General features: G+C 45.7%; 1 protein-coding gene and 1 long non-coding RNA gene across 2 annotated transcripts in view; one reads left to right on the top strand and one right to left on the bottom strand.

Annotated features, from left to right (window-relative positions):
* LOC129203587 (uncharacterized) overlaps positions 1–7,823 on the top strand; it is a 17,514-nt gene extending 9,691 nt beyond the window's left edge. Inside the window, exons 4-6 of the long non-coding RNA XR_008576082.1 lie at positions 388–574; positions 6,810–6,942; positions 7,067–7,823. This is a non-coding gene — a long non-coding RNA (uncharacterized LOC129203587). The remainder of the gene's footprint in view (positions 1–387; positions 575–6,809; positions 6,943–7,066) is intronic.
* Positions 7,824–43,234: 35,411 nt separating this feature from the next.
* Positions 43,235–69,437, bottom strand: LY86 (lymphocyte antigen 86). Its single transcript, XM_054814602.1, has 5 exons — positions 69,122–69,437; positions 55,263–55,349; positions 53,684–53,812; positions 46,908–46,960; positions 43,235–43,982 (listed from the first exon to the last, which is right to left on the bottom strand). Exons 1-5 carry the CDS (start codon positions 69,240–69,242, stop codon positions 43,887–43,889), a joined length of 486 nt encoding a protein of 161 aa, XP_054670577.1. The 5' UTR covers positions 69,243–69,437; the 3' UTR covers positions 43,235–43,886.
* Between the last annotated feature and the right edge of the window lie 1,631 nt (positions 69,438–71,068).

The raw sequence follows: 71,068 nt of genomic DNA, 5'->3' as shown, positions 1-71,068 counted from the left end.
GATACCAGAGCAGCAGAGTTGAATACCGGATCATTTCAAAGTTAAAAAGAAACTCAAGGATGGATGCTGAGGCTGAGAAGGTGCTTTGGCCAGTGAATTTCCTTAAATAATAGTGGCCTCCGTGGGCTTAAGACCAGGTGTAGAAATGCACCATTGTTTTGACATCAAAATAGGCTTTTCAAAAGACAAAATTGGGTGTTCATTGAATAATGACCCCTTTGGAGAATGTGGTCATAAGCATTTCAGGTGATCATGGTTGAGAGCTGTGGACGAGCTATAATTTTTCCAGCCATTTACCCTCCTCACGCTCTGTATTTTCCCCTCCAGGGTATTGTACTGATCTGTTGATTCCCGCTTTTCTCCTCCTACTTGACACTTTCTGGACAGATGACGCCAATGTCTGGGATCTGGGTACCCTCCCTGGAGAACAAGAGGGATGGGTGAGGTACATCCACCAGCGCCTGCAGTGGAAGCCGAAGTCACTGCTGTTCCTGTCCTTTGGCATCACCCATAACGCTGTCGTCTGGTCTCTGTGCAAGGGAAGGACAGACACTGGTGGCCTACCTCCTTGCGGGTAATGCATTATCAGCAGTTTCATAACAAAAGAGCTTTAGGCTTAACTCCAGCTCTACTTTTGTGTTGATATCACTGACGGGTAATAGTGTGACCTGTTTAACAGTGCGACTGTTCAATATGTGGTTATTACCATGTAAAAGACATGACATACATTTGTAGATACTGGGAGATCTTTTTGAAAATTGCATGTGTGAGATATAAATGAATGCATTGAACCACATTTTGTACACACACACAGATAAATAACCATGGATCTAGTTGTAAGCTCTGCTCCATAAAAGTGGTGTTGATTTTAAAGATTTAGCTTCTGCCTTCTGCAGCCTCTCTCCTGTCACAGAGGCAAGGAGCACCAGAAGGTTTGCCACGAAGGGTACCAGCACCTTGGCACTTTGCACTGCATGGCTGGAGGGTCACTGAGCCTGGTGTCACCTGGCCAGGAGCAGAGTTGCTCCTCTCCTGCTAACGACCTTGTGGTAGTGACCACCACGTGAGCACCACCACCATACAAGCAGTAGTTATTTGGGATCAAACTGAGCCCTGGCTGAATTGGCTGGCAGAGATGCTGGGGTGGGCATGGGGTCTCAGCGTGGGGATGGAGCCCCTCCGAGGCATCAAAACATGCAAATCCTTCCTGCCGGCCTCCTCCCTGCCTGGTTTTCCTTTCTGTCTTGGACATCATCTCATCTCCGAGTTCATCTGGAAGCATTTCTTTCCAATGTTTCTAGAATCCCAGAAGGGAGCTTAATCGCTTCAGCATCCTCCTCATGCAAAGCATACCTGGGGTGCTGGATGGCTGAATAACCTCTCATGCACTGAGAGCCATTAGCATTTGAATTAGTGACATGAGGATAACAGGCGATTATCCCATTTAACAGCTGTTGAGTGCTGTTAAAGGGACACCACCGAGAAGAAGGAACAAAAATGTAGTGGATTTTTCCGTTTTAGTAAAGGCTTCCCGGCCTCGTATGAATACTGACCTCCTCTCGTTTTTGAAAAGTGGTGCAGTTTCCACAGGGACATCTTATAATCTTTAAACCTCTTCTCCGTAGAGAGCTGGAAACCTAAGTGTGGCCAGCACATGTGAGAAAGTGGAACTGTCCCCAAACAGAAAGGGAAGTGGTCCTGGGTATTTGGGAGCCAGGCTAAGCCAAGCATGAAGGGAAGCAGTCATAAGAAAGCTGCAAAAAGAAGCAAAAGTTAAAGCATCCCTTCTGCTCTGGAATGCTTCGGCCATAAGGGATGCGCGTGGGATGTGCCTGACTGCCATCCGCCTCGGTGGAAATGCAGCCGTTTCAAGGGGCAGGATGAACCAAGCACCAGTTAGAGCCCCTAGAGCAATATAAAGGATGAAGAAAATCCTCCCCCTGAAGATTTGGCTAGATGCAGAGAAGTGTATTTTGAAAGTGTGCAGTCTATCATACTCTATCGCATAAGAAAACCTTGTGTACGCAGGGCATTTTTTCAAAAGAAGACTTAAATGAGCAGTAATTATTACAGTTATTAGCATAGGTGATGCTGCAATACAGATAAATCTCTGTCATGGTCCATGACTCCATTTCTCTTGACAGTGTGTTAAGCAGAAGACAAAATACTGGCCCTCGCTATCACAAGGAAGCGTTGTCTGGACTCCTGCATCAAAGGTGTTAAAACATAACCCTCCCTGTCTCCCAGTTGGAGTCTCAAACATGAATCATTTTGAGGCCCTGCCTTTTACTCTAAGCCGAACAAACTGAGGATGTTGCACTTTCACAAGGACTCATCCTACGCCAGCTCCCACCAGGGTGCTGATGGCCAGCCTCCCAGCCTTTCCGAAGGCCTGATCGCTCATTCAGGTGTGGTCCCGATGCCCAACCCCCTTTCCGAAAGCTGGCTCATACTGGGTGCCAGTCTGAGATGTTTGTGGAAAGCTGGCTTCCACTTCCCCCCAGACAGCAGCATCTCACAGAAAACAGAAATAAATCCCCCAGGCTTTTGTCTTCAGTGGAGAGTGAAGGGGCACAGAAACATGGCCAAAGTGAACTGGCTTTTTCACACCCACGTGACGCCTTTAGGAGGGCAGAAGTGCTGTGCAGGATCGAGGCAGTAGCAAGCAGCCTGTTTTGGGCAGCACTGAGTACCCATGGCTTTGGGGCCAAGGAAAAACGCTTCACGTTAGACAATTAAGGGTTAAGTTGCCTGGAGGGGGACCTTCTTCCTAACCATCATTCAGTGACTAGTGTCCTGTTGTGAAACCTGCGGGCTCAATATCCTTCCCAAAGTTAACTGGCAAAGCTACCCCGCAGCTGCGTGCCAGGCTCTGCGCTGAGCCCTAAGCCCATGGCACGTGGCACGAGGTGTGCCTTGGGTCAGGTTAACCCTGCAGAATATTAACAGAAATATTTCTCTAGCCTTTTCTGTGCTGTTCTGGCCTTCTCTAGGCTTGAGGGTGTTAAGCCTTCTCTAATGAGCCAGAGGAGCCTATGGAGTAAAGAATTTTTCCACAAGTCTTTTCCATCTCTTTCAATACCATTTTTGTCATCTCCCTCTATAATCTCTTCTTTCTCTATCAATAAACATCCTCGGAGGTGGGTGCAGTGGCAACACCCAGGCACAGGTGAGGGCACCCGGCTTGTGTCGAGGGCTGATTCTCAACAGATCGCAGCGAGGGAGCTGCTCTGCTGCCAGCGAAACCCTGACCCAGAATCAGGTCGTCTATGAATGATTTAGCGCCGGGTGCCCCACGATGATGCGGTATGTGACGGGGGAGAAGTGGCGCTGCATCTGTCCACCCCTCTGGTCCCGACCATGAGCAGCACTCCATACCGGGCCCGCCCCATGCATTTACAATGTTAAATAACATCCTTCCTATTATTTCCTCCCTAATTATTTTTACCCTCTGTAATGACCACTTATGGTCTAACTAATGTAAGCGTTATTTCCATACAAAGTAGCGGTAGCAAAAAAGATGAAGATACTTGTTTTTAACGTTACTTGTTTCTAAGCAGACATTTTTCATACCAGTCTTACCACTTATCTGACCATTAAATCTGCAAATACACACAAACGGTATTTTCTGTGTTGTTACATGTACCTAGAAGCAGATGGTGAGCCAGTACCAAAGCTCACATTTTTACACCTTTATGCAACATCTTGGGAGCCAGATTAAATTTCTGCCTGGGCTGGGGTTTCACATGGACCTCTGCCCTACAGACAGGACTGAGCACACATCGGACGCAGCCGCTGCTGAGATGTTGTCGCCCCTCGCCTCCAGCTGCTGAGGGTGCGGAGGACCAGGGGGAGGAGTTGGCAAGCGCCTCACAACTGCTGCCAAACCCAACCGCGTTATTTCAGGGCATTTTTCTTCACACAGTATTAATAAAGGAATGTTGACAACACTGCCTCCACCTCTCTGTCTCCCCCGGCCCCAAGTAATATTTCCAAAGAGCCATGCCAAGGGTTTGAGCCATCGCCGTGCGTGTTGCTGGTGTCTCAGTCACCTGGGTGTCCTCCTGCTTTTTCCATACTAGGTGGCCCGGTTCAGCCGATATTGCAGCATCTCCACGCACTGCGTGTGGGCTGTACAGGGAGGCAGACGCAGGGAGCTGGGGGTGCTGCAGGATGGAGACCAGGTCAGAGGGCTTCCTTTGCTCACCAATGTGGGAAAAGGAGTGGGAAGCACATCTCGCTGCTCTGGGGCGTGAGCCGAGCCTGTAGAAAGACTCCTCATGACGTTAAACCATCTGAAGGGCCGTTGTTAATCACTGTAAGGAGATCAGGCATGTCTGTCCTGTAACCAGTGCTAGCAGCAGGCTGTGTGGGACTCAGGTGATGCTGAGGACAGCAGGAGCTGCTTTGACTCATCCACATGCAGCTCAGGAAGGAGACGGCAATGGCAGGAGGGCTTCCCAAGCCTGGGCATGAACCACAGCCTGTTTGATAGATGCTGAAGCCTGCTTGCCACCGCCACACAGGAGCAGTGCCTAATCCTGTGGGCATCCCTGCTGTGCTGTAGGCACTGGCAGGGCGAGAGCCCAGGCCAGCCTGCAGGCTGTGTTGCTGACCCTTGTGGTTTGTCCCTGCAGGCTTGCCCGCCACTCCTGGACACAGCATTTTCTTGCTGGCTCTACGTGCATCCCCTGCTCAAAGCCTGTGGAGTTAAATATCAAAGATGGGTGTTGCCAGCAAAAGTGAAACCCACCTGTGGAGTTTCCTTGGGAGATTCCTCCCTGCTGACGAATTCAGGAGTGAAGCAGCACTGAAACATACTCATGTTTCCTTGGGCAACACCCAGGCCCAGGGAAAATCTCCCAGGAGATCGCCCTCAAACACACACACATGCAGCTCCCATCCCAAAGCTTTGTATTATAGACTCATAGAATGGTGAATAAGTGAAGGTCTCATAGCGAAGAATTTCTTCCTAACATCTAATCTAAATCTCACCTCCTTCAGCTTAAGGCCATTACCCCTTGTCCTATCACTCCATGCCCTTGTAAACAGTCCCTCTCCAGCTTTCCTGTAGGCCCCTTTTAGGTACTGGAAGGCTGATATAAGGTTGCTCTGGAGCCTTCTCCTCTCCAGGCTGAACAATCCCAACTCTCTCAGCCTGTCCTCATAGGAGAGGTGCTCCAGCCCTCTGATCAGCTTCATGGCCCTCCTCTGGACTTGCTCCAACAGGTAGCTCTGCCCTTACGCTTGACATCCAAGAGCAGAGGATTATTAGGCATAAAGGATTCATTCACTGAAATTTGACCTGCACAGTGTGGATGTCTTCTTCTGGCATCATTACCATAGGTGCCCTTTTCAGAGAGTAGATGTACAATGTATCTGACATCTGCTTTGGGATGAGATCAATTGCGCCTTCAATACATCTGTTTCTTGAGTGGATCTGACATCTTTGTAAGGCCAGATGAATTCCTTCACCTCACAAAGCCACCTTTCTCATCTCCACAGCCTTCATTGCCATTCGTCCCCTGCAACACCCATGCTCATTTTCATCATCTTTCCTTTCCTCACTTTGTTTTCGGCGGCCTCAGCTATGGCTCACTCCTTCCCATTCATGTGGTCCTTCTTTCTCCTGCACAGTGCCTCACAGTGTCATTCTCTCCTCTCCACTCCTTGAAGCCTGTGCTCTTCCATGATGCTGTGTCTTTCTGCTTGTTTTTCTCTGGCATAATGTATCGCAATTCCCAATCTTCCTACGCACAGATCCTCACAGTCTCTCCTCCCCACATCCTCTCTTAATCCCTGTGTGTTACCCTGGACAATGGCTTGATGCCTCTGTGCTGAACTTGGTCCTTTGGGAAACACCTGTGCTAGTTTCCCTAAGCTCTGCCAGCAGCCAAGTGCTGGTAGACAGATCTTCATGGGCAGAAGAAGGAGCTTTATTGGAAAGATCCTTAGCTGACGTAACTTGCCATTTTAGAGGGGAAAACGGGCCTTGGGATGCACAGTTCTAGCACTCTGCAGTTAACACTCCTCCCCGGAATTCACGTTCCCCACCGTGGCCAAGGCCAGGCACAGGAGTACCCATTGCACGTCCCCTGTGTCTTCGACCAAGCACAGGACTCCTCAGGGCCCTTTCTCCAGCAGCTGCTGAGTGCAGGGATCCCTTTATAACCTTATATCCATCACAGAGAGGTGGCACAGAGGGTAGGTAAAGTGCAACTCTGCTCTGAAACCCTGGAGCATGATGCACAGCAGTGAGCTTAGGTGGGAAGCTCAGCAAGTTTGGGGCCTGTTCTCCCATTACTTGTTGAACTTGTTCAGCTGGGGGTGGACTTTCTTTTAAAATAGCCCCCGGTCCCCAGTGCCCCAATGAGCCCTTTCTCTTCTGTTGCTTCAGACCCAGTGATGGGAACTGCTGGGGAGAGAATGACTTCAGGCCACAGGCTGTTTTCCCTTGTGGCTGAGTAGATGCTGTGTTTATTACCTCTTTCCCTGAGAAAACACAATTCTCCAGGGTGACCGCACTCTGACGCTGTCCCACTGTTATAACAACGGCTGACAGATACTCTTTCAGCTCTTGGGCAGTATTCAGGCCATTTTAGTAGTGAGATACAACAGAGAAAGGAGCTATACAGGTCAAGGAGAGCTTCCTGGGGAAGACGGCAGTGTTTGGAAAGAGGGTGTTTCCCTAGGCACCACCTCAGAGACATCTGTCATTTATTTCGGATTTAATCAGGGTACCACTGACAGCACTGATGCAGACAAAGTCTCAGCATGGTAAGTTCAAAAAAACACGTATCTTCACATAGGGCACTCAAGTTTGAGCGCATGGACATCTGTTGGTTTACCTCCAGACCAGAAGGAGCAGTGCCTATTATTTCTTCCCGCCATGGGAGACATCACGAAGGTCTGCAAACAGCCTTTGCATAGCCAGAACATGCAGTGAGTACGCTCTGGGCGTTGGTCCTGTGGCTCTCAGCTTGGGGATGCCAGCACGGTGGTGTTTCTGGAAGCGTGGCTTCATGTTGCACTGATCTACATCTGCCCTGGTCTCAAACACCCACAGGCATCTGCAGCAGAGGGGATCTACCCCTCCGGCGCAGGCATCAGCCGGACAGCAGCGTGCCTTTGACCGAGGGGAAAGGAACGCAGCATCTCCTGGTGAGTGAGAAAGCTTGGGTGGTTTGCACATAGGAAGCTCCTTTAAATGTGTTTCCTCCCACTGCCTGGCCTTTTGTTTTTCCGCCATGCTTGATGCTGGCGTTGGAAAGCTGAACTCCCCAAAAGTGAACTTCCTCTCCTACTATAAACTGACCCTCGGGGGTTGCTATAGTGACTGCAGAGCGGCTGGCGAGCTGTGTAAACACTCTCTCCCGCTTCCCATCACACTGCGCCCGAGAGAGAGAGGCCGAGCCACGGGATGTGCACGGCAACCTGGATTATGCAGGCAGTTGTGAAATGCAAACCCAACAATTTCTCTGCTTCCTTCCCGCTTTCCCCGCGGGCAGACAAACGCAGCAGGCTGGTAGCAGGCATGAACACGCCCGTCTCTGACGAATTCGGGCACACGGCACCGCACCGCAGAAACCAAACCCAGACACTCACCTGGGGAGCTTGAGCAAGATGTGGAAATGTATGGTGCAACTGGATCCTCTGCAACATCTGATTCCTGTGGCCTCACCTCAAGAGTTAATTGAGCGTCCAGCTGTGCGGGGGGGAGCAGTTTGGTACACATACACTCACAGGTCCTTCCATCTAATTAATTCAAACAATCAACCGAGTGTGAAATCCATCGATTTCTGGGTCTTCTGTTGCTCACTTTGATGTCAGCTCTTCCTCTTTTGTTTTCTTCTTCTATTTTTTTTAAATGCATTTCATTAAAGTCTATAGCTGACTCTCTGAGTCACTTTCCAAATGCTGATGCTTGTGCTTGACTGTATCCATGCCCGTAAAACCAAGTCAGGTATTTCACCAGGGGTAGCCTGGGCAACAACACAGTGAAGCACCCAGGGAGGTGTTTCCCAATCCATTGGGGTATGCGTCCCCTAGGGCCACTGCAGATGTTCTTCCAAAATGGCAGGTACTGCTTAGCCAGGGATTTTGTGAGAGGCGAGCGAAACCACCCTGCCAGGAGGAGGTAATCGGCTCTGCTCCTGCCATCTCTGATTTCCAGCACCACCAGACCTTAAGACTAATGGAGTCATCAACCCCATCTCATTAATGAGGCCTCCCCTTCCCCACTCCCCCCTGCAGTGTGTGCTGCCCTACCCTTGCCCACGGCACTGCCTGGCGGTGGCTCGCCTGGAGCCCGCTCCCTCTCCCCACGCCTGCAGCCAGGTCTGGTGTAGGCAGGCAGAAGGGCCCTGGCCCCAAACCACTGCGCTGAGATGCATCTTGCTGGGTTCATTCGGCGGCGTGAGCAAAATCTTCAAGAAATAAGGTTGCTGGTCACCACAACAGAAATGTGACTGCTCCAAAAAGCACGAAGCACATATTGTTTCAAAGTTTTGTAAAATGATGCCCCCGCTCCGTGCCATCAGGAGGGCCCATTCGGAAGTGTCAGGCATCCTGCAAAACACCCGCCTATGCCAACTGCCAATACACGCTTTCGCTTTACTATTAAGGGCCTTCCTGGCATGAGGGTGGATGGACTTACTTCATCCCATCTTTATCTGCCTGGGCGTCACTGACCAAGCTGATCGATAGGTACCTTTGATGTGACACCTGGCTACACAGTCACAAGCTGTCTGTGGGTTCCTTGAATTTCCTTCCTTTCTGCCACGTCTGAGAACATACGCAACCTCTTTTGGCAAAGATGCTGGCAGAGGTGGGAGAGAAGGAAGTTTCTGGGAGAGCGCTTGTCTGTAATCCTAAACGTGTTCCTGTAATCCCAGCCTGTGACTCAGAGCTGGGGGGATGCAGAGGATTGATCTGGCCTGCTCATCCACCGCAGCCAGTCATTACATCCCAAAGAGAAAAGGAGCCTTAAAGCCTCACTCTGATCGCTGTGAATGATGGCAACGGGACGTGTTGTTCAAAGTACACTAAATTAAAAGTAACTGTGTTATGCAATACATTACAATACCCGGTCCCTATAGTGTCTCACTTAACAGATGGCAGGAGCTGAGTCTGATTAAACAGGGTTTTCTGAATCACTCGCAGACACAACTTGAGAGGCAGGCAGAGGCAGAAAGTGACACACAGCTCGAAGCGCCTTCTAGATCTTGGGGAGTTTGCACTTCTCCGTTCATGCTGTGCCTGCCTCGATACGACATTAGAAAATAAATTAGCTGAATTAGTCAGTGGGAGTGCATGGTCTTTCCTGCTCCTGTCAAAGGAGCTGCTGGACTCTCCGTTGCTGGCTCTGAGAACATCCCAGCGTTGAGCAGCACTGTGAGCCCGCCTGCGCTTGATGTGGACAACATGGTGAAACCAGTAACGTGATAACGACACCAATGCTCCCGTTTTCCCTGGAATTAACATCACAGGAATGAACGGCCTGCAAATCCCATATTCACGTAGGAGCTTGGAAAGTGTGAAGTGGGCCACATGCGTTTGTCAGTAGCTGGAGGGGAGACAGCAGCGTGGAGGGTTGGGGTAAGGGAGGCAGGAGGAAGGAGAACAGGCAAAGCAGATCTGCTTTGGCAACTCTGGGAGCTCAAAGATCACTGGTCAGGCAAGTTTATCGGTTGTCTCCATATGAATCTAAAGCCAGCTTGGCCCTGACAAGGGATGGGACAGCCTCAAATGATGTGGCATCTGAATTATGTCCACAGAAGCAGTTAACAACCTGGATGCTTTACAAGTTATTGAAACCTCTGCAAACCTCAAGAGACTGGGGCTCTTTTGTGCAATTTTTGGTAATTCTGCTTGGGAGGCCAAATTTGGGGGCCTTACAGAGAATGGCAGCACTTAGTTGTCCAAGCCCAGCTCCCCAGCACCGGGGCTGCATCTCAGCTGAACGCCTGACGTGGCAGGGGGGCACAGCAGGCGCCAGCTGAAGTCACCCGCGGTCTCGGTGCAAGCACGGCATGCGTTAAAGAAGCCTGAAGGAAGACAGTGCAAGGCAGCTTTCGAGCCTTTCCTGCATCTGGCTCAGATCCAGCCACAAATAGTCTAGGGATGCCCTTTCCAGATGTGGGCTGACATCGTGGCTGTCCAGGGAAGCTGGAAATTGCTGGGAGAGGGAAAGGGAGAGGAGGTGTTATTAGGACGGTTCGGCTTAAAAATGGGGAGGTTTGGGAGGCTTTTGCAAGGTCCCCCTGCTGCAGGGAGCATGTTTTCAGAGGTGCCTCTGGCTGCGGATTGCAAGTGGCCAGTCTGCGCTGCAGTCGGCTGCTGCTGCCTTCCAAAGCTGCGGCAGCGTTGTCAAGCTGCAGACGTGCAGAACAGCTCACGCCAAGGCTGCGCACTCACAGGTGATCTTTCGGTCTGTACATTTTCCAGTGGAGCTGGCAGCTGCTCCTGCGGTGTGCATGCTTCGTTGGCTATCCAAAGAAGGAACTGGGCGGGCGTTGATCCAGTTGAGGCAGTTTCGAGGAGCGAAGGCAGGAAGGAAAATTACCAACTTTGACACATGTTGCTCCCTGCAGGTCTCTCTTATTATAGCCTGGCGGGATGTCAAGGTGCGCAGACACGACCCAGAGCTGTATCACCCGATGGCTGCTTCGCCTCCTGTCCCACCCCTTTCACATGGGCAGGAGTGGCAAACCCATTTCTGACATACCAGGAAATCCTGGTTCTCGTTATTATTAAGGAGTGAGCGCGCAGTTATACAACCTCGAGCTGCCATCAGCGGGACCTGCGGGAGGGAGGAGGGGAATAGTTCACTTGGAAAGGAATGCTGCAGTATAGGGCAGTGGTTTTGACATGCTGGAGTGAAACTTGGCATGGGGGAACAGAGGCAATTCGTTTGCCCGGTAGACGTGGCACTTGAACAAGAGATTAAATGAAATGGCAGTGGAAATCTTGAGAGATCTTAAGAGGCGGCTAGTTAGCACAGGGGATGTGTCAGCAGCCCTTAAAGCAGGTTTCACCATGCTGGGTGTCTGTAGCTTTCTAACAACTATTATCTATCTGACTCTCTAGCTTTTTTGTCCTGCCAGCACACATGAGAAGCCAGCTGTGTGCATAGTCCTACCCAGGGTAGGGCCTCCAACTTGACAAGAAGAAATGAAGACCCAGAGTTCAGCAGCCTGAAGTGTTTGTCAGCCGTTTGCGATGATGGCAAAAATCTACTTACTTTTCTGAGAATATTTATCCACTCTAGTGTGCCAGGAATAATGTAGTGTGGCATAGCAGCCATCCAGAACGATGGTAAATATTTGTTCCTGGTAAAAATCTTCTTGCCACATGTCTTAATTTGCAGCATATCTCCTGTCTTGGAGCAGATGTGGGGGTCTGGGGTGTCCTTCTGTAATGTCACTTATTAAGGGCTGAGTCTTAAAGAGAGCGCTTATGTGGAAAGGTTGGAAGAAATACACATGTGCATCAAGAAGCATTAGGTGTGTGTGTTGGACTAACACCTTTCATCCTCCCTCCTGACAAGTCCTTGCCAAGGGCTTGACATCTAAACAAAACACTTTAAACCTTCCTCTTTGTGAATTCTTTCTTCTGGGGCAAGTTCCCCATCTCTCGCTTTCATGCTGTGCTTTCAGCCGTTGTTTTCATAGCCTGTCAGCGCAACCTTGAGAGAAAGGACTTTGGCTGAGAGCTGAACACACAGTACCAGCTGTACTGATTTCCATCTCCTGGTATGTAGCAGTGGACTTTCGCACCGTGCCTTCTTCGCCTCCCCCAGCTAGGCTGAAACCTCTCACCAAAGTTTCTGCTTTTCTGCGTGGCTGAACTGACTCGGCCACGAGAAGCAGCAGGTTTAGGCTCCTGCAGCCCCACTGTCAGGACAGGAGCCCCTTGGCAGGGTGCAGGCAGCCACGTGGGATGAGGGGCTGAAGGCATCGGAGGAATGTTGATGTTCCAACAAACTTTGAGATGAGCGAGGGAAGCTGGAATGCATGAGCGGATCAGAGAAGAGGAGGAAGTGAGCAGGAAAGGGAGATACCGGGTGATAGATGGGAAGGAGAGCAGAAGGGCAGTGTAAAATCACCCAGGATTTGAAAAAATAAGGGCAATAAAAGATGAGGGAGTGTTATAAGTGCCTAACTCTCTGGGGAGCTGGTAAGAAACTGGACTTCCCTCTCTCCCATCTTAGATGGACACCATATTTTGAAAAGGAAAAAAAAAAAAACAAAACCAAAAGATATTTCAGTGACTATCTTTTTTTCATTGTGAAATAGTCAGGTTCTTTTTTCCTTTGCATTCCTCTGATTATAGCAGTGAAGTAGACTGAAAACAAAAGCACCATATTTTGCACTTTTTCACATGCTTTGCTGCCCTGTCCTTTTCTCCTTTCTGTGACTCTGGCAAGGAAATGCGCAAAGCACAGACTTTTCCTCCTCCTTAGCAGGGGTTTTACACTGACCTCATCACCCATGTAATGCAATGTTGTTACCTGGCAGTTATGATGTTCTTTAGCCTTAAACAAAGGTGCATATGAAACACAGGCCCTTTGTGTGAATAGAGGGAAATAGTGTGAAGAAATGGGGTAATGCCAGAATAGCAGCATGCCTTGAACAAAGGCTTGGAAGGGTGATGTGGGAAGGGGGATGCTCCAGCCTCCTCCACAAATATTCTCAGGGCACTGGGACATGATCCGAAAAGTCCTCATCGTCCTGGTGTCACTCAGCTGTAAGGTCTCTTCATCCCATCTCGTGACCTGCAGATACTGGTGACCACTGACTCCTTTCACCTGCTTTCCCTTTGCATGCCTTGGAAAAGGGTATAAAACTAAATTTCTACCCTGCCTCCTCTCTTGCTGCTGTTTGTCCTTCCAAAGCGTACCTAGCACACCTATTTTCTCTGACAGTGTGCTGATGAAGTTTTATTTGTATCTCGGGGAACTTGTAAGAATTAGGGTCAGCTTGACTCGAGTGGAGTACTGTACAGAGATATTTACAGCTGTTTGCAATGCTTGTGTTGAGTGCAAGACCAGCAGCAATTAGGATCCAGGCCAGTGCCTTCAGTGAATAATGGTCTTGGTTACTTGGAAATATCAGATGGCTTCAGCTTTATGCAGTTGCTATGAGGAAAAAAAGTTAAGTAAACAAAGAAAAAGAATAAGAGGAGGGAGTGGTGGTTTTTTATTGGCATAGTCAAGAAGGGCAATCAAAAAGAGAGCAAGAAACTGGAAAACAATACCCTGGGCCTTCTCTTGCAGGCCACACCACAGAACAGACATTTTCTTCGTGCGCCTTGATGTCCAAAATCCTTCTCCATGAGCACTTTTGGTTCCTGTCCCTCAGAGACCTTACCTGGACACCAGTTTCATTATTTGGGTGCCCCACTGTTAAGATTTGTTTCTAATGTCTATCATACAATCTTCATTGCAATGCAGTGCTGGGACCTCAGCCCCATGAAGCACCCTCATATCTCACGGCCTCCACGGCAGCTGGTGGTACTCAAAAGCACGTCCCAGGGGCCAGCACTTGGTGGTTCTTTTAGGTTGTCCCTCTTCTGTGAGGTGTGTCTTTATGGTCAACCTGGCTTCCTCTGGGGGTATGAAGATAGGAGCTCCTGAGACAGGAGACTGAGGGAGAGGTTATTTCTGGAGGCTTTCCAGAGCTGCTTCACTGCCTGTTATATAGATGCCTTCCTCTCCTATAGATAAGGGAGAAATGCTTTCAGATGCCTTGAAATATTTTAGTTTTGTCTTTCCTCAGATAAATAAGATAACCTGAGGGAACTGATTATGCCGTGTTTCTTGGTGTCTAAGTGTGGAAACAGGCACTCGGCCACTTTTGCCAGGCCGCCCTCAGAGGTTGTAGTCTTTTATGCTGCTGCTTCTGCCTGGCAGGGTGTGTTCTGCCTGGAACCAGGAGCGGTGCAGGTAGCTCCTATGAGTTGGGGTCGTCCACCTTGATTTTTTGGCTCATCTCTCTTTTCTGGTGCCCTGAGCAAAGAGGTGGGCACAAGCGTTCCTCAGCATGCCACTGTTCAGAAATAAAGAGAGCCCATTTTGCCGCCCCACAGAAGCCCTCTAAGGACTCGGAGTCAGGACTTCTCCTTGCGGCTTGCTTTCCCCACGCGCAGCAGGGGTTGTCTGCTCTCACAGCATTCCCCACAGTGGCCTGCGTTTCCCTCTGGAGATGCAGCCTGTAATGAGATCAAGATGGAGGGACAGCCTTTTAGCAACCCTTCGGCCTGCTCTAGCAATGGAGAAGGGCTGCCAGTGCACCCATCAGTGGGACGAGGTGCCTTCTAGCGACAATGGAGCTGGTCCTTCCAGGGCAGTGTACTCTCGCTTGCAATGACACCAAAAAAAGCCTTGGCTCCTTGCAGGCTGCTGGCACACATGGCTCACTAGAGCACTGGCAAGTTTTTAAGGTTTTGTCAGATGGGAACAGTGGTGGAGAAAAGAAAAGTGAAACCAGATGTTTTTCCTTACGGTTGCTTCATATTTGTATGGGAGGGGGAGAAGAGAGGCCATAAAAGTGTCATAACCCTTGATCCCTGAGGCTCAGCGTTATACTCTGCAAAAGCCAGTGCTGTAAATCCGCACCTCCACCTCAGCAGCCACGGGTCCTGATGGAGTGAGACCGTTTCGATAGCTGGGATGGGGGGGGGGGGGGGGAGGGGCGAGCCTTTGCATTTGTCAGCATAAACTGGAGGAAGAAGCCTTTTGGAAGTCAACACCGATAGGCTACTTTTATGCAATAAGTTATTTTTTCAGATTTCTCTGGGGATGCATCAGTGCGGAGTCCTGAGGCTGACCGGCAGGCTTAGAAATTTGGGATGCGTCTGCACTGCAATCAATCTACCCCGCAGGCTGTGCCGATGGAGCAGAGTTAACTTTATCCTCCCCAGCCCGGGCATGCCTGCCAGCACAGCCAGGGCAGTGCAGCTCTGGGGCGAGGACTCAACGCTGAAGCATTCACCTAACTTGCTCAGTGGGGTTTTGGAACCCTTGCTGCACCTCAGGCACCCAACCTGGGTACCGCCACCTCTGCAAGTGCAGTGCTGGCAGTTGTATAGAAGCAGCCCTGGTCAGAGGGTCCAGCTGGCATGGGAGAAGAGCCACCAGGAAAAGTCTGACTCCAGTCAACTCTTTTTTTGATGTCGAAGAGGCTGTTTGTTGTAGTCAGAAAACAACCATGAGGAGTGCCAGGAAGCCCCCTTCCAGGGAAATCTGTGCTGGTGGGAGCGCAGGGATGGAGGAGAGGAAATTAAAGTTGTGTACACACATGCCTCGAGCCAAACAAGATGTAAACAGAAAGCAGCTAGGCCTTTACTGCCCTGTACAACAAGGACTGTGATAACCGGATATTTTTCTTGGTATTTCTTGATATTTCCATGCTTGGTTTCTGCCTACACATCAGCAGCGAGGAAAGGCTTTTCCTAATCTGACGCAGACTGGGTGCGCATCTGCCTTGCAGGGGCTGGGGTGAGAGATGACTTCAGCCGCCAGCTCAGATTCTGAATCCCAATTTTCTTACAAGGTCAAAGGTGACTACGTTTAGCCCTATTTTGGGGGGGTAAGCTGTGTAACTTCCAGTAGGATGCAGGCAGGTTGCTGTGCTGTGCAATGTACAGTTACAGCAGTACTCGTCCTTACAGGTGGAAAGGAACAAGAACAGCGCAAAAGGTGGGGAGCGTGTGTAGGCTCTGATGGAGAGGGCAGTGGGCTTGAACTCAGAAGATTTTGTTTTGGATCTTGATTCAGCCAAAGACTCCTGTGGTTTCTGTGGTCAAATCATGTAAACCAGATTTTGGAGCCTTCTGCCCTTTTGCAAAAGAAGTGAGCTGCCCTCCGTCTCCATTGGGCCCTGTGATTGCATGCTACTCAGGTATTACAACAACATGGCCCAATTGGCTAGAATAATTTTTAAAAGTATTTTAATATGTGCATTAGTCACCCCATAAAGTAATTTCATGGAATGACTGCAGTTTTCTTTGACTTTGCAACACGTTTTACTCACAAAGTGACTAAAGGTTTAAACACTTTATGACAGGAATTGCAGACATTTTACCTCACTGCTTGATTTCTCTTCTCCATTGCTACACCAAGTGATGGAAAGTTGGAGACATTTGCAAGCTGCCTGGCATTGTCATCGCACTATGTGTGTGAAGGCACTCTGGGCATCCTGGTGCACTGTGGCCAACAAAAATGGGCTTTTCTGTGGGTGATTGAGCTTTCAGCAACTTCGAATTGACTGGGATGTTCTTGGACAGACACAGTTCTTCTCGTCCTTCATCACTGATCATGTTTTCTAGACTTCTGGTCTATCTCACTGCTCTCTTCTGGACTCTTTCCAGTTGGTTGGCGTTGAAGTGTTGTGTCCAAAACTGGACAGCAGTCCAGCTCTGGCCTGGCTAGTCCTGGCTGGAAGGATTACTTCACTCGTCCCGAGGGCTTTTCTCATGTTTATACATCCAGCATGTTGTTTGCCTTTTTCCTAATGGTGTTGCACTGTTGACTGACATTTGGTGTATGACCCTGATCCTCCCCTGCAGAGTGTGTACCGAGACGGTGGCGTCTCCATCCTGGATCTGGGAACTGATGTATTTCTGCCAGCCTGTAGCTCCTTGTGCTTGGGCCACTTGAAATGCACTCTCTTTCTCTGTGACCATTTCTTCAGTTTTCTTGTGGTTAATAGAAAGAAACTTTTAGGATTGATTTAGACAGATGATCAGTGTTCATTTGGGGGAGGCCAGCTTGGGTGATGGAGTTGTGTCGGGCCAGAGCACCGTGAGACAGAGGCAGACGTTACGGGCGAGACTGAAATGTAATGGCTGATGTTACAATGCTCAGTTGTGAAAATACTAGTTAGCTCTGTCTAGGGATAAGTGTTGCTGACCGGCTTTAGAAGTAATTACAAAAGATTGCCTGGTTGTAGAAATGAATATAAGAATAGTTGTACATCTCTGAGTTAGGGAGTTAGTGATATCCAGAGGGTGAGGATTTCATGTGCATACCTATTACCTCCTGGCATTTTGCAAAGTGACTGAAAACTTTAGCCAGTTTACGAAATGACTGGTTTCACAATACAAGAACATAATGTATGTGCCTTAAAAGGCTACTGTAAATGAAATGGAGCAGTAACTCAACAGCACCTTTGAGCGTTCAGTGAGAGAAAATTTGTCTGAGGAGAGAGGAGTCCGCTCCCTTTGTCAGATATTCTCCCTGTTGCAGCTGAGTATTTTGAAGCCATTAGAAAGGACAGAATGGCCTTTAGACGTCTGTTAGCCTGGAAACTCCCCTAGTACTGCATTTTATTTTTTTTTGCTGCTGCCAAAAAACTCTTCCTCTTGCACCCAGCTGCTTCTCCCTGCTCCTTTTAGTTCAGTGCAGCAGAACTTCTCTGGGGTTAAAAACTGCTCCTCCTGCCATGCAAGTGTTGGGAGAGGAGAGGAGAGTGATTGCTGGGCAACTGATGAGCTGGGGTGAAACAGTGTTGGGAAAGAGAGCACAATGTTCTTTTCTTTTTATGGAAAGTGATATATTACTGTAGACCACAGTAATCCAAGGTCTGCTCTTAGCTACTTCACGATTAGCGAACAGGCCCCACTTGTGCTGTACCAACCATTTGTGCAGCTGTGGTAGGCACGAGGATGTCAATTAATCTTGATTTGTGCTATAGGATTACTTCATATGAGAGGAAATTTATCATCGGGTTTGGTTTCAGTGTATGTAGATGGACATCACACTATCTTTGAGGGGAAAGCACAGGCCTCCGCTGTGCCAGGCGAGTCACTGGTCCTCGCTGGAACTTCCCTGGTAAATTCCCTCTCTTCTCGGCAGCCCTAACTCAGTCTAAAAGATGGAGCAATCAACACACAGTACAAAATGTTTTCGCAAACTTTGCCCAGTCTGTCCCTGTGTCACACTCATTTTAGGGAAAAGAAAAATAAGGCTTTTGCTCAGCCATATAAATGGTTGTAATTATTATTTGCACGGCAGCTCGAACTTTGTGAGATGCAGGGTAAACACAGAAACAGGCCCTGGTTCCGCATCAGAGAGCACAAAGTCTGTGTAGATAAAAAAACCCAAAAAGATAAAAAAGATGTAGGCAAGCACGCCCTCCAAGAACACACGTATGTTGTCTTTTAATATTCCTTCTACCAACATCCTGAATTGGAGAAAAATTAATTTACCTTCAAAATTGCAAGGCTCAGAGAAATAAACAAACAGCAAACCACAAACATGGTATTCTTCTTACTAGCTTTATTTGCAAGGTGACGTTTGTGCAGAAGAATGAAGTTCTTGTTTCTGAGGTGTGATGAAAAAATACAGAATAATGTGACTTGCAACAAAATCATGAGACCTGCCAAATTGTTTCTCAGCCCAGTGCCCAAGTGTACCTGTTCTCTATCCAACGTACCAGCCCCTGCTGCACGAAGCCAGGCTCCCCAGGGACCAGACTGCTCTGAAATGGGTGCAAGGCAGCACGTGCTGCCTGATCTAGTCAGTACAGGTCAAAGCAGGGAAGAAGGAGCAGCATGGCCTTCAGCAAAAAACAGTTCAGGGACCTGGAGAACTGGCTGCCTTCATGAGCCAGGGCTGAAGTCCTCGCTGCTGTGACTCTGCTGCAATTGCTCCCTGCCTGACCCCGCTTGGCTGCAGCTAGCTCAAGTATGCCAGCCATGCTGATTGTAATGTGGAGATCACTGCGCGCGAGCCAGAGGAGAAAATAGCTGGGCAGATGGTGCTATATTAAGGAGAGCGTCTCAGAATTGTCTGCTGGGATTCTCCGGGGGCAAGGGCTCGTCTTGGCCTCACTTGCTCTCTGCCTTCCCCAGTGCCTCCTCCTCTTCTGCCCCTTTTCTCCCTTATAGATCCTCCCTCGCTGAGGAAGCCATGGGGTGATGCCCAGCCCAAGGGGTGCTACCTCCAGCTGGAATTTGGGGGAAGATGAAACCTGGGTGTATGAAGACTGCGCCCCATCTGTGTTCAAGCAAGCCGGAGGCCCCTCCATTCCCACGCCCCGGTCCAGCTCCCAGCTCTGCCGCATGTCCCAGGGCAGGACCCAAGCGGCAGTTTTCTGCAGGGATGGGCTGGCACGGGCGAGGGAGGGCCTCCTAATCTTCCTTGTCAGCAATCAGCTTTCTTCTCTTCAGAGTCCATAGGGGAAGGACTTGCAGCAGCATGTTTTTCTTCTTCCTCTCCCAGCCTCAGCTCCTCTCCTTTCCCCCCTCCCACCGCTCCCAGCCAGTACCAGCCCTGCTCCTCATCCCTGCCAGTTGTCTCTGCCTCCCTCCCAGCTCTCCCCTCCGGTTCCCAGCTAAGCTCCAGCGAGCAGGGCAGCAGGCATGGGCGGGAGGGGAGGACAGTGACAAGACACAGCTGCTGGCTGCTCTTAGCAGCTCTGAGAGTGGCCCCTAGTGACCAGCAGCAGAGCGGGCTGGGCACGGGTGGCCGCACGGCAGGACGGAGGGCACTGGCATCCCCTTGGGAGGTCAGCGCGGACTCCCCTGGGGTCACCTTTTGTAAACAAACAAGTACAGAAAACAAACGGGAGAAGAAAAACGCTTGGGCTGATGATGCAATCGAAGGTCCTGAAAATTCGTGGCTTTGCACTATTACGCTTAAAGTATTCGGTGGCACTAAGACCATTTCCTAGGGCAAGGAGGTCTCAAGGAAACTGCGCAGAAGTTCCCTTGCCCCATCTCCTCCCCAGCTCCGCTGGAAAACAGAGTCCACGTGTTGCATGACTTTCCCAGCCCTTTGAAACATCCTAATGGATTGTATAAAGAGAGTAGCTGAAAGCGCATGGAACAGTCATCCTCCTTTATCAGCACAGGCATCTGGTGTTTGGAGGGCTCAGAAAGGAACGGAGCTGTCTGCTGAGAGGTGATACGAGCTCCAGTGCAGTATGTCTGGGCTGTGGCTGGGATCCCCAGCTGGTCACCGCAGAAAACTGGAGTGCAGAGAAACCCTGGAGTTGCTCTAAGTAACGGATGTTCAGGATCCTACACATACAGGGAGAAAACTGGCTCCTTTCACCAGTCAGAGTGTGGAAGGATCAAAGATGGAAATACTGGGATTGATTGTGGTGGGTGTCAAAAGGGATGCCGGAAAATAAAGCAGCACAGCAGCCACATGGGAACAGTAATGCAGTCACTCAGAGATGCTGCAAAAGGCATGTAGGACAGTGGCCATCGTTTGCTCTTTATAGCACACATCTTACTTGGTTAGCTCTTCTGTTGTAAGAATAATTTTACTGTCCGTGAATGGTTTCCATGACACTCTTTTTCCACAAAGCCCCTTCACAATGTTTTTCCCATATTAAACTTGACAGGTTTTTAAGTGTAAGATTGTCACAGAAAAAGAATATCGATTTTTTTGCTGGCTCTTGAACATTTAAAAAATCCTGTCCACAGCATTGCTCCCAAGTAATTTTTTCTAGTTGTTAAAATACGATGCTCCTGGGTTTATAACATGTGCTTCTTCATATCACTGTTACTGAGTGGTATTTTGCCCCAGCACATTGTGGTCCTCTCAGGACCTAGGTTTGATTCTGAGTCCACGAGGAAAGGGGCAAGTGAGGTCCCCTGGCTGCCTGATGCAAAGCGCCAGCTCTTGAGAGAGGGAAATACTAATTCTGTTGTAGAAAGCGATGTGACATGCCATCTGCACAATGCGGGGCAGTTATGGTCATTCACGTTCAAAAAAGATTGATTCACGCTGGAACAGGTGCAAAGAAAGGCAGCGGGAGGATTAGGGCATTGGAGAGCTGAGGGTATAAAAGTAGACTAAAAAAGCTTGGCTTATTTAGTCCAGCACCACGAAGGCTAGGAGAGAGGTATATGATCGCTCTCTATAAATACATCCTGGAGGTTAATGCTAAGGAGGAAGAGGAGCTATTTCAGTTAAAGGACAATGCTGACACAAAAGCAAACGGGTATCATAAACCTGGCATGCAGAAACCGAGGTGGGAAGTTAGGTAGATGTCAGGCATTGCTGCTGGCAGGGTGAGGGCAGGGTGAGGGCGGGGGGCTTGGGCAGCTCATGGGGAGGCTGCATTGCTGTGGCTACCCATGCATGCAGGCTGGGTAGCCACGGGCTTGCAAGACCCCGGCAGAAGACATCTGCCTGAGCCTGTTCGGTGGTGTGCCGGGGAGGCGGCCCAGCAGATCTGCAGCTCCTACCCTGTCCGGACCCTGAGGGCACCGGCAGCCCCGCTGTCCCTGCCCAGCCCCCCAGAGCTCCCCCACAGCCCAGGACCCCATGTCAGACCCCGGGGCCATCAGCCTCTGCCCCAGTGACACCTCCGCAGGGCCGGTCTCCAGCTCCCTGCAGCCCTGCCCTGCCAGCCATGGGCCCACTTCAGGCATAGGCCTGTCTGTCCCCAGGAAGGTGCCTGATGTCTGGGGCTGGCACTGCCCTCCCTGGGCCTGCGGGGGCTGTGGGACAGGCCCCTGCTGGCCATGTTAGCTCCACTGCCAGGGGTGAGCAGCGCGGGGCTGAGCTCATTTCTACGCAGGGCTTTCACCAGCCTGTTGGTTACAACAGTCATAGTATCCTCAATTCACCTGCCTGGAGAGGGAAGAAGTGCCATTGAGATAGGGCGTACTGGTGCCCGCTTTGTTTCGTGGCCGCAGGAGGAAAGGTTTCCCTGTAATGGCTTTGGACAGAGGATTTTAGGGTGTGGAAGGAGGCGGCCGCCCCAGCCTGCTGCTGGCCACGGGGCCGGGGCCTGGAAGCGCAGCCGGTTCCCCAGGTCTGGTGCTGCAGCAGCGCAGGGCATTCCCAGGAGGCCACGGACATTTTGTTCCTGGCGCAGAGCGTGGTCTGCTGCTGTAGTTAGCCCATGGCCGAGAAGCTCTCTCTGGGCGTGTCTGTCACTTGAAATCACTCGCATCGCGTTGTACTTCAAACCTCTGACTTGGGTTTCAGATCTCGCTGCCTAAAAATGTTGGCAACGCGAGTGGATGAGTGAATTGCTCTTGCTGATGGGAGCCGAGTGGTTGCTGGCTTGCTAGTCCAGTTTTATTTCCACCCCACACCATATGCTTGCTGAGAGACTTTACCTTCAGATCAGTGGGATGGAGAGGAGCTGCAGTGAAACTGTGCCTCCTGCTGAAGTGTATTCGGCCAGGGCAGGAGTCCTGCCTTTCCTCCCCAGGAAGATGCTGCTGCTTGCTCTTGGGATGCTCTCCTGGTACAGGGATGTTCTGCCGGTACAGGGATGCTCTGGTGGTACAGTGCTCCGAGCACACCCTACCTTCAGTGGCCAGGCCACCCATCTGAGGACCAGGTGACATAAAGCAATGGACACTACAGCTAGCTGGCAGGGCCAGCCTTTATTGCTCCTTGCAAAACAAATAACGTCACGGCCACAAGTATCCCAGCTCATGTGTTTTGGGGCTTTCCCCCCTACCTCCTTTTCTATTTTCATTGCTTGAGGCTGAGGGCAGCCCATGGGATGAATATTTCACTCCGGACTTCCATTCAGCTGTTAAGTCAGGATGTTTGCCAGAAATGTAATTCATTCTTATATCTCCAGGATAATAGCTGGGCAGAACGGTGGATGGCTCATTCGGGATGAGACATTACAACACTTTTATTCTTGGCGTAGGCTGGTATGTGGCTGTACTGCCTGTGGGTAGGTGCTTGGCTAACAGTGCTTCTTTAAGGAAAGGTGGTGGTTTGTTTTATTTTATTTTTTTTTTAATTAAATACCTCTTCTCTTGCTTTGCCCAGTGAATTCTGCTGGTTGGGACATCGTGTATCAGAAAGGGATCTGTCAACGCATGTGTCAGATACCTGCTGCCCTCTAATGGCTGCCTGTCCCTGCGAGCCTTGGGACAGCACAGGTTTGTGTGCATTCAGTAAAAGAGACCTGCTTAGCTCTGAGCTTTTTCCAGCGATGTCATAGCATGGGACAAATCTCCGCAAAGAGAGCATGGAGAGAGCTCTTCATTACTCTTCATGGTATAACGTGCCTATTCAATTTCACTGCACTCAGTGCAAGCCCCATCTTTTGCTCTTTGCTTCTGCCACATCCCAACCTGCTTTGATTCCTGTTAGGGAAGTACTTGCCTTTCCTAACAGCTTTAGATGCGGTTTAGAGAGTGGACAAAGAAGAAAAACAACAGCGCAGCCCTTGAACTCCATCAGCTTTCTGCAGACCACAGGAGACCTGCAGAAAATGGTCAGAGAGACACTGCTCTGGACTTGCCAAACACTTGGACAGAGTTCAGACAGCTCTATTTGTGAAACGCTTTACTGCGGTAACAGAGACACATAGTGTCAACTTCTGCTAGTTCACTACCATAAGTGCAATAATGTCTGCTCTGTTCTGAGAAAGCTATCGGTGCCCTGCCTGCCTTGTTGACTTAGAGGTATTACATTTCTTACCAAGCAGGGACCATGCAGTTCCCTGCTGAATGGCTTGCTGCTGCTTATCTGCGGGCAAGGTACAGCATGTTGCTCCCTCAAGAACATTTCCTGAACCAGCATGGGCTCCCTGGAAAGCCTGGTGCTCATTGCGTTTTGGGAATTTCTTCTGGTTTTCTCCCCAAAACCAAAATCTTTAAGACTGTCTGGAGGTACACTGCTGTATTGGAGCAGCACAAGGGAAGCAGTAAGATATCTGGAAGGAATTTTGCAGATGCGTTAATGATCAGTGGAGTATGAAGAATGGTACCGACACAGCCTGCATCTCTTTGCCAAGGAATCCAGCATCCTACTGAGGACTGGAGGCTGTAAGTGACAGGGGAAAACAAAAGATGAATTGCAATTAAGCAGACAAGCACTCAGAGCTCTTGGAGGAAAGTTCCAGGGGCTGGAGCCTAACTTCATTCACAGCTTTCTCCCTCTTTTGACTTAACTACTTTTGCTAATTTTGATAACAATCTCAACGAGAACACAGGATCATGACTTGTTTCATCACAGTTAGCCAGCCTCAGTGAAAGTTTAATGAAAACAGCAAGGCTGTAATCTTTGATGTTCCCTCTTCTATCCAGCCTGGAAAGAAGAGTTTCAGTGCTCTATTTATAAAATGTATTTTAAATCTGGGTTTGTACATTTGGGAAGGTGGGGGGTGAAAGCCTGGCTTCATTCAAATCAGTGGGAGTTTTGCCATGGTTTGCATGGGCCAGAATTTCATCCTTGTTTATGTAGTTTTGCAGCCAGGCTGGAGAACTATTAGGATGCCTGGGTCAGAAAAAGAAATCTTGAATTTCAACACTGCTGCAAACAGTTGGGGTAAAAACGCTGGGAAAGTCCCAAGGAAACTGAACTGGCATAGAAGCCATGTGTTTAGCTGGCCATTTTAGATGCTTTTTTTTGTGCTCTCCATCTCCTCTCTCGCTGCCTGAATGGAGAATGGTGTGCTACGGCCCAACCTGATCAGCAGAGAGCTGCAATTCTGACACGCAGCCATCTGCAATGCCTTCACCAGCAAGGGAATGCCAGGTAGCTTTTTAAGATCAGATAATAGGCGGGTGCAAGACAACCAGAAATCTGAACATACTTAGTAAGCAATGTTCCTGACTAATGTAGGCAGCAGTCGGTTTAATAGCAATCCACGTTTGGTAGCCAAGGTGCTATGGGATGTGCTTGGATCAGGTTTGGGCATGCACCAGGTTAAAAAACTGCTCTGTTAGATGGGTTGCTTTTTCTAAGCTGCCATTATAGGTCAGTGCTACTCACTGAACTAGGAACCACGTGTGAAAAGGATTTCTAGGTCACATCTCTGCGGCTGTGAATTTGCACCCATGGGGTTTTCAGGTGGTCTTTCCATATCTAGTAGCACTCATCAGCTTCTAAATTCCCCAGTCTGTGTCTGCGCAGCAAAGAGCATATGCAGCTGTTCATTTCATTTGACAAATCCTGCACCGCATATTCCAGAATAACAGTCAACATACTTAAAATTTCTGTTTTGAGTAGAACAGTGAAACCAATAAGTTGCAGTATAGCTTTTACCCCAGAAGATGCACTGATTTTAAAAATGGCTACATGTGTGCAGCTTCTTCTGCTAAAACACTGGAATGCAAGGTGCCAGACAAACTAACCTGAACATCCACACGTCTGCAACACTAAAGCAGCTGTATGATTTTAAACTCCTTTAGTTTAATATTGTATCACCCAAGCATAGCAACTTGTGTAGGGAAAGTTTCACAGGTACCACCAAGGGCTGTGCTGGACTGTTAGAACAGGCAACTCTTAAAGTAGAGCTTTGAGCTAAAAATAAGTCACTCAGTCCAAGTGTCCACATAAGGTTGTGCTATGCTCCATAGCTTATCTGGTAGCAGTGACTTCAGAGGAACTACATTGAAGAACGCAAGAAGAAAATTTGGTCCCAGGTTCTGATCTCAGAACCTCCTGCAGGTCCCAGAGGCATGTAAAGCAAACACTGATGCTTGTTTGGTGCAACACAAACAATTCTTTCCACAGAATTTGCCTCAGAAGAATGAGGATCTGGTCAAGTACAGACTAATCCCACACCTGAACATGATGGCTGAAGAGTTGCTGGACTGGATCCTACAGGCCTTGTTCGAAACAAAACAAAACAAAAAACAATCCTGCAGACACAGGTTGGATTTTTGCCTGAGGGAGACCTACCAGGTTTGACACGTGGTGAGTGAAAAATGAAATTGTTGGGGTGACTTTCCCATTTTCTTCAAATAAACACCCCAACACTCCCATCAAAAGCAATGCTCCACACAGAACCAGTTTGGCTTCCTTTCCTAGGCAGGACCCACCACAGAGAATTTTGTCAAATCTTGCCACGACGCTGGTGGCTGTAATAAGCTGGATATAAACAGGGCAAAGGGACATCCCACAGGCCTTCCCTTGCCCTTACCATTGGAAAAGGGATGGGTGAGATTTCCCTGCTGTTGCTCAGCTGTTGGTTAACAGAAGAAGCTGTTTTCTATTTGGGCTTCCACTGGTTGAGCAGCCCCGTCTGCAGCTGTATCGTGTTACACACTGTTATGCAACCCCATCCTCTCTTGCAAACAATGACAGGAGCAGCCTAAATCATGAAACATAAAGACTATAATTAAAGAGGGGAAAGTGCTTATTTTGCATTCAGATACCCACAGCCAATTCAGATTAGCTGAACTAGCAAATCACTTGGCACAGGCTTAATGAGGATAACATTTGCACTGGACTAAATGATGGTTGTTTTACCCCACTGTTGGCCAAGACAGTAGTGTAACCTGACTAACACTGCCACAGCTTGGGCAGTTCTCTCTCTTCTTAACAGTCGGTGAGATTTACACCACGAACAAGAGGAGCCTTGCAAAGGCTCTGCTTCAGGTTTCGAAACCATTAGCACCCGGGGAGCTCTGGTCCAGGATGATGCTTCAGGTCCGTTTCTTAAGATTGGAAGGTTGCAGGTCTACAAATCTATCAGTATCTGCTAGGACTATGACCTACATTTCCTTTCAGGGCTCACCCTCTTCACGCTGGTTGGGGGGTGTATGCATCCCTGCAGTTTGCTGCTGCAGTTAGCTGTGAAAAGTGGAAGCCGCCAGCCAGGAACTCTGAATTTAAAGAGAGTGTGCGACTGTGCAAAGCCCCTGGAAGCTTTGGAAAGGAAAGTGTTTCTGGATACCCTGCTCCCTCCCTCCCTCCCACCTCTTAAAGAAAAAAGAGCCACAGTTTTAAAGATCTGATATTTCTTTCAGATTTTTCTTGCTGGAGGTCTTCCTTGGGGAACCCAGATTAGTAGCTTATGCAGGCATAAGCAGCTGTTTAATGTTAAACAAAGAGAGATTTTCATCCAACTGATTGCTAGATATTTGAGTTAAATAAGAATTAATTAAGAATAAAGGCCCTGCTTCCCTTTTAGCTTGCAACTTTTACTCTGGTGAACATCTCCGTGGGATGCAGTTGAGTTTTCTGATCTGTGCCACAGTCATCAGGACTCCAAACGTTCTAAGTAAGCTGAAAAAAAAAAAGTGAATGTTTTTATGTTGCTGCTTTGGGGACTATGAAACTATATACCTGCTGGATCTTCAGTTGTCCCTAGGGAGGAAGAAGAGTTAAGTTTAAAATGTAAAATACGGGAAAGATGAATCAGCACAATTTTGATGCTGGTGGCTCCACCCACCTGTTTTAATCATGCATCTTCCCCTTTTTCCTGATGTAATAATTCTCTGCACGTATTTTACAGATCACTGAATGCCAGAAATGATGCAAGTTACACCATCCCAGTATCAGTGATACCCACATCTTGCTAATTTATATTGGATATGAAGATAATTACCCGTGACTTTGGGCAAGTAGGTCGACAGTTTAGTTTATGGAGAGTTCTGCAAAATATTGATGACAAAAGTGCAGCATCCCTACCACTGGTTGCATAGCGAACACTTTCTTGTCCCACTGCTGTCCAAACCCTTGCATTATCTCTTCCCACAGCCATCCCATCACAGCCAAAAGCTTATCTATCTGAAGAGTCAGGCAGCTTTTCAAATGGGAAGACGTTGCACAATATTGAATAACAGCTCTGTTTCTCCACACGCATACATTTTTCACAGTTAATCTGTCATTCCTTTGTCTCAGTCTCCGAGAGGAGAAATTCAGGCATCTTAGCCTTGAAAACAGCTCTGTGTTGCCCAGACAGTTAGCTAAATTTGAGATGCAACAGGTTATTCCATAGAGGCATTGTTAAGGCTGGGAACTGTGTTTACCAGGAGGACGGAATATCACATTTTATTGACTGCAGTATCAGTCAGACATGAGACACTGCCTCTGCCGACACAGCGAGCCACTTCTCCAGCCCCGTTGTACCCTTTACACCAGCTTCCTCTCCGAGCCCCACATCCAGAGACTTTTCTTAACCTGCCCCAACTTTTAGGCCCCTTGTTTTTGCGTACATCCTGGGATTAGAACCTCAGCAGACCTGTGCCAGCCTAGCTCTGCTGCTGCTTAGCTTTGCTATAGGCTTTGACTGGGAACCATGATGATTTTGCATGCTAACAAGACCTTAATTGTACCTGCATTTAGATGCCTCCTCCCCTTAGCTAGCTTAACTGAGGTCACAGCATGTGGTTCATCAAGTGCCTGAATATATAGCAGGTGACCAGTCTTACATGCTGATAGAGAGGAGTTTACTTACAGCTAGCATCATTTCTAAGCTATAAGGCCCAACTGAGCCTGGGCAGGAGGTTTGTCTGTAGAGGCAGGGGAGGCTATTTGCAAAGTGGAGCTAATGGGGTTAATCCAGAACTCCTTTGCCTTTAGGGTTGTCCCAGGTTGCTCACCTGCTTTCAGTCAAGTGATGAAGCAGCAGTGGGTGCAGCCCACCATTTTCATCACCTTTTATATTTGCCCCTCCAGCAATCAGGAGGGAGAATTTGAACTTAGTCTTGCTCTTACTTTTCCTCTAGGAAAAATGGATGATGAGGTGACTGGAAACATTGCTCCTAGTGCAGGTTTCTGCCCTCTCCTGTCATGGAGAGACAAGCTAACCTGATACTTCCTATATCTACAGGAGATTCTCTAACTCTGAAGGTACTGTTGCCAGGCAATTTTTAAAGAATTGTATTGTTTATTTTTAATTCTCTAAAGATGGGCTTAAGTTCATAACCAATTGTTATTTTTATTGCCTTTTTATTTTTTAATAGAAAAAAAAAAGCTACTTTGGGAATACTCAGACCTAGGCTGATGTTCAGCATCAGAGCTTGGCTCTCTGTGGTGCCGCAAGTACAGGGAGCCACAGCTGCCTACAGAGTGCAAAAGAAAGGTTCTTTGGCAGCCCCTGGTGTCACCCCTGCAAAGATCCTGGGAAAACAGTTTCTGTGGCTCACAGTGCCTTATTGGACAGAGGAGCAGTTGGGTATTTGATACTTCTTCAGAATTTGTGTGTTTACAATGTCAGATGCTGACATCAAACACTTCTTAAGAAGGGAGAATTGTATGTTATGCTGATGTATTCTTCTTTTTTTTTCTCTATGTCTTCCTTTCCTCTAGATTACCAGTTTGTTTTCTACTTTAACTCTGCCAAAAATTACTTGAAACAGGTTGTTCTCTTTTTTTCAGCTTTCAGTGACTCCAGTCAAATTCAGAGTTAATCTCTTCTACATATGTTAAATACAAAGATTCTCTTCTAGCTCAAGTGCTGCTTTGCTGAAGTCTGTCCTTTCTTTTCTCTATTTTTTTTGGAATCAAATTTATGGTTGTGTCTCCACAGAGTATGAAAGTTTCTTATTATTATTATTTTAAGTAAAAAATATAACTGCCGTGGCATCCCACTTCCTGGATGACATTGGCAACTTTACGTGTGGCTACTGACATTTCAAGAGAACCATCTTATATAGGCAGTCTGTGTTTGGCTAAACTTAGCAAGCCACGGATCAAGTGGCAAGTATGTTCCACCCTGAGACCTATTTTAGGGAGGAACTCGGCACAGGCATCAAGAGGTTAAAAAGTTGTGTGGGGGAGAAGAAGGAAAAAAAAAAAGACAAGAAGCAAAATATTTTGCAAGGATCGTTGCTATGTTCTGAGCTTCAGCTCTTGAACACTGAGGCTCTGAATCACGTTCACTGGGGAAACAGCTGCAGCTGTTTAAGATGCTACTGCTCCTCAGCTGTTTGTTACCTTCCCTTTGCAGGCTGGAGTCTGAGCACAAACCTTAAGCTTAGGCTTAATGTACCTTAAGTAAATAAGGCTCAGGCATATACCCCTTTTCCTCAACACTGCTGGGGAATGCAGCAGTCCCTGCAAGAGGGCTGGGGTGGGCATGGACATTGTAAGCAGTCCCAGGAAGTTTCTCTAATGGGCTTGGAAGGGCTGCATTTGTGCACACTGTGTGCCTCAGTCCTGACTGTACTCTGCTGTCCCAGATCATGAAATATGTTCTACATCTTCAGTTGTGACTGGGTTAGTTAAATTGTTTTGGAAAATTGACTTGGCTAAATCACAGAGAAACCATGGTGTGGACATGCTGGTCTGTAATTAATTGATGAGCGCTAACCAGATAAAAACCGGTTGTCAGCTCGCATAAGTGCATTCATATGGGTTTGTGCGTGTTTAGCCAACTAGTTCAAACCCTGTTTTGATTCAACTGCTTTTAGACCCTGTTTATTCTCTCCTATAAAAGTGTACATTAGCAAAAAGGAGATGTGATGCTGTCCCAGAACAGAGGTGTACCACTGCGTGCTCATCCTCTCCCTACTGCCAGGGCTGCCCTGCGATGGAAGATGCAAAGCAGACTGCCTCCCTGGGAGCCCTGCCAGCGGCTGACTCAAGGCAATGTATCTCGGGGACTGGCTGTAAGGGATAAGAGCCGCACCCGGGTTGGTTAAGCAGTGCACCTGGTGCTGTCCGCTCCAGCAGCGATTGGGAAAGACATTGGCGTTTGCTGGCATAGCCCCCTGACAGCGTGCCCAGGGCTCACCTGGACTTCAGCCGCAAGCAGGCCTGTGAACTCACACAGCTTTGAGGTCTTGTGCTGCCCCAGCCTGTGCGGGTGGGGAGCTGGCACAACCCCTCTCTTTCCCTGCTGGAGGAGGGAGATGGATCAAACTAGGCTGGGGCAGCTGAGTCACAGGCTGGCTCCTCACTTATTCTTGGGGCATCTGCTTGTTTGAAGATCCAGAGGTATGTTAGAAACAGGGAAGGGACAGCTAGTTTCTAGTGGGGATGCTGGGCTGGCAATCTAGAAGTGTAGGAGATGGCCAGTTGTGCTACTGGCCTCGGCTTCCTCTACAAAAAAATAAGGGCTAATAATTACTCTATCATGAAGCTCAACCTCTGGAATATTGAATAATATATGAATACTTAAGGGAGTATTTATGGGACTATCACTTGTTTTGCTTCTATTAGCAACACTGGTACTTATTAAAATGGAAACAATCTGTGGATCTAACAGGCTTTTCATCATGTAGCTTGCTTACTCTTTTACTGACCTCAATCAATTGACTAAATAGTTCAGGGTCTTCTGTATCAGCTGTTAGTGCAGTGTGAGAATAAGCACGGATTGAGATCTGTTTAAAAAGTTTTTGTGCTATAGTTGCAGGACAAAAGAGGGTGTTCCATTTTTTGTTAGGATGCATTAAACAGGTCCTTATTATTATTATTATTAAATCCTAACATAGCAGTTTTGACCAGCCTGAAAGGCATCCTGGAAATGAGGAAGCTAATGCAGTAAGTGCTTTTCACGCCCAAGTGTTTAGGAGAGAGAGTTTCCTGAGTGTTCAGTACTCTTTTTCACAAAAGTCATGAGAGCACTTAGTACTCAGCCCTAAAAATATCTTTATCTCTGCAAAACCAGAGGCCATGTTTAGTTTTCTTGGTATTCCTAAAGCTGGAGGGGGGGGGGAATCCTACCCCAAACTTGAAAGGAAGAACACTTTATTTCCTGCCCCCTTCATGGGGGGGAAAAACAATATTTCTCAAGCCACAAGAAACTCCCCCTGAAAAAGAACAGAAGCCCAATTTAATAATTATGTTTTTTGCAAGCAGCCTTAAAATCTGAACAAAAGAATTAAACCTCTGGAAAACATCACCTTGACCTTATTTGGGGCAGGTTAGAGTACGGTTTTCAGATTAGACTTGTCCTCCCCCATGCTCGCTTCTGTGACAGTAAGCAGAAGTAGAAGAGGGCATTTTAGCCCCTCCTTGCAGGATGCAGCAGCATTGAAGAGCAGAAAGCAATACTTCAAGGCTGCTTGGAAAGAGAAGGAATTTAATTCCCACCTTAATCAGTGAAATGGGCTCTTTCCTATTGATTTCAGTGAGGGCTGCCACAGATGCTAATAGACTGAGGTGAAACTGCAAATAGACTAAACCTTGCTGAAACTGGTGGTGGAGGGAGAATCTGTGCTCCCTCCATTTATAGTAGGAGTAGGAAACAGATAAGGTCCCTAATGGAACTTGAAAGGTGGAAATACTGGAGCCCCTGCCTCAAACATATGCTCATCATGGGCAGCAGGGGTTTCAGGTGGCTATTGACTTGTCAAATATGAAGGGATAGAGAAGAGCAGAGAAAAATGACAGTTGTCCTTTTAATGATAGAGGAAGGCTGTCCTAATGCCTAACTGCTGCTGAACATATCATCCAGCTCTCCCCTTTCCTCTCTTCCTCCTCCTTGACTCTGAAGTGAGCTACCTGGGGAGACATAAACCCTTCACCCTCCCAACAGTGACTTTTATCTTTTATTTTTCCAGTAGGATCAGCTTGCTGTGGGATGGCAGGGATGACAGCGGTGCCCTAAGGGAGAAGCACAGCTGCAGATGGGGGCTGTGAAGAGGTAAGAGGCAGTGATTTCAGGGTGATTCTCAGGGGAAAAAAAAAAATCTGTTAAATCTTGTGTTGGCAGCTGAAGCTGTTAATGAACTGGCTGTGGATCTGCTGCAGGGGATGGGCAGCTGTATTAATGCTTGGTATTGACAGGTTTTCTAGAGCACCAGCCTGTTACTGGAGGTGGCTTGGGAGCAGGTATGTGCTGTGCTTGGCTGTCCCCTCTGCAGGTCAGTAATTTCTGGCAGAGAAGGGGGTTGGTGGCCCACAGCTGGCAGTGCCCTTGAGTCCTGCAGCAGGAAGAGCCAGAGCTGCTGTCAAGGTTTGAAGAGGCTTTTAAACAGAGTATGAATTTCAAAAGGGGACATAAGAATGTAAGCAAATACATTGCTTTGTGCTGTTTGAGCTCTGCTGTGTTCATGGGGGGGGGGGGGGGTGGAGAAAAAAGGAATTTGTGCATTCTTTGCAAGGGATGGAGGGAACACCTCTTTCAGCTACCAAATTTGCTTGTAACGGAAGCTTGCCGCTCCCTACATTTTTTGGCTGGCTGCTGAGGTCAGAGAGGATAACAGTAGCACTGTGCTGGGGTTAGTGTTCCTCTAGTTCTGAGGAGGGAGCTCTGCCTTGTCAACATAGACTGAAATAATCTCATAGTATGGACACAGATGATATTTAAGTCATTAACACTTCAGTGATAAATATCTCCTCACACAGTGAAGTCCTAGGAAAATGGCTGTGATAAAAATAAAGAGGATTGCTTAACTGGAAACTTTCTACATTTATGGCACTTGCACTGTGTTGCTGTATGACACTAGATATTCCCCAACAAGTAGAGGCCCAGCAGGCCAATTCATAAGGCTTGTGGCCTTGTCTTTGCCTTTTTTTTTTTTTTTTTTTGGAGGGCCCTTCAAAGAAGGCAGTAGGCTACTCTTACCCTGCTGGTGATGGCAGAGGTAGCGGCTGGGGCACCGCAGCCTCATCTGTGTTTCATGATGGTCTTTCCTGCATCAGCAGGCCAGACGTGAGCTCTCTGTGTGGGAGAGGAGGGTCTGCCAGGTCTTCAGGAAAGCTGGTAGTTGGGTTGGTTTCCAGAAAATCAGTGCTTGTGAGTAGATCCTCTAATGAATCCCAGGAGCTCTTGGAAAATGGCTTGCTCTGCTACCACCAGCCCAGGACCATCCTCCTGATGGCCTTGGTGGGAAGCAGGGTGGATATGGGCTTGTGTGAATGCCCACAGCAAAAGCAGCATTTCTGAGAGATGTTGAGTTGCTGCACGTACACAGGTCAGCTCTTACCCCTGTCTGTGATATGTGATGTTTGGGGAAGATGAGGTGTGTAGTATTCATGGTGCGAATAACTTGTGGCCTGTATCTAGAAATTTGGGCACTGCTGTCCCAGAGCACGTAGCTTGCAAAGCCTCATTTGCTGGTACTTTCTGCAATTGTGGTAGAGAAGGGTGAAGTTTCAGGGAGGAAAAAAGTGGCTATGAGAACTTTTAAATCACTAAAAAAAGACATAGACACTGCAATCTTTGCTATGACTCATCTGGGCTGTTATTTCAAAGGCAGGCTGAGCAGTTGTGGACCTCCTTGCTCAAGGGAGCAGTGCTCATCTGTGAACTTGCTGAAGCCCTGAAAGCAGAATTAGTATAGGTGACCAGTTCCCATGCTGAGCCTCTGACCACTGATTTCCCTCCAACCATGGCCAGATCTAGCTTAGGGAGAGCTAGCAGGTCATGCCTGGCTAGTTTCTTACCACCTGTTGGTTCCACTGCTGCTAAACAAGTTTGAGAAGTAAAAATCCAGCAAATATGTTCTCATCTTCTGTCACCTTTCTCTTGCAAACAATGAAATAGTTGCAGGAATATCAGTAACTTCTGGATGATGAGGCTTTGCACTGCAGTGAGTGTTGCAAGTGTGTGGGGGGGGTGTCTATGGGGAAAGCTGGTGTCTGCATTATCAAAGTGTAGTGGAGATAATTTCAGGATGTTTCAGGAATGTTTTTCTCACTTTGAACTTTATTCCAAATTCACAGAGTCAAAGCAGTGCTGTGAGCTGCAGCAGCTTGTTCAGTCACCTTCCTTCAGTGAACAAGCCATGCTCACATGGGGCCTTGCTGGGACATGAAAGTGCCGACAGATGAATTCTGACAAACCTCACAGCATTGCTGCCTCCTCCCTGGGGGTTAGGGACCTGTTGAGTCCCAGCAGGAAAGAGTATCTCCCCTCAGCTCAGCAAGTCTTGGTGCAAGCTGCTGAGGAGGGTAGGTCTGTGCTGTTTCACTGTCTGGTGGTGCAGGGCAGAGGAGTGCTGCTGTCCCCAGCCACTGCTGCTGTTTGCTCAGGGAGCGGGAGTTGGGGCGATAACATGTCTCTTGCGATAAAGTGCTTTTGTTGTTTGCCTGCTTGGTCAGAGCTAGGTAGGTGCTCTGCATTGCTGTGCGTTAAGGGTGTAGGCAGTTTAAAAGAAATTAAAAAAGGGACTTTGAATGGGCTGGGTCCAGGTGTCAGAGGGTTAAAACAGGACAGTTCCGGCAGTTGCTGGAGGGAGAAAGTTGTATAACATCACCTTACACCGAGTAAACATCTCCATCTTAGCTAGCCAGCCCTTTAAAATCTTGATGCAACAGAGGAACACTCGTGCAATCATACAGCCATCGTCTGTTTGAGCAGCTTTTTTCAGCCAAGTTTTTGCAGTGGTGTATTGCCATCCTCAAGGCAGGAAAAATGATTACTGGGGGAAGGGGGCGGGGGGAGGAGAGCCTAGTGGCAAGGCTCAGTAGTTTAACAGTGCCACCTCCTGGATGGCTGTGTGAGGTAGGGATGTCCTAGCTTTGCACTGACGTGTCCCACACTTATTAGTCACCAGCAGCAGCCGTGAAGTCCCAGACACGGACTTCTCACAACTGGTGCTGGACGGTGTGGGGCTGCAAGGGAAAAGCAACTGCAGCTTATCCCTAGTCAGCACAGCAGCCAGGAACGGTCTTTGGTGTGCAAAGGCTGGCCCAGGCAGGATTTTTCCACTTCATGCAAACACCATAAGTCTTCAATATTTTTCATCTGCTCAGAATGAAAAGAAGTCCTGATCTTGCTGTTTCTCCCAGGGATGGGGGTGTGTGTGTGTGCATGCTCAGAACATAAAATGTTTTGATTCATATTGGGGGGGGATGGGGGGGACGGACCCACAACAGGACAGATCCTCTTTGGTAAGGTCAGATCAAGTGCCCAAATGCTGATATTTAAAGTTCATAAAATGTTAATTAAAGGTAACAGTTAAAAAGGTATTTTGAAATGAAAAGCCCCTTCCTATACCACTGGTGTAGAGCTTTTTCCTTAGGAACAGGCTGAGATTTTCTGGTGTGAGGGGGTATCCATTGCTCCATCCTCTATGCCCCTGATCTGTTAATGTCAATTAGCATGGGGCATGGGCTGCTGCACAAGGCAGCATGAATGTAGCCAGGTGGCCCTGCTGGGGCTGTACTGGGTGCTGCTGTGAATGCCTCCTGAGCCAGTATGATGCAAGGGTGACGTGTCTGGGCTGTTCCTTGAGATGGGATGTCAGCTGGAGAGCTCAGTCCTCAGACTAAGGAACTGGAGCTTGGGGTACTGTGGAAAAGGCTGTCCCTAGGAAGGCCGGTGGAACAGGGTCTCAGCTTTGGAGGAAACCTTGATTTCTCCAAAGGATTGTTTGAAGCCTTATTTTTACTGCTGCCATTGAGTTTCTATGAAGCTGAGCTGGATCCAGGACCACCTTGTGTGTGGGTAGCAGTCCCACAGCAGTTTAGGCAGCTCTTAACCTCGTACCTTTGTTTCCCTTCTCCTGGCTATGGCACCCCTATGACACCTGTGGAGCCAGCTCAAGAAGTTAAACCAGCAGAAAGCACAAGGCAGAGGTGAGCAGCTTTTTGCTCATTCACTTTTGTGAACAGGTGTGCAGTGGAGCAGGGTAAACCTAGTATGGGTGTGAGGAAGGGGATGAGAGCATGTAACTGAGGTGGCAAGGGCATGAGCACAGCCCCAGTGGCCTTGGTGCTTTGCTGTGCTCTGGATGCTATGTTTGTGATGGCCGCTGGTGCAGCTGGGGCAGCCCTTCAGCAGCAGGGTGCACTTCCTGAGGCACAGCAGCTGCTTCAACGTACTCTCAAGAGCACTTAAAGATGCTCAGGACAGTGTTTTCCCTCTCTGAGGAAACAATTTCTTTGCAGAGGTTCTAGTAACAGCATGGGTTTCTCTTTTTCCCTCTAGATGGTACAAACTATATTCATGCAATACAGCAGACCAACTTTCTCTGTTGTATCACTTTTTGGCAAGTTCTTTGGATTTATATCTGTATTTCATGGTGTTCCCCATCCTCCTCACTTTCTTCTCATCCTACAGTGTAGTGGGTGTAGTTACTACTGAGGAAGCAGGAGTGGCAGGAATGTCTTGAAATGGCTGTGATGGAAAAACCTGGTAGTGTGATAGTGCCTCCTGAGCAGCACTTCAGTCTGTGGTGGAGCAATGCAGAAACCTCACAAAGCTTTGGATGTGAGGAATGCTGCATCCTGGGACCTCGACCCTTCAGCTGGGCTGAAGAACTTGTGGTATGAGTCAGGCCAGAGAACTGGCTCAGTCTAAAATACAGTAAATAAAGCTACAGCGCAAGTCTGGTGTGTTGGTACAACCAGGAATTCCCTCAGCCAATTTGGCTGCTGAAGCCCCCATATCATAAAGTTACAACTTTATAGTTTGGGACTTTCTTCTAAATAGCTCATGATGAGTTGTCTTCCTATCAGTCCTCTCTGCTGTGTGATTCCAGTCTGTGTCTGGAAGGTTCCTCCATTTAATCCATCCTTTTCAGACAAACTTCTTTGCTTGGTCTGGCTGCATCCCCTGACATCAAGCAGAAGATCTTCAAATTTTAATATTTGTTAGCTCTTTCACCTGTGTTTAAGGCTTCCTCCTAAGTGGAAGGTAAAACCCAGAAAATTTGCAGAGAAAATACCTCTCAATCCTGATGGTGATATCAGTTGTGTGAAGGTCTGCACTGAGAGACTGATTTCAGTCAAGCCAACAAAGAAAAATTTCCCTGAATCGTTGTCACAGGTGGACTAGGATTTTTTTGCAATAGAATACTCTGGTATGGTTAAAGTCAGATGCCCAGGAGTCTACTTGAGTCCAAGTGTCTTACCTTGGCTGTAGTTGGGGTTTGGGTCCACATAGCTCTTTTTTGCTGGCCAGTGGGACCAATTTGCTATTGTAGATACTCCTATATGAGAGCACTGTGTGAGCAAGCAGCAGTGCCTTGGAGGTGAAAAAATCCGGCAGTGGTTGCTGCTTGCCACCTTCTGCAACTGCTGTAAAAAACCTCATTGTAGTAGTGGCCGTAGGCCTGTTTGTTTATTTGTGTTCATCATCCTCAAGGTACTGATGTATTTTTGAACTCATGTCTCTTGTCGTGTGTTTACCCTTGGAGATGTTGATGAGAGAATTAGGGATGGAAAAGTATTGTGTATTCCTGCCCTGGATCTGTAGTTCCCTAACATCCAGGGAGACCTTGAATTTGATGCTACTTTCCTGTTTCTTAGGGAACAAACCAAGCTATGAATAATAAATACAAGCTCTGGGGCAAAACTGTTTTCCATTCATAAAAGTCAACAATAAAGACTGAGTAGTAATTTCTCAGCCTGCTGCAAAGCAACAGGAACTCATGTTGGGACTAGAAAGCTACTGACAGCTTCTTCAGCTTTTGCTGTGCCACAGTTAATAAATTGGTTCAACTTTGATTTTTATCTAGATATAACAAAGGTGTCTCCAGCTAAGTGATGCATATTGGTGTCACTTCCAAATCTGAGCAGTTGGAACTTAAAAAAATAAAGGCAAAACAAAGCCCCTTCCTTCTGTTGGCTTCTCTTGGCTTTCAGAATGGGAAATAGCTGGGGCATAACTTGAATAAATCAAGTAGAAAGAGCAGATGAAAGTTATGGCATTGTGCTTTGGGCTGAATTAAAACCTATTGCACAGACACTGAAGGTTCTGCTTTGGTGATGATGGGGCAAGAAAGAAAATTATCGGCATCCTGTTATTCGACATGGTCCTGATCCTGTATTTATTTGTGTTTTGGCACCCAAGGGGTCCTGTGGAAGCCCAGGCAGAGCACTGCTGGGAGGGAGGAGAGGGCAAATCATTGCCAGCACAGTGGTGCAAAGATTGAGGAGGATCTCTGATTTGGGTGCTCTGGTAAAGAGCATCTCAAGCCTTCAGTAGGGAAACCTGATTATGACTTGCTCTCCTCCTGCTCCAGAGCAGCCTGTTTTCCAAACTGATGTTTGTCAGGTGGTAGAAAGAGATGAAGTTTTGCAAGGGGCAAGAGAGCATCTTGGGTCAAAGTATTGGTTTTTCAAGGTAAAGCTGCATTAAATTGGGGATAAGCAAATCGGCATCAGTGAAGAATAATCTCTGCATTTTATCACCCTGCTAACCCCAGCTGTAAAACTTACCATAAGAAAGCTAATAAAATGGGAGCCACACAAGCAAACAGAGGGCATGGGATTATCGGCAAACATTTATTTTGGCTCTGGTGGAGCCACTCTCCTGATCAAAGCGGTTGGAGTTTGAACCTCTTAAGTTGTTCCCTGCTTGGTCGGGGAGTGCCCTGCTCTTGCATTGATGGCATCAGTATCCTCTGTGCAGCTGAGTGGAAGAAAAGTATCAGTAGGGAGAAGGAAAGTATGTGTGAGACAACAGTGGCTTATTTTAGCTTTGCCAGCCACTGCCTGGTTTAGGAAAACAACCTAAGGCTTATTGTATAAGTAGATAGTACAGGCATTATCACAGGGCCAACAGGGAATGCTTTACCATCTTGCAGGCTCATGCCTGGCAGAATGAGTAGCTCTTCAACCCTTATCAACAAAACACCCTGCTGGCAGAAAATCCCCCTGAGCCTCAGTCTGGGACCTTCGGGAGCCTCTTCTCTGTCTGATCTCTTTGTTCAGGCTTCCCTGCTTTTCCCCAACTAGAGATGCTTGAATCCCTCTTGGCAATTAGTCTCCTGGCTGAAATGAATTGCTCCTCTCTGATCTTTTTAGGCTCCGTGGTTGGTGTCTGGCAGGGACCTCACTTGGTGAATGTGGAATTCTCACCCAGTCTCACTTGTGGGGAAAATACCTAAAGAGCTTCTGGAGCAGGTAACATGGGTGAGGAATGTAGTAATGTTATGGAGAGGCAGAGGGAGGAGAGAGTTTTAAGGCTTCATGAGCAGGATCTTTCTATGCAAACATCTTGCATCTCACTTTATGTTAAGAGCGGAACAAAGGCAGCTTTGTTTCTGACCTTCTTTCCATGGCTTCCTTTCTCACCACTTTTGTCCCTCCTGTTTTTTTTCTTTTTTTGGTACTCTTTTTGGGGAGATTGTTGTACACACCAGTGTGTCTGAGTTCAGATTCAGTTTAAGGCCAGCTGCTAATATGTTTACACTAGAGACAAGTGGGGACCTGGGCTTGAATGGACCTGCTAATACCATGGCTCCCCTTGCTGGGTCAGGGCAGTGCTGAAGAACCACAGAGTGTCTCTGCCTGGAAGGAGAGGCCAGGCTGAGGGGGAGAGGGAAGAGAGCAAATAGTGGGAAGTTAACTCTGTGGATGTTAGTCTGCAGAGGATTGCTTAATAATACGTTTTTTACAAGTCTTATTTTTAAATGGTTCCACATTATCTGGCCAGAGTACTTGTTTTTGGGGGCCTCGCTGGAGGTGTGGCTATTGAGGTGACACTGGAAGGCTGGCAGAGCAGTCCAAGCAAGACTTCCCCTTGCTGTTCCAAGGGACCATATGTGACTTTCTGTCCTCATTATCTGCCACAGCCAGCTCTCTTGTGCTGCATGAGGGAGGTACTACATCCATCATGTGAGGCCCAGGAAGGCTTTCCAGTTCTAAGCTTGTTGAACGCTGTGGCATGTGCCACATTAGTATGAGAGCTGCCCTCCAGAAGGTGTCCCATCCTACTGCTGCATAGAAATGAGGGTCTCTGCAGTGTACAGTCACATAATGAGGCTGGGTGAGTGAGAGCTAGATTTCTGGGTAGACCTTCATGCTGATCTAGGGGTGTGCTGGTGTGAAGGAGTGGTGGGAGATCCGTTCATATCTAGCAGTCTTTTACTTTGCCTCCTCAGATACAGAAGTCTCTGACTAGGCTGTGCATGACTTGGTAGAAATGTTCTAGTAGCTGTTTTATCTAAGCTTTAACTGATTATGGAGTGTATTTGTAGCACACTGATCATTGTGTTGGCCGGAGCTCCTGGGGACTGGACTCTCATTCCATCTATCTTGCTGAAGCATTTGTCAGTCCTGGGAAGATTAGTTAAGAGTAATCCACTAAAGAGACTGGGGTCTATATTGTAGGCAGATTGTTCATCATAGTCCATTACATGAGAGCTGAGGGTAAAGATAGCTTTGTGCTTTATCTTCCCAGTGTCCTCTAGGACAAAAACTTGGTTTTTTTATTTGCAATGACACCCTTTAGATGTCCTCTTTCCCTTGCTCCCCTTTCTCATGCTGTAGAGCACTATCAAAAGAATAAAATTGAGGCATTCTGGGATTATTTTAGGGCTACACCAGAGAGTGTAGCAGATGGCCTATGAGAAATGTAAACAATGGATCTTTAGGGAAAGAGTAGCATAAAAGAACATAACAGAAATAACAGCATAAAGATGCTTCCAATTCAAGCAATCTCCCCAGCAAGTGCTGAGAGCCCAGATTTTGGCCATGGGATTCACTTGTGCCTCACCCCCCTGACTTCAAGGAGAGCTGGCTGGAAATGTGTTTTTGGCAAAACCTAACTGCCTCCTTGCTCAGGCTGCAAATCCCTGGAGGATATTGCTGTCACCCTTGCACAGCTGAGCTGGTAGTTCAGAGCCTGGATGTTGCTACAGGGTCCTTACTAAGCTTTATGAGGGTATTTCAGAAAGAAAACTGCAGTAGCTGCCAAATGTATCTGAATTCTGGTGTGATAATGTGAATATACCTCAGACCTTCTGGGACAGCAAGGGATTAATTAACTGTGCTGGGATCAATGAAGATGAGCCCTGTTTTTGTTGCTTGACCATGCACAATGGTGTCTGATTAGAAACAGGAATTCACAGAAGAAACTGAGGCATTTCTTAGGCTGATGGGGCAGAGCCCTTTTTAGTTTTAGAGAGCAGCTGAGGCCTTGAGCTGTTAAGTCCAGAATGATTTTTAGACAATGAAGCTCCATGACTCTGGTATGGCAACCTTACCTTTCTTCTGCTATGAAGAAAGCTCCAGTTTAAGACTTGGAGTGTGGGTTTAAGATTTAGTCTTGGTTCTTCAGCTTAATTCCAATTTTTGTGATAGGAAGCCAAATGCTGTTCAGCTGGTGCTGGGAGCAAGGCTCTGCAATGTCTGTGTGAGCTGGACGGTGAAGGGTCAGTGATGGAGGATCTTGAGGGCCAGAAATCTGATGCTTTAGAGATTAAATTCCCCCTTTTTGGGCAGCTGAGGCCTTCTGCAGCAGCTTCTGCTACAGATGCTCTAGGGGAGTCCCCGCACCATGTGGAGGCAAAGGCTGTTCTCTTTGCTGTGGTTGGCCTGGGGGATTCTGCAGGCATGCCCCGGGGTATAAAGAGCCTGGTGAATCTGGCTAAAAGGATCTTGGCTGCTACAGGATCAATTTAAAGTAGAAGTGCTTAAACTAGCACTGGGTTTGTTTTTCATCTGGTGAGTCTTCCATCAGATAACAAACCAAGAAGCTTGGTGGCAGGAATTTGGGGTTTAGTCATGCTTTTGTTGTGTGGTTGCAGTGGAACAGAGCTGAGCAAGTGGACTCCTGTGTGAGTGCTGCTGCTGAGTGCAGTTTTGTTAGATTCTTCTCAAGGTATGGCTCTTATGGGAATCATGGGGAGAAGTGAATCTAAAGAGCTACTGACATGAGGAGAAAAACTGAGCTTGTGTCTGCATTGTGATACTCTTTTATTAGTTACGAAGACCTAAAACAGAGCAATGGTGGTGACTTGGATGAACTGCTTCCAAAACAGCATCACACTTTAGAGTTGAGCCCTGATCTGGGGAGTGGTGGCTAAAGCTGTGATGAACCCCCGGCCTTCTTTTCCTTTTCATTTTTTCTTTCCAAATCGGAGCGTAATACAAATGGCTGAAACAGCAGCACATTAAATGTGCTGTAGCCCATTTTGTGGCACTTGTTGGTTCATGTTCAACAGTGGTAAGCCTCCCTAAAGCCAGTCAAGCCTCAAAGACTTGCTCACCTTTGCTGGGATGGCAGGTGAGAATCCTCCTGCACAGGAGGGAAGCAAGGGACTATCCCTTGCCGCTAGCTGTTGGCTGCTCTGCAGTGTTGGTCATTTGTGCAGCAGGGATGCTCTTGCTGCTCAGGAATTTGAGCTGTAGCATGTGGGTGTGTAGTATGGAGGCCATGTGTCAGAGATCCTGTGTGGCCAGCTGTGAGCCACAGCTGCCCTAGCTGTACATGCTGAACCTCTCCAAGCTGAGCCACGCAGCCCGGTGCTCGCTACTGTCCTTTGTAAGCCTGTGCTCAACTCCAGGACCCTCCTGTGGCTTTGATTTCTGCCCCTACCTTTCCAGATCAGAACTCAACTCTACTCCTTATCCTTCCCCTACGCCTCAAGTCTTTCCAACAGGTTTCCATGCTCTTCAACCCAAGATCCTAATCCCATGTGCTGCCCTATACTTGGTTATCTACCTACTCATCAGCTATGCCAGCTGCAAAGGCTCTTGGAATGAGAGGGTTTGGGGATGTGCCGCACCTGGGAGTGAAATTTGTGTTTACTTTTCCTGGGGCTTCATGCTCAAAGCAATGAACAGTTTGTCTTCTGCTAATGTAAAATGTGTGTCAGCATGACTGATATTTCATATTTTAAAAAATGCTCATTTAACTACTTTCCTTCAATCTTTCCCCCTCCCTTTTTTCCCTCCACTTTAAACTTTGGATATATCATAGAATCATGAGGAAAAAAATTATTTCATTATGAATTTATTGAGAAGCAAGAAAAGCACATAGCTTAGGTACAGAATGATTCACATACCACTTAAAAGACATTAAAGAACAAATTATTCCAGGTAGACTCCAGAAGACTCAAGTGATATGAATCTAGTGACAGGACATGAATAACTAGAAAAAAGGTGTGTTCATCCTATTTGGTCTTTGTTCTGTGGTTATAACAAAATCTATACTAGTGGAGGCTCCAGATGGGCCCCAGGGAAGATTGAAAATGTTGAGTGCTGTAATTGCAGACTATGTGATACATCTGAAAGTCGTCCTTAGTCTGTGTTAAAAATGGATACCTCCATAACTTAAAAAAAAAAAAGTTTAGCCTCTTGCCTGTTCTGCCTCATGCCATTTTCATCCTAAGATGAGAATGTTGGTATCAGATACTTTCTACTTGCAGCTGTATATATTAGAAGCAAAAAGTGGGCTACAGTGTGCATTTAGAGATAAAATTACCACTAGAGGGTCTAGTGACTTCTTCAAAATAGTGAATTATAAAGAGGAATAGCATCAGAATCACCATGTGGGGATTATTTCCTTTATAATCATTGTAGCATGCAAGCAGCTCACTTGGCTGGAATAGCTTTGGTAGTCCGTAGCTTTCATGAAATCGGTTTGTTGCTAATAATACTCTAAATAATTTTTCACAGTAAAATCGGCACAAGCAACAGTGACGTGATCTTCATTAGTCAGCTTTGCTGAAATAGTGTAATCTCCCTGTATGAGACAAACATAAAGCAAGAGATTAGCTCACCAGTAGTATAAAACTACTGCTGTTTCTAAGACAGAGTCCTCTTCCTAGAAACAGAATAACACTTCTCACATCAAATTCCTCCAAAACCTTTCTTGTCCAAATGTTTCAGAACTGGTGAAGGACTTGCCCATATATTCTGCCAAAATACTCTCATCAGGGATATCAATGCTGACAGTACAAGTTCAAAATTAAAACAGTGCAGGGAGAACAAAATGTTTTGATGCGTAAAAATTCCTTTAAAATCTGTGTAACTTTACATGTTTCTTATGAGCAAGCACAATATGGCCTGTGCTGTTTATAACTTTAAGGGGAAGAGGCACTCAGTTGTCTGGCACTTCTCCTCCTTGGATCTTGTTGTTCAGTGTGTACACTGTTATTGATATGAATTTTTATAAGAGCACCTTGGGAGATCTATGTGTATAGATGACTCAGTCTGTGATTAATTTCTATATAATAAAACAAGCAGTAGCTTAGTTTCAAATTGTGTAGTTAAAACTACTAATTCAGGCTTTGAGGAGAACTTGTAGCATTGCAGTGTAAAAAAAAATCTCAACCTCAAAGAAGCCATGGCTTTCTTGTATTGGTCAAAACTGCTCCCTCCAGACACTTGGGGAAGCACTGAGCAGGGGAGGTGACAAGGCTCACTTAAGAGATTTGGAAGAAGAGATGAACTAGATTTCACTCTAGATTGCTGGCACTGCAGTATTTGTTTTTTCTGGAGTGTGGAGGGGAGCAAAACCTGGAGTAGGAGATCTTGGCAAGCAGTGGCCTCCTGGCTTTTAACCATAGGAAGATCTTGCCCTGCTCAGAATACTTTGGGCTGTGGAATAGAAGGGAGGCACAGCTAGAATGAGTCAGGTTTCTTGGCATTTGCTGTTTACCATGGGATTTCTAAATCAATAACTGGTCTTCAGAGAGGTTCAAGTTAAATGTAACATCCAAATTTAGAGAGGCCCAATGGCAATGTGCTCATGAGAATACAGCCTTGTTGTAATTGCTGTGCAGACTGTACAAATGTCCTTCAGGCTGATCAGATGAGGCTGTTCTTTGTAATGAGCAGAAGACAATTGCTGTATAAAATAATTCCTTATTGCCAGCATGGAAGGATGGCATTATTTGTATGATTGATTAATTAACAAAAAAGGCTTCCTATTCCCTTTCTAACAAGCATGTTAATTGTCCAAAAGCTTATAGTTTAATTCATGGAAGAGAGTTTGTAATAACTCATTTCAATTGCTCATTAGTGATTAGATTTTTTTCTTCCTCTAGAGTAATTTTTTGCTCAAGGGGTAAAAATTGTTAAGAGGTTTGTGAATAGTCCTAAGAATTTCTGGCTCCCAATTAAGTTAATTTGTCCAGAACTGGAGTTTTACTGGTCTGTGTATTTCTAGGGCTTCCTCTTTGGTCTAAAACCTGTTTCTCAGTTTTTCTAGAGACTTTACTACATAAGTGTCCTCAGTATGTTAGTAAAGCTGCTCCTGGAGCAGGATGCTGACTGATACGATCTTGGGCACTCCAGTGTGAGAGATCAAGAGGCATTGCTCAACACAGCATGTCTAGATGTAGCTTTTAGGGAAGCAGGCTGGTAAGGGTGGGATAACAGCCTGCATAAGGGGACCCAGCTCCCCATGTGAAAGTCTTGGGAAATTCAGGTTGTGGTTGCTGCTATCGCCAAGGGAAGACTGAGGTGTACGAGACAATAGCTTTTATGGAGTTTTGATCCTCCCAGAAGCCAGCTATCCTTGTTATCACCTCTGCAGGTCTTGACAAGCCTGGCTCTCAGACTAGTGTCCTTGTTCTGTATCTTTGTTCGGATCCTATTTTTTCCTGCACCTGGATGAATCCAGTGCTCAGCAGACCCCAGAACTCATATTGAGGCTCTGATATAGGTTTTATGTCTGCTGCTGCTGAAGTGAGAGCTCATGCTGTGCTCCTCTTCCTCTGTGTGAGTAAATTTAAAGAAGTGTTTGACCACCTGAACTGTGTGCTTTCACAGTGGTGACTGTGATCCTTTCTTCACCACATTCTTAACCAGATACCTTGATCCAGATTTTGCCTTCTCCCCTTCAATCCAGTCTCTTTGTGTACATGGCTAAAAATCCTTTGTTATTTACTGGTCAAACATATCTTCATGTTGCATACAGTTGAGAGACTGGTGTGCTCAGCATCTGAGACCCATCTTGCTTTGCAATATTATTCAGTTGATGTTCTAGAAGGAGACTTAGCTGATTGTGGAGAATGCTGCTTGTAAAGACCATCTGTAATGGATGACCAGGGAATTCAAAGCAGTGTCTGGAGTACTGCCTGTTTTCTCACCTAAGAAATTTTTTTTTTAAGGCTCTATAAGTCCAGAGAAAGTGTTCCTGGCCCAATGACTTGTACTTTCTAGGTTGTAACTGAAGACCTCTGTCTCTAACAAACACCATATATATACAGTGGAACACATTCAATTGTAATAGTTATCTAAATTGCTTTTATAGCCATTGAGGATGAATGAGCTTCTCCAAATTGTTCAGCCCACTAAGGAGTGAGCTGAATTGCAGCCTTGGTCACTCAAGAGTTGCTTGGAGCTGATTCTTTTCTTGCTGTTTTAAGACTAATAGAGGGGGGAGCTGACTAAAGAACTGTCTGGCTGCATGATGTAGTACTGGTAGAGGGGATCTGCTATCCTAAGGAAACCTGTCCATCTCTGGATAATGGTGGCTCTCTAATGCTTTAAGCAGAGCCACTTAATTTCATATCAAAAAGGATTAGTCATGTAAACACTATCAGATCCAGTGTGCCAGCTGGAGGAGCTTGGAATATGTTGATGTTATTGCTGGCAGTTCTCTGACCATACCTCATCCAGAAAGTTGTTCTGCTTGGGACCACAGCTGTCATGATCTTACCTGTGGGATTTCTTTGATTCCCAGTGTGACTGGTCCCTCATAGTAGAGGTGTTCTGAAACGGAAAAATGGTGATGGGTGGTTAGACATGCAGCACATAAAGGAAACAAGCAGCGGATCATAGATGCTTTTTTGTCACTGGAGCATTTTGAAGTGCTATTACAAGTGTTATGTCTTGCTAACAGCCCTCCTGAGAGAAATGTCAGGATGTGTACTGCGTTATGGGCAAAGCAGGGCAGAGCCTGGGCTCAAGGAGGACCTGCAGTCCCTTTCTGAGCAGAGGACAGGGTCATGGCTTTGCACAACAGGGTGGGTGTTCCTATGTCAGCATGCATCTTGCAAATGAGGAAATGAAAGGGGAGGGAAACTGCCAGACACAAGTCCTTTTAGCACGACCTATTAAACACCCGCAGGTGCAATAGTTGAACTATACTGTTTTAGTAACTTTAAGAAAAAGCAACCTGAGCTGAGTTTTTCTGGAAGTGTGGACTACTGACTGCTTGCTGAACATGACCTTAAAGTAATAAGAACATGTCTATCTCACTGCTGAGGGCGCATTCATGATGAAGCTACATGATGTGCTAAAGCCATCAAAAATTGTGTTGGTGACTGGAATAGAGCCCAGGAGTTCCACCTTCCAATCCTCATCTCCTTAATTGCAAGGCATGCTTGCTCTTTGCTGTTGAAGACAGGGCAACTTTGGCATTAATGGACAGAATTAGCATGCTGTTCTGCAGTTCCTCCTACTTTTTCATAGCTTACTGGGCCAAACTGTGCAGACTTGACTGAAAATAAAATTTTTAGATGTTTCAGTATTTCAGAATTTCTTCTACAACTTGCCTTCCACAAGTTGTGGAAAAGTCTAAGAACTGTTTCTTTTTTGTAGGTGTCATGAAATAGTCTTTACTTTGACAGCGACAGAGGAGTAAGTGTTTGATTATATTTATATGAGTATGTGCTGGCATCTTGATGCTTGTTGTTCCTAGAGAGTTGTTTTAGTCCAGTCTTGCTGTGCTGGTTTAAACTGTTGCTTGTGAAAGGTCGGACAAAAGGTTTGTAACATGTTTGTCATATGGTCCATCCCACCATGCAGTAGGTATCTGACTTGGAAAAGAGTCTACAGAAGGTCTTTCCCACGCATGCTATGAAATGTTAGTCAATGCCTTGTAACAAACTTATATGAAAGAATCATGACTATAAGATAAACTTGGAAAAGAGTAGGAGAAACCTGAGATCACCAATGTTCTACACCTTTGCATTAATGAGGCGTTTGTTAAATGTCCTGATGATCATGGGAGGTAGAGAAGATGCAGAACTTCTCAGTGTTGCACTGAAAAACCTAATACCAAAGAGGGTAGACTAAGTATGTTTTTGGCTTGTCACTCTCAAACTGATCGACTGTGCTGCAGCACTCATACTGTATTCATTCCTTTCTGCATCCCTGGCTACTTGACCTGGACACCAAGAAGTCTTTTCCTTTTCAAAGAGTGGTTACTATCACTGCTTGCTTCTGTGCACGAAGCAAGAGCCGTGGAGTCTGACACATCTCTACTGCAGAGAGCGGTGACTCAAGAATTTTAAAAATACAGTACAGCCCACTTCTCAGTTCACAACTTTACTAGAGTCTAAATAGGAGTTAAAGGCACTGGGTGGCTTGAGTGATGAGTGACTCCCTTGGGACTTGAGATGTATGTGTGCTAAGCCAGATTGTGAGCTGTGCCCTCAGGATGGTGTGGACTATGGTTTGTGTCCTTTCATTCAGTAGAAAGCCTTGTTTGACTGTCTCTCCTTCAGTCAACTCTGAGCCTCGCAAATCTTGGATGGCAGCAGGGGAGAGTGGAGAAGAAACTGGGCTGTGAACGATTGCCCTTCCCCAAAGTCCTTCACAGGGACATGGAAACTCCTCTTGGATCGTGTGACTCGTTAGGGTCTCACCTAGGCTGTTGGAAAGCCATCCAGCATCTAAACATACAGATATAGTGATCAAGTTTTGCAAAGCCTATATTTTAAAATGAAGTAGGAGTTGTCAGGCCATAAATTTGCTTCTGAAATGATGGCAATGCTAATCTCTCCTTCAGTGTAGGTAGAAGCTATTCCCCCCCGCCCACTTTGCTGTGACAAAGTAATGATTACATCAGAGCTAGATGAATGGAGTTTTAAGGCTATGCCTCAGCCTTTTCTGAGAAGTTTTCCATGATGTGTGGTAGCTATGCCTTTGCTCGCTAATCAATGGAGTCACTCTCATGGGCTGTACTATCTTTCAGGGAGCCTTCAACTGTGGAGCTAGGTGCTGTGTGCCCCGTTTGAGATCCAGGTCTACTGCTTTATGCTTCAGCACTGCCCTTATTCAGCTCTTTCTAACCAGGGGTCTTGCAGTGGTTCACAGTTATTAATCATATGGAGCTACTAGAGAGAGTCCAGCAAAGAGCCACTGATATGATTAAGGGACTAGAACATCTGACCAATGAGGAGAGGCTGAGGGAGCTGGGACTGTTCCGCCTAGAGAGCGGAAAGTTTAGGAAAGAGCACATAAATATAAACAAATACTTGAAGGGTAAAGAGGATGGAGCCAGGGTCTTCATAGTAGTGCCCAGTGACAGGATAAGGAGGAGTGGGCACAAACTGAAACCAAAAGGTTTCTCCTGAACATCAGGAAAGACTTTTTTTTACTGTGAGAGTGACTGAGCATTGGCAGAGGTTGCCCAGAGAGTTTGCAGAGTCTTCAAAAACCCTGCCTGGACACAGTCCTGGGCAACTGGCTGTAGGTGGCCCTGCTTGAGTAGGAAAACAAGGGCCGCTTTCACTGTCAGCTACTTGAGACCTGCCAGGAAATAATATGGATCTATAGATCTGCTGAATTTTATCATTCATATTCGCTTTGGACCATGGCAACCTCTTCAGTACCTATGCTGACTGGATCAGGCTTTTCAAAGCCCATTCAATGTTCCCGTCACATAAGGATTTCTGCTATAATTCCAGAAGGGTAAACATCCTCCAAGACTCTAAGGACTGTAGTTATCATAGCATCCTTTATATACTCATATATCTTTCTCCGTATTCATACATTTTTACATTCCTCTATAGAAAGAGGATGAACATATCTGCTGCAGTAAGTGTAACTGTCAGAAACACTGAGCCTAGCTCATTGAAAGAATTCTGTGGTGTTTTTAGAGGAAGGCCAGATGTAGTTTGAAAAAATGTATGAACATTGGGAACAGCATAAATCACGAGTGCATTTCTCCAATTAAAACTTCCCCTGTCTTTATTAGTCTGCTGGTAAGTTTGTGGTATGTCAAGCATGCTGTCATCAGTGATGTACTTTCAGTCCACCTTCCATTTTCAGCCCTTTTTCTTAAAGACTTAAGGTGATTTCTGTAGAGCATCCTGGAAAACACTTCTAACGTACCACTGATTCTCGGCGATACTGTATTTGGTGTAGCAGCTTTTCACTGTTGTTTCTACCAAAAGTAACTTAGTCCTCTTCCCTGCCAGGGAGCAGGCCTCTAGTAGCTTCCAGTCTGAAGCAGAGCTTTTGAATGTGTAAGAACTTCCTGAGGATTACTTCAAGTTACTAGTTATCATTTATTGTGAAGATGCCTCTCATTCCTGACAAAACACCTATAATGAAATTCTCACTCCTCTTTCTCAAATCTTCCTTGCACTGAAAAATCTCTAAACGTTCTCACACTCTTGTACTATATAAAGGCCCTGTACATCTGCACCCACCTCTTCCTTTTTCTGTTTTAAATCTTTTTAGAACTTAAATGCTCCATGTTGGAGTTCTTCTAGGACATGATCTTGCACCCATGCAACTGACACACAACTTCTGTGAGTTTTAGGGACGCAGGAATGATATGGATAACTGCCAGCTTTAGATGTATAGTTGAGTGAGAAAAACATATATAAATACATAGCTGGGTGAGAAACATCCACTCCCTTTACTGAGGAGGAAAAAGTGAGATGAAGGGGCTAAGCAAGACAGCATTGTATATCAGCCCAAAGACCTAGCTTTGTGGAGTGGCTGCTTTCTCAGAAAAATGTACCTAAAATCTCAATGTGATACCCAGTTCTGTAACTTATGTCATCTTCTCCACGTTTATTCACAAATACTATTTTAGAAACTTGTTCACTGTAACACCTACCAAAAGAGGCAATAATGTAAAGAATGGAGGTCCAAAGCAAGTTGTTTTTTCTCTATGGTTTGGGAGTGTGCACAAGTGTGTACAAGCTCTCTGATGGTGCCTTTATCAATTGAGACTGAAAGAAAACTTGCAGAGGATGCAACTGTCTTTTTGTCAGGGAGTTTTGCTTAAGCCTGTAAGTTATGGTTGGCACATTGCTAAAGACTACCCTGGCAGGTCTTTTTCTCTGATTTTTAGTGAATGCATTAGGAAACCGGTTAAATCTTATGGAGGAAATGGGGAATAACCAACATTTTCTACTAAAAGAGGAAGAGTTGAGTTCATGTTATGCCCCAAAGAATTTAGCCAGTTTTGTTGTTGTTATTCTTCAATGAAAAATGGCCCATTTCCTTGCAATCTTTGAGCTAGCAACTTCACAACAGTTGTAGAGCTCAGAGAAAAAGATCTTGGAATCCTGTTTAGGAATCCTAGTGAGCAGTGCCAGATGCGATGTTTGATTAATGTAAATACTGTATGATTACGATGAACATGAAACCTCCAGCTATATTAAACTTCCTAAAGTATTTTCAGTCATGACAAAACTGTAGCATTACAAGAGAACAAAGGAAAAAGCCGAACCAAAATACCACCAAACATGCAAGACTTTACCACATCAGCTCTAAGTCTCTCTTCCTTGTAACTTCTGCTCTGCTTGTCCATATGAGTGAGTGGACCAACAAAGCCTGTAGCAGAGCTACATTCCATCTCATTTTGGGAGAGGGAGGAACAGGTAATTTCTGGCTTTCTTGTGGAACGCAAGCAAATTCTGTGTGAAACTATATTTAAGGTCAGGTCTGGCCAGATGTTGGAAATGTTGCCTGTACAACAGGGGAAAAAGGGGATCAGCATGAAAAGCTTCAGCTGAAAGGGCTATCTGCTCCTCTGTGCCTTTGCTAGGCTGCATACTTGGCCATTCACAATGTTGTCCTACCTGCATAGGTATTAGGTCAGACTTACAGCTGTGATAATATAGTAAATTATGGCTGTGCTGAATTGCCTCAAACTGGTCTTCAGTTCACTTCTTTGTCCTAAAACATGGCTTAGAATCAAGTAATTAAGAAATACTGCATTTTCAGTTTGAACCTTAGTTTGAGAAAGCTCACTTCTTTACCACTGTGATTTTAATTACTAAACAAAAACAGCTACTGAACAAGAAGGTGTGGATTAAAAAGCGTGTGGCAGAGGTCCTTGCACTAACTTTTAGGGATGCTTCTAAATGAAGATATACAGTATTAGTTAAACAATCAACTATGGTTTTATATCATAATGTGCTTCAATTAGTAGAGGCAATCACATGTCTAAAGGGACTTGGAAACCCCAGGAGGTTTTGGCTTTGCTTAATGTGTGAACAACATTTTGTGCTCAGCTCAGGACTGACTCCATTTCTCCTTAATGTATTCTTTAAAGGATGTTATTTAGTACTTCATCAGAATAAGATAGTTTTTCAGTAGGTCTGTGGGTGTTGTTTTCCCCTTGTAATTCAATACACAATTGAAGAAACCTCTGAATTTAATTTTTTTCTATCTGGCTTACAGGATTTACATAATTGCTTGCTCATGCAGCATTTCTCTATTATTCTTTGTGATATTTCTATGCTGTGTGAAATGTCTTAGTAATTTTCCAGGGGCTGTCTTAGCAGTAGCACTGTGCATGGTCTTTAAACTCATAGCCCTTGCATGTGAATTATTGCAGTGTTATCAGGATGAAGATCCAAATAAATGCAAGGAAAGTAGAGCTTCTGAAACTACCTAGTGCTCTAACAACTCTGAAACTTTCCGTGCAGATCTCTTTTCCCGAAGAGATGATCATGGTGTAAAAGGTATTTCAAATAACCTTTTAAGATACATGGATATTACAGTCCAAAGGCACACCATGGCTAGCTTCGTACTGCCTGGGCTGTGGCAGAAGGGACCTTCAGGTGCCCAGGCTCACCTGGGACCAAAGATGCCTGCTTTCTGGGGGCAGCTAATGCCACTGAAAACCAACTAGTGTAAGTCTGTTGGTAGTTTGACTGGCATGAACTGAAATCTGACTGCCGCATAAGCATGCGTTGAGCAGAAACAAGATGCAACCCATAGATGGTACCAAGTAGTATCTTAGTCCAAATATCCCTATTTAAGCATAATTCCTCTTAAAGTGAGTTAAGAACTGCCTTTAAAGACAGGAAGTGTTACTTGCTTAATAGTGAAGAACATGTTCAGAACAGCTTGTTTGCTCAGCTATTTCTTTGACAAAAATAAAGGCTAGTTCTATAATACTTCTTGCTCACATGACAGCCATGTGGCCATAAATAGAGTTTATGAACCTCTCTGCTGTTGGATGGGGTCACATTACCACAGTTATTTTTTATGGACAGTTATTTTTTATCCCATGTGTGTGCAATGTTCTGTGATTAAAAGAAAAACAAGCAAACAGGTTAGGACTAAAAGCAGGCTCTGAAATTAAAGTGTCTGTCCCACTGTGTTTCTGTCATCCATTAACATGCTGTTGAAGTAAACAGAACATTACAATGTATTGGTGCATTCAACAGCACAGTGGGTGCATCCTGCTTGGAGTATTCAGTAGCCATCAAACACTTAGAGTGCTACCTAAATTACCTCCTTTCTTCTTTCCACAGAAAATAAGCTTAGAAAGACCCGGCTCACAAAGCGTCTCTGAGTAGGTTAAGACGGTCTTCCCATTTATGATCAGGTTAAGCTTGACGTACAGTTCCTTGATGCTGTGTCCTACACACAAAGCAGAGAGAGAGCGCTCAGAAAGTGCAAGGGTAAAGAGGTTTATCACTTTATTTTTAAAAAGATTCCAATTTTTTCCCCTCTGTTTAAGCCATCAAGTGTTTTCTCTTCACTGAGAACTCCTGATACACAGAAATCCATGCTTCAGGAACAGGCCTCTAAGTCTCTTAAGGTATATAACAGAGGATATAATAGCATATAACTTTATTGTTAAATAAACTGTGCTCATGCCCACTCTCTGACCCTGAGGCCAATAGGCATAGTAAAAGCTTGTGTCCATACACCTAAACTCTTTCTTCCCTACTGTCTTTAGCAGAGGTACCATATCCAATGGGCCCCTAGGAGCTGCGTGTACTTGCTGCCTGGGAAAACAGTAGCTGGCATGAGCCAAACCTGTACCAGAGACCAGCATAGCAGCTTGGCAGTGCTGGGATGTTGCTTGCTTGTTCCTGGCTTCCTAACACAGATACAGCCAGTGAGGCTAGTGGATTTAGAGTGAGGTCCTGTACTCTGAGTTGTTGGAAAAGTATTTGCAACTGCCTGTAATGTGATTTTTTTTTTTTGCAGGCTTGTTTAACTTTGCAGCTACCTGAAAACTGGTGCTCTCCAGGCAAAAGGGCAGCACGTCTCACAGAAGGGAGACTTCTTGCATGCAAGGATGCATTCCCAAGTGTGAAAAGACACTTTGCACACAAACTTATTTTCAGCGCCAGTGCTCTCATGTTTATGCTCTAGTAGTAGAGGTTCTAGGTGAGTTTGGGGCCAATGGTGTTGCAAGAAGGTGGCGGCTTTCCTGTGCAAGGATCACAAGTCAAGCTATGGTTAATATTAACTTGTGCGCCCAGCCTATTAGCTCAAATGTAGTTCTGCTTTTGACCTTTTATTGCTGATCAGTCAAGTGCTGGAGGGTATAATTTCAGGTGATGAGCTAATGGCAGGACTGTGTTGCCTCAGGCTAGCACTCCTGCAGCACTCTGGATCCTCAGTGCTCCTCAGTGTGCTTTTTGCATGCCCAGGAAGGGTGGGGAGATAAACTCCCCCCCTTACTCTGTGGGAGTCCCTTAGGTCAGCCTTGGTGATTTGGTAAGCACCGCTGGTGCTGACACAAGAGTCTGGGTGCTGTAGCTGTCTCATTCAACAAGACTCTCCCCAGAAGACCTAGCTGTGAAGACAAGCTCTAGCTCATGTTAGCTATCCATGCATACGGATGAAGGGTAGGAGAGGAATGGGACTGAGTGATATGACCTGCTTAGGGTGGCACATGTAGTCTGAGACAGAGCTGATAACAGACATTTCTGTAGCCTCACGCAGGTTTTGAAATGTCTCAGACATGAAGCCCACTTATATTTTACAGGAGGTTGTCACCCTTGCTTACTTCTTAATACCAGCACTCACAGAGGAATTACCTGTTTATAGCATGAGAAAACAGCAATTCACTTACGTAAGACCATTGCAGCTCTGATGTTAAAGGTGTGGGTTGTGATATCGGAGCAATGATCAATGCTGAAAGCAAAATCTTGCTGGGGATCTGTTTGGACATAGAAAGCAGTGGGTAACAAGTTGTATTTTTAATGAGATAGTGACTGTATAGAAGAAAACAATAAAATATAGAAGTGCGATAAAAAACAGACTATATGTTCTTTAGAATGTGCTCAAAGCTCCTATACCCTATGTTTAAAAGCTACTTCTGTTATTCCTGCCATTTCAATCTGAAGCACGTTCAGATGATAGCCTATATGTGGCCTAAAACCTACTGTGTGGAAAAAATGAGTCAAGTTCAGGGAAAGCAAGTTTCCCATGATGGTGGATAGTCAATACTTATTCAGCAGTGAAGTCTTAGCACAGTTGCTCTTCCTAGGCTCTGTGTGTTGCCATGCCTTCTTCAGTACTGAGGAGCAATTGGTTATGATGACATTTTTTAATTCATTTGTATCACAAGATGCCTTGGCAAGGCTGTCTGGGAAACTGAATCCTGAAGTGGGATGAAAAGCCCAAAAATCATAGAATGGTTTGGGGTGGAAGGGACCTCAAAGATCATCTAGTTCCAACCCCCCTGCTGTGGGCAGGGACACCCTCCACTAGACCAGGTTGCCCAAAGCCCCATCCAACCTGGCCTTGAACACTTCTAGGGAGGGGGCATCCACAGCCTCTCTGGGCAACATGTTCCAGTGCCTCACCACCCTCACAGGGAAGAATTTCTTTCTAACATCTAATCTAAATCGACCCTCCTTCAGCTCAAACCCATTACCCCTTGTCCTGTCACTACACTCCCTGATAAACAGTCCCTCACCAGCTTTCCTGTAGGGCCCCTTCAGGTACTGGAAGGCTGCAATTAGATCTCCCTGGAGCCTTCTCTTCTCCAGGCTGAACAACCCCAACTCTCTCAGCCTGTCCTCATAGGAGGGGTGCTCCAGCCCTCTGATCATCTCTGTGGCCCTCCTCTGGACTCTCCAGCAGCTCCGGGTCTCTCCTGTACTGGGACCCCCCAGAGCTGGATGCAGTACTCCAGGTGGGGTCTCACAAGAGCCGAAAATGACAGTAAAATTGTGTAACTGAGATCCTGCAGTATTTCATGCTGAGTTCCACTGTCATCTGATATTTCTAACCCAGGAAGTATTCTATATTTCTCCCTTTCTGGGAGACTTTAACAGAGCTGAGTTCAAAGGGAGCCCCGCAGCTGATTACTGACATGGACGTGGCTCTTGCCAGTTCCTGTGGTATGCCTTTCTCTGCACCATCAAGCTCCAAAACTCTTGTACAAATATAATTGCTTTCCCCCTACTTCCACCTTCTTCCTTGCTAGCCTCCATGAGACTCTGTGCTATTTAATGTGTCATTCTCTGGTGACAGCTGGCAGGAGCAACTGTCAGCTCAGCTGCTGCAACCAACAGCATGTGCAAGTGTTTTCTAGAGCCGTGGCTGGAGGTGAAAGTTTTGGCCAGTTTGGCAGCATATCATCTTGAGCCTCAAGGCTTGTTTTAAGCGTAGGATTGTCCTTCATGGTGGCTTTCCAGCCAGCCTGTGCATTCAGCTTCCTTCTCTGTGGAAACCAGAGAAGTGATTGTGGCACATAGAGGCAGCTGTAGGGTCCTCAGTTTATATGGTGACAAAATATAGACTTGGGAATTGAATTCTGTTTCTAAGTTATTGTTGCTTGAGGTAATCTCGCTGAATTCAAAATAACATGCTGGGAGAATCTTCCTTTGATGCTGTGGTGAAACTTGAGTCACAAGTGTCATCTGTATAGTCTGACCCTATTTTTTGCAGCAGTGCCCCACAGCTGTAGCAGCTGGCAGGGAGTAGATGTGGGTGACCAAAACCTGATTGCAGGAAATGAATGAAAGTGCTAGGAGGAGCTGGGGGGATCTGACAGAGTCAGGCTCTACAGCACATGGATTGTCCCAAAAGAACTCTAAAGTCTGAAGGTCTGATAAATTAAAATACCTCTTTAAAGGAGGGAGATAAGTCACTGGTATTTCCTACAGCTCTAAGTCCCTGTACTGGATTTTGTCCTCTGCACAACTAAAGCAGTCTCTGTAGTTGCATGATCTCCTTGGGACAGAAAGTTGGTGCCTGGAGTTGTTTATTGCTTACTCAAGCGTGACAAGAGTCAGAGGGTTGTCTTTTCTCCTTCCGTATTCCTGTTGGTTCTTGCTTTGTTATTGTAGCTTCAGAAGTTGTTGCAATCAGGTAGGAGAGCAGTTTCCTGCTCCAGCCGGAAAGTGTGTCAAACTTCTTTTTTTTTTTTTTTTTTTTTTTTTTTTTTTTTTTTTTTTTTTTTTCCTCCAGAACCGTTATGTCTGCTTCCCCTCTGGTCTCTACGACCTCTTAGGGCTTGGTTTCCGCTTTCCTCTGGACTTCTGCAAAAGCCCCTCTCGTTTCTGTTTTGTGTGTGGTGCGATGATAAGATTCAGGAAGCAGCTGCTCAGATTCAGAACAACTTGGGCACTGATGCCTACAAACAGTACTGATTCTCCAATGACTAAAATTTGTCAGTTATATAATTTCAAGAGGCAGTTATGGTCAAAAATGGCACCGCAACATGATGCACTTCTCTTTTCAAAGATACTAGACTGTGCTTTAGTGAACAAATTAAATCATGGTATTGACCTAGAAATCCAACCTCTATCCCCAAAATTTCTCATCAATAACTGTTTGGATCGAAAGGGGATGTTCGTGAAACCAAGCTTCTCTGGAAAGCATAGGCTTCTTTACAGTGAACCTGACCTCAGGGTTGTTTTAATTTGGGTGTTTCATGCCTGTTTGTTTTGGGGTTTTTTTCTATGGTTTGAGCTCTTTTGCCAGCTGACATATTTCATGGTGCATTGTAGCCATGAGTGTTTTCTACTGCACTGCTAGTGATGCAGCATAAGACTGGTGTATCCTGAGAAGTGGTGTCTCTTCCCCAGGGAGGAAGAGAGCATGGAAGCACTCACGTGAGAAATTACAGCAAAATTTGTAAATTAGAGCACTTGGATTTTGTTACTCTGTTGCTGAGAAGTGTAAACTTTTCCATTGGCAAAAGAAACCCCAATTAATTTTCTGACCATCTCCCTGTGGAAATTCAGGCTATGACTTTGCAATCCAACATCTTAGATACTGTGATGTACATGGGGGCCGCCTGCTGAAATCAGTGGAAAGGATGGCTGTGTTGCTAAAGCTGTGGTGCTAGGGAGTCTGGATTCCAAAATACATAGGCAGAAAGGTTGCTGCTAAAATGATATTAAAGAAAATAGTGGGTTTTAACCATTTAATAAGTGAAGATGTCTGTTAATTCAGCTGTGCACTATAAACAGTAGTGTGCCATACCCCTCTTTCTTTAAATGTTGAGGAGTCCCTCATGTGGCAAAAACAACTCGAGGCAATTGCCATTTTTGTGTTTCATTTCAGATGCACGACTGTGAGTCACTATGTGTGTCTCATGGAGTTTTAATACTTATTCTTCCTTGTTTGCCTCAATCTGAAGTGAGCTGGTTAGACTGAAAAAAATACATGTTATGTCTTTCACATGTGCAGAGCAATAACATTTACCATTAAATTTCTAAAATACGTGGGGCTGCCCTTCAGCCTTCCACTTCCCTGCAACATTTTATGCTGCTCAGTACTGTATGTTCCCAGACTTCCCTCCACCCACTCCCTTCAATCTGCTCCCTCTTCCATAATTAAAACTAGAAACTCAAACTGGTTGCAGAGTTTTGCTTTTCCAGTTCAGCTTTGATATTTTACCAGCACTTAAAATGTTGCTGGAAATTTTGCAAACACCTTGAGGTTTTTCAGTGAAAATCTGATTACCGGGGAGGGAGGGAGGGACCAAAGGGCATTTTTTGTCTGTGTATCTATGTGAGAAGGGCTTGGGCTGCAACATATTTGCAGCTAGTGTGAAGGTGCCCAGGAGCAGGATTTTGACTGAAGTTTTGCTCCAGACAGTTCTAAATCTTTCAGGCAACTGCTGTGAGAAAGAGGCAAGTCTTTGGCTTTTGTAAACAATCAATGCATTCTAAGATCTTAGACCTGTTGTTTGAATTTGATGCGGTGGCTAATCCTGAGTTCTCAACTGTATTTAGCACTGAACGTACAGCTCTCGCTGAAGACTGGTTTCTGTAGTATAGTCCTGCTTTGTGAGAGGTAAATTTGGGAAGAACCACTGATCACCCCTTACGTGGCATAGTACCAGCTGACCCCATGCATCCCACCTCCCACTTTGCCCTTACCCCAGGTACCCTAGTGGAGATTTATTGCAATACTGGCTTGGTATTTGGTTTTCCTTGCATATGACTTGTAGCGGCACCATAGTGAAAAATTTCAGCCTAGCTTACTGTTGGGAGGTGGTCACAGTGATGAATTTGACTGTTTTTTTCCTAGAAGACTGAGCAGATGTGCATAGTACAGCCTAGAAGCTCAGATGAATTCCCTACCTCTTCCTAGAGTTTCTTTTCCTGCTCTTGTTCTTGGCAGAAGGTTCATGGGTAAATTAGCTTGGACATATTTACAGTGGTGTTTCTATGTGACCATTCTGGCTGCAAGCCTTGTACCTTTGGTAGAGATGATTACCCCAGTAACAGGGACAACAGATGGGAACACACTTTCATGCCTCATTACTGCAGTTGTGGGGCCACCAGCTCACATTCCTGCAGAGCATGGGTGCGCACCAAGCCACAGGGCTGTGAGCTGGGGCTGCCCTTATGCCCCATGTGTTTGTTCAGCCTCCTGTGCTCTGGGAGGTGATTTCCAGCAGGAAGTTGAAGCAGACAGCTGGGAGTGATAATATGCTAACCCACTATGGCTATGTCCCTCAGAGCCTGAGCTGCTAGATGACTAACTGGGCATTACAGAAACTGCATGGCCAGATGGGAAGCACCTGTTACAAGAATTTTGCTGGGCTGGTGTACAACAGCTTCTGTCTTTTAGTTGTCTTCCTCCCTCCCCCCATCTTGTTAACTATCTTCTACTGGCTTTACTGTCATCTAAATCTGCTCTAAAATCACATCATTTACATATGAGCATGAAAATCAGTGGTACTAGTGAACAGGAGTAGCAAGCAAGCTTTGCTTATAAGAGTCCACATCTGTAAGTCTTGCAGTGGTGAGAATACTCTTTAAATTGGTAAGCTTTGTTTCAAAGTAACACTCTTTAGGAGCAGATAGGCCACGTAATTGAATGGAATGACTGACACAGCTGTAGTTGGCTAGGGTCATACAAGGACAGGCTGGTGCTAGAGGAGCTAGAAATTAGCACAAGGAAGAAACATATTTAGTAATTACCCAACACTCCTCACCTTCAAAGCTCTTAATAAAATTAAATCATTGGTCCTTAAAACATTCAAGGTGATGAAAGCAGAAGAAAAGAATGAGGAACTGTTTGGGATCTCAGACTTCATGTATTCCCTCAATGTTTTCCTTTTAATGTCTATTTAAATGAATTAACCTGAATGCTCAAGGTTATATTTGACACTGGAATCTACTTATAAGGTAGTGAGGAAGAAACATCAGCTGAATTAGCAGTTCTCCAGTTGTGCTTCTAGATTTCCCTGAGCACCTTCAGTTTAATGAGCTTCCCTTTGGGCCTGCCTTCCTTGCATGCCACTGCCATGTTCAGGCATGGCTGGGAGAAGCAGAGTGACCCTCTCTTCAGAGAGGAGCTGAGCAAATTGTGAGATTCATGTTGGCTGTGGCTAGTTTACCATGAGGGTGTTTCATTCCAAGACACTCAGCTCAGACATGTCCAGCTCTGGGATTTTGCCTGGTTTGGACAGGCACTCTGGCCTTCTTTGCAGAACTCATGGTATGTTTTATCTCCTGTACCTTTCTGGCTTGCTTTGGCAACATGGAGATTGAAGAAATATGGAAGGTTACAGTTCATGTATCCTTAACGTCCTGGGGGTATGGACTGTGGGAATTCCCCTTTGCAAATAGGACTAGCAACTTGTGGTCTCTGAGGTCTGCTTAAGCCTAAAGCTCTTGGAGATGGATGGTGGAGTGAATAACTGCTTCTCGATGATAAAATTTACATGGCTGTAGAGGGAAGCCTGAAGATTAGTGTGTCATCTATAAGCAAAAAACCCCCAAACCCCATAACACTAGCAAGAGAAACTTTAAAATGTGGTTTAAAAAAGTGTTTATGCAATATTTAAATAATTTCCATTCGTCTCTCAAGAATACTGAACACTTGTAATGCAAAGAGTAATTATATGTAGTTTGGTTAGACTAAGGCACAGGCACTACTGGTCTATGTTTATGGCCCTAGTTTTGGAGCAAGGCAATTCCAGTGTCTTACAAAATTAGTTTGAATAGAGGACGAAGACTTTGTGTCTTACTATTTCAGATAAAACTCATTGAGTATAACTGATGTCCAAATTTGAAAATATTCAGAAACAGTACACTCAAAAGGCCAGTAGCTTCTCCAAACGTGTTGCTGGGGCACTGACTGCAATAGTAGCAGCATTTGGGGTGTGAGGAACAGATGTGGGATGGAGGGCTCAGGCCACAAGCGAAGTATGGCAGATGGAGAAGAGAGGAAGAGATTTGCCTGGTACCCAGCTGAGGTTACCCAGCTGCCACCTGTGGCCATACAGCTCTAGCGGCCTGGGTGAGGACCTGTGTGGTATGATGAGCTGGAGGGAAGCCCCTGTAAAGACAACAGGTGTGAGGGGCTCTCTGCAGCTGGAGTGTTGTGTTTGGGGATGGGGAGTGTCTCCAGCATGCATGAAGCAGCCTTGCCAAAGACTTGACTTGAGTCTCTCTGCCTTTTCCTGCCCAAAACACCTTTTGTGACAGCAGGCTTGTTAGAGCTGTTTGCCAGGGCTCGAGGGGAGGCCCAGAGTCTGAAGGTTCGTGGAGACTTTCCTTCCTTTTGCTAGTGGTGGTATTTGGAAAGGGGGATTTCTGTGCTTTGTGTGGTATGACAAAGCTTTGTCTAAGCCTGCTTGAGAAGGCAAAACTGAAAGATGCTGGCTTTGAGAGACAGCACATACAGATTTGTATTTGATAATCCTGATTTGTCCTAGTTAGCTTGAGAGAAAGGGAGGCAGGGCAAGCTTCAGCTACAGCAGCGTAACAAGAAGATGCTGCATTAATTTGGGCCCAGCAGGGAATGTATTAGAGAGAGAAAGTCTTTGTTCTTCTGTTGGTAAAAAAACACCATGCACTGCATGAGTAAGATGCATACAGTAACTGCCTGTATTTCTAATCAGATCTGTCTCTTCATGTGGGTTTTTTTTATTGTTCTTTATACTGCTCTACTTGAGACAGAGATCTCTGGACATCAGTGCTTGCCTGTATGACTGGGGATTCACAACAGACTTGTGGACTTGTGTCAGAAATAGAACCAAACGTTACTAGAAACTGCCCTGCTGTTAGACACATGCCATGCTCTGGAATAGCAGACTTTACCGCTGATTATACAGAACAGTAATCAGCAGCATATAAATGGACTAAATGTTCCCATTTTCCCAGGATGGCTTGAAATCCACCACAGGAGCATGGCAGAAAGCTATAATTGCAATGGCATGCTCCCTCTACTGAGGAAACTAGCTGGGCTCCTGCCTGCCCGATCACTGCTGGTCGTTTGACAGGAGCCATCCATCTTCAGGTGAAGAGGAAACTGGTGCATTGAATTAATTTGTGGTAGCTTTAAAGATCCTCGCTTTTGGCAACTGGAAGCTCTCTTGAGTCTAAAAGCAGCATCTGGGACAGATCAGAGGGTTTGGATTTGGTACGTGGTGGTTCTGTGCAGGGTATTTATGTATCTTGTCTCTGATGCCCACTGTTCCTCTCTAGTTTTAGGTTGCCATAAGCCTCCTTGAAGTTGTGCAGTGATACAACACACAATAGTGCTGAAGGTTTTTTGCATTTTTCTGAGGTATGTTAATTTTTCTTAGATTATTCTGGATATTTTTGCTGATGGATGTTAAATTGCTGCAAGAACCTGATCTTCTGCCTCTATTTTCTGTGGTAAACTGCAAACATTGTAGAGTCCAGAGCTATTGAGGCCTTGATGACAGCTCTACATGAGATGGTGTGGCAATGTCAAGAAAGCCTAGCAATGCTCTTGCTCCTGACTTGATGCAGTGAATATGCCTTTTGATAATTTCTACAGGAAGCTAATCTCAAAACTTTCATCAAACTGTTAACATAGCTGTGACTCACCTGTTTACTGTATTAGACTGCTCCCTCAATAGAGACTCAAATTTAGTGTGCAATAGCCAATGACGGTTCTGTCTTGCCCACAGTACTTCTTGACTGTACTGCAATATACAGTTTTCTAGGTATGTCTCTTCTATTTGTTTCCAAAGGGGAGAACATCTTTTCCTATGGCTTGCCTTGTGGGCTGTTACCCCTCCTGCTTGCGATTCCTTAGTGACTCAGTGGGTATAACAACAGAAGACATGACAAAAGTCCATAGGTGGAAAATGTGTCTATTAGTTTAGATTTAGCAGCTGGAGATATGGGGTGGGGGGGGTGGAGTGTGGGGGGGCTGTCACAAATAAACAACCCTCTTTTGCAGTCCATGATGCAGGACCTTCATTGATTTGGTGATGAACACTGTGAGGAAACCTCTGAGAACTAAATTAGATGGGGAAAACTTAAAATATGGTGGGAAAAGTTCAACTGAGGTTATTTCTCTCCACTACTAGTCTCAGTGAAAGCATTAATATTGATATTGCTAAACGGTTCAAAGTCTAGATGCTGAACCTTATGGGTTTTTTTGTACCTTGGAGGTATGAAATTGTCTCCTGCTCCTCCTTACCGTTTATATTTTAAAACTTACTAAATACTTTCCCCTCTGTGAAAGAAGAGGTAAAATTAAATCAGAACCATCTTAAGAGGTCACACAGGTAAAGAAAGTTTTAATCCTCTCTAATGAAGCAGAGAATGAAACAGACAAGGTAGTTTTAATTCATGGAGGGACCAAAACTTTAAAAGAAGATTTGCATGTGCACTCATATCTATGCTACCTTGATTCTGATGATAGCTTCTGTTTGTTAGGATCTGGTGCCAGAAATATGCATGTCAACATCTGGCCTTCCCCCTGGAATAAGTAAGCTATACCAGATGAGTATAGCAGCAAGGTATGACACTAAGATGGCTTGGACAGAGCAAACAAACAAAATGTTTTCAAGTTAAATTCTTAAGTTCTTTGATTGTTTGCCCATTAGTGATCTATGCAACAAAAGATCAGAGGGGAGTTGGTGTCGTGTGGCTTTAAATAATTCAGAAGCAGAAGCAATTTCTGGAGACTGCTTGAGGGAAATAAATAAATAAGTCCAAGAGAAGCATCTGGCTCAATCTGTCTGCCAAAAAACAAAGAATAATGGAAAAAAGAACCTTCTTTTACCAAGTGTCTAGAAGAACATTTGCCCCAAAGATGCATGAGGTGAGAATTTTTTGCAGACTTTTATTTGCCAATTGAAGCTATCGGATTACTTATATCCTTTAACTAAAGGATGTAAGTGTGTGACCAGGGAGGAAAAAGGACTAGTAACATTGGTTGACATAAAAAATGGAAAGTGATGTGCTGTAAAATTAGTGCTACAATGATGACAACTTAACAGATTTGTTTACAAGTTGGTATTGCTGATTGAGCAGGGATGGGTGTTACAGGTCTATTTTTAAAAAAGGAAGAAGAGGTTTTTAAGAGAATAGTATATTTGATTTCTCAGTATGTAGGAGAAAGGATATGATGGGCTGAGTGTGTGTGTGTGGGCTCTAATAAGACTGAAACTATTCAGCATGGACAGACAAATAATCAGAAGATTGTAATCTAACCAGTCTCTGTTTCTCCCTTTTTTTAAAGTACTGAAAAGTTCCCTCAGAGCAGAGTTTAATAACAAAATGTCTATTCTGCAGCATCTGAACAGAGCAGGTTCTAAAACCAGAATAACCCTGTTGACTTCAAGGGGCCATTTTAACAGAGATCCAAATCTGAGCTCACAAGTTTAAAGAAAAGCCAAAGAAATGAGAGTTTTTCTATCTGTAAATGCAGTACAGTGCAAGCTTGTACTGAAGTGGGCAATGCTACTCTCTCCTACTGTGCCAAGGCAGGGCAGGAAAAAGCTTTATAGAAATGACCCTGCTTGAAGTGGGACATAGTTATACAAGTGGTCACAGAGCTCAGTGGATGTAAGTTCAGCCTGACTTTGCTCTCTTCAGGAAGAGGCATTGGTATGCAAAAACTTTCTGGATGACCATAGGGCTCTGCTTCTTTGTCTAGCAGAAGGAATTAATTAAAGCGAATGGTTACCTATATCCCTAAATATGTTTTCTCATTTTTAAATCTGTAGATATGCAGATATGAAACTTTTTTCACCCTTATGTACAAGTTTTATGTTTTTCATGTGTCTGCAGCAGCAATCGCCTGCTTTACCCTATGAAGAGGGCCCCATTTGAACACTACATTGTAAGAATGTTTTCATGGCTAATTAAAACAATTGGGCTTACATGATGGTCTGGAAGCAGGTGCTGGTAAATGTGTTGAAGAGTTATATTTTGTAGTCTCTCACGGCATTGTACTTTGCAGTTTGAGGTGGATGACTGACACTGCAAGAGCAGTGGAATCTACTCGGGGCACTTCGCTACCGTTGTCTTACTGCCTTTCCCTTCCTAAACAATTGCCTTTCAAAATGTAGCTGGAAAGATCAAAAGTGTTATTACTGTAAAAATCACTGTGAAATTAAAAGGGGTAGGAATCAGCCATTTGCGTAGCAGGTTCTTTTTATGTGTCTGCATAGACTTGCCAATTAGAGTTCTCTTTTCTCAGTCAGAGATGTTAACCTGTGCTGCTTTTATCTCAGTATCCCTGCCCAGGTTTCTAAAGTGATTTGTGGTCATTTGAGACCTTCCTTCGTTTTTGTCACCTCTTCCTGGGAGGAAGAGTGGCACTGATGGGAAATGTCTTGCTATTTATAGTCTGTCTCGGTGTTATGTCTCCTGCAGTTATACAGAAGAGGCACTCTACTGTCTATTTACTTTACATTTAGACCACCCATGTCTCAGCCCGAGTTTCTCGCTATGGACTTGCTGCTGAGGATTTTTGTCTGATTTCTTTTAAATGACCTTTTTTTACTAGTGCAATATATTGATCAACGGGGTCTTGTCCAGCCCTTTCTTTTGATGCATCCCTGGGGATCCTGGTTACTGAACGTTTAGTCTGACGTGGCTGGATGGGAATGCGGTTCCTTTTAAAGGATCCAGAGCATGGAGTGAGGCTGGGGGCTTGATGCATGTCTGTATCTCACACAGTATAGGGGCAGGATGCAGCTAGAGCAAGTGCTTGCAACAGGGATTTGGGACTTGCTCCTGGGTACAGGAGATTGCTATGCTTTCCCTGTCCCTTAGTTATCCACCTAAGATTCTCTGCTACATTTATCACAGTTATTAGCTCATATTTTTGGCTTTAGTAAGATTTTTACTGCCTTATAGGAGAGGATCCGATAAACTGCAAAGTAAAAATGAACACTTAGCTCCTTCTTAAACAACCTCTACCTGTTGATAGAGGGCATTCAGCTCCAGAAATGAAGTTGGGAAGTACTTGGCTAAAATTATCTCAACTTCCTTAAATTTACTTGATTCAACCCTGATTCACTGATAACATCCTAGAGTTTATAGTAATAACAATAGAGGTGAAATCCTGACCTTCTTGAAGCCAAGAGGGAATCCCTTACCCAAGATTTCATACTAGATACCTCACTGTGGCCACTGTATTCCAAAAACATGTCATTCTCTGGTATCTTCAGTGGAGCAGGAAATACCACGGGGATTTTTCAGACTGGAGGGACCTGTGGGCAGCCTTCCCCTGAAATAGCTGGAGAGTATGGGCAGTTGCCTAGCATTGGCTCTGTGCTTGCTGACATTACAATGTTGTCATGAGAAGGTCTGTTGGGAAAGGGCCTTGTCAAACCTAGGCGCTAGTATGTCTGTTCCTTCCTGGGTGAGAATGCCTAAAGAATGAAGCTATGTTCTGCCCATCTTGTTGTGTCTTACAGTGAAATGAAGTGGGGATAAAGCATCCCCTCTCCTGAAAGGGTGATCAGCACTTCTGGCACAGTTGTGAGCTTGCCAGTGAGCTCAGTAAGAGCAATGCCTTCTCTGGAGGGAATGTAGACTAGTGTATTCAGATTTATCCTCCCTACCTGTAGATTTCTGAACTCAGCCCAAAAGACCTTATATTTTTCAGCTTTATGCAAGCTATCACACTAAGCTGAGTCAGCGGAGATACAGATGGTGCATCCTGGTCTAATGCTACAGGTGCAGTAGCCTCTGGAAAAAGGCAGGGCGGAACATTGTGATAGCAACTGTGAGTGCTGCCACAACTAAATCTGCCAGAGCTGTAAGGGAGTGAGGAATTGGGCTTCAAACAAGCAGTCTGATTTAATTCTTGCGTTGTTTCCATATATGTGTAATCTTCTCATCTGCCATGGCTGTGCCCAGAAGAACAGAAAACCACTCTGTGTTGGGACCTGACCTATATGATTTCTGGCTTGTGCATCTCAAGCTGTGAATTCTCCTGAATGAATGTACCTCTTACCTTTCTGTGCATGGCAAACCAAAAATAAGTGACACAAGCTCTAAACAAATGCATTTTGTTAGCTAGTCCAGTGGGGTGCATAGTAAGAAGCAATGCCTGACTGACACGTGCCCAGCAGACAAATTTCATCATCATTTGAATTGACTTAAACTGTAGCCTGTGCCTCTGTGTCAAGGCATCTCATGCTAACTGAGACCTGTTGAGGGAACAGAATTAACTTATACAATGAATCCTCACTAAAATAAAGGTAATGCCAAAGCTTGTATCCAATATCTAATTAAATATTTTCCTAATGCAGTAGACCCATTTATAATATGTGAAGCCCGGCTTTAGTCTCCTGGGAGCAGGTCAGTAGAGAATAGCATTACAAATATTTATTTACTCCTCTTGTCCCTCACTGGCTTTATTTTAATGGGTGTGCAAAACAGCATGAAAGCTACAGGGGAAAAAAAGCCCCCCAGGAAACTCTTTGTATCAGGATGAATTGGAAAAACAAACTCTAGGGTGCTCATTTGCCATGAATCACTTTTCACATCACGTGCAGAAAATGAATGAGGCGTCTGTGAATCTAATTCTCTTTGTCCCAGTTGTAAAGCACATCAGCACAACAGGAGAGGCACAAGGCCAGCAAAGCAAGAGGTGGAAAGCAGGCACCATTCAGTGAATTCGCTTTCAGTCATTCCAGTGCCGCTTGCTCCTTTTCTTCTCTACAGATTTAAAGAACAAACAAAACCCTACGGTCACTGGGAAATGCCTCTGTTAAGAGCTGTGGCTGAAATCTTGCTAAGCACAGTGGCGATGGGGGAGAACACGAATCCTTCCCACTGTCACGCTGGGGCCCTTGTCACTCCAAGTGGGAGGACAGAAAGCACATCACCACAGCCTCGCCGCACACTAGGAAAACAGCAGATCAGTGCATTGAAGAGTCTGTGTCGTCTCGGGTAAAAAGATAAAGATCTAGGGTCTTCCTCTTTTTAACCTAACTTCAAGATAAAAATCCTAGTCATCTCTTTCATGCCGAACTGGATTTTTGACAGCTGTTTATTCTGAATTTGGGTTACATTATTTCTTCTTCATCTTCTTTCTAAATGCAGTTAGATTTGTGTGTGTGTCAACCAAACCATATTTGAAAGACTGAAAATATTCTAGCTGCGAAACCCAGTACTAGCTTGGGAGTGCAACCCTTCCATTCCTTGCCTGGCTTGTAAGCCTCTCTTGCTGCAGAAGAACAACTTTGTTGCCCAGCTAAAAGAAAAATGGAAATTTTAAAAATCTCACCACAGCTTTTGTAATATATTTCCAAGTTGTCCTCTTTGCAGACTGTATGCGTAGGCCATTCTGTGCTGGCATTAATGTAAAGCAGGACTAAGATGAGAACCAGCGCGTTTGATGTCTTCATGGTGGTGGCGGTGGTAGTTTGCAGGATTACTTCTGTCTCTTGCTAACCTTCTGTGGAGGGAGGTCTTCCTTCCTTTCTCCAAGGGAGAGACAGGAGTTACTACATTCGCATCTGCGGAAGGGTTAAGTGAGCCAGTGCTGCCTTAGCTTACCACAACGTGGTATAAACAAGAGGCTAATCGGAGTTGGAGAGTGCTATTTCCGTGTGCTTAGACTTCTGCTTTCTGCTTCTTGTTAGTTTAAACTAATGACAAATGAGCTAATCACACCTAGTCCATGGCATAGCCCTGCCTCCGTGCCTGCTGGAACAATGCAGCAAACTGTTTAGTTTTTCTCTCGCTGCCAGTTTCTTCTTTTGAAGTCAAAGCATTTGGGTCAAGACTTCAGACAGGCTTATTTAGCCCTTCTGGCCGCAAAACACTGTGATCCAAATTGCCCCATCTTAATTACACAAAGTCAGACCAAATTTTTCAAGGCAGACAGTTTGGTTTCTATGTTGTTCTTAGTAACAAATCTGTCTGCTAGAGGGAAGGGAGGTGTGTCTGATGAAGCTGACACCAAATAAGCAAGCCTTGAAACTTTTAGGAACGAGTCCTTTCTGCTTGACTATGCTAAATACTGCACTTACGTTCATTTTGTTCAGTGGTTCTTAGGAATGTACTATTTAACAGTATACCCAATCAGGCAAACCTAGACTTAATTTTTTTCCTTCTGTGTTCCTGGTTATCTAACTGTCACTACTGACATTGTGCACTTGTTATTTGCACTAGATATTTTTTCTTAAAAGCTGTGCTTTATACAAAAATTAGTGGCTGTTGCAGATGGCAGGGAATGATCAGTAAAGAAAGGAGGGAAGATTGCTGCATCTCCAGTAAGCTTCTGCAATTCAGTTTAAGATCCAGGATTGGAATAGAATTTCAAACTGCAGTTGCCAAAAAGGTCTTTCCTGGACAGAGGACCAACTGGAAAAAAGCTACGAGCTAAATTCAACCCTAAAGCAAATGTCTACGATAGTCTTCTCTCTGCTGGAGACAAGGAGAAATTGGCTCTGGAGCATGACAGAGTTGGATAAAAGATCACTTTAGCCATCTCGGCCTTTCTTGCTCTGAAGACTGCGAGTATCACTTGCTCTGCCACTGAATAAAGCTGAAGAGGGGAAAGCCTATGTACGTTAGCAAACAGGAGAGCACCTAACAAGCTACTTATGAAATAATGCTAAACAGTAGAGCTGTTCCTCAGGCAAAATCCTGGCCTGAATGAAGGTAATAAAAGTAATCTCATAGATTAAAGAGGGGGCCAAGATTTCAACCACGATGTATTAAATTTAAAAGCCAATTCAATGCAATCCAACAGACCTTGCTTCGAATAATGAGACTTAGGGCCGCTTCATGGTTTTGGATACTATCATAATGGTAAATTACATGTCCAGGACCAGGGTGAGAATCCAGGCAAATGTCCTTAGGCATGGAACATGCATGAGTCACGTAAAGAGATTTGGGTTACGGATCTGTCTGGTTTCACTGGACTTTGTACCCAGCTGATAGCTGACAAAAGCAAGTGCAATTGCAAAGGGAATAGAGTAATCCTAGACATTGTCTCTCCTTACTAATACATTTAAACTAGAATCACGTAAAGTAAAAGTCCCTTCCCACTAAGGTCTACAAAGACAGTGAAAATTGGATATAGCAGTCTATTACAAAATGCAAAGTATGTCGGATCAGGACTGTGAGGACATAACCTTCAGATTTTTTTTAGGAATGACATCATCATGGTCCTTAATTTTAAATGTCAGCTTAATGCTCAATAACAATGAACAAAGCAAATCAA

Source organism: Grus americana, chromosome 2, assembly GCF_028858705.1.
Source record: "Grus americana isolate bGruAme1 chromosome 2, bGruAme1.mat, whole genome shotgun sequence".
Classification (NCBI taxonomy): domain Eukaryota; kingdom Metazoa; phylum Chordata; class Aves; order Gruiformes; family Gruidae; genus Grus; species Grus americana.
This window is presented reverse-complemented; position numbering and strand designations above follow the sequence as displayed.

Excerpts from the sequence above, each read along its gene's own strand:
- LY86 (XM_054814602.1), bottom strand. The coding sequence starts at position 69,242 with ATGAAGACATCAAACGCGCTGGTTCTCATCTTAGTCCTGCTTTACATT. Across the intron at positions 55,350-69,121 it reads AATATATTACAAAAGCTGTG|ATCCCCAGCAAGATTTTGCT; the intron begins GTGAGATTTTTA and ends ATGTCCAAACAG. Across the intron at positions 46,961-53,683 it reads CTGTGGAAAGAAGAAAGGAG|AACACCTCTACTATGAGGGA; the intron begins GTAATTTAGGTA and ends TTTCCGTTTCAG.